At 33.4% G+C, this 69,252-nt stretch overlaps 5 protein-coding genes across 14 annotated transcripts; 2 read left to right on the top strand and 3 right to left on the bottom strand.

Annotated features, from left to right (window-relative positions):
• Nucleotides 1–2,928: 2,928 nt before the first annotated feature.
• Nucleotides 2,929–6,217, bottom strand: LOC105769577 (probable beta-D-xylosidase 7). Its single transcript, XM_012590293.2, has 6 exons — nt 5,673–6,217; nt 5,208–5,507; nt 4,889–5,058; nt 4,664–4,761; nt 3,765–4,529; nt 2,929–3,674 (listed from the first exon to the last, which is right to left on the bottom strand). The coding sequence occupies exons 1-6, from the start codon at nt 6,141–6,143 to the stop codon at nt 2,983–2,985; spliced, it is 2,496 nt and encodes an 831-aa protein (XP_012445747.2). The 5' UTR covers nt 6,144–6,217; the 3' UTR covers nt 2,929–2,982.
• Nucleotides 6,218–8,790: 2,573 nt separating this feature from the next.
• On the bottom strand, nt 8,791–14,820 carry LOC105766851 (uncharacterized). Its single transcript, XM_012586403.1, has 3 exons — nt 14,758–14,820; nt 14,422–14,676; nt 8,791–9,690 (listed from the first exon to the last, which is right to left on the bottom strand). Exons 1-3 carry the CDS (start codon nt 14,818–14,820, stop codon nt 8,791–8,793), a joined length of 1,218 nt encoding a protein of 405 aa, XP_012441857.1.
• Nucleotides 14,603–20,830, top strand: LOC105769578 (uncharacterized WD repeat-containing protein C2A9.03). 10 transcript variants are annotated; one of them, XM_012590295.2, is made up of 10 exons: nt 14,603–14,907; nt 15,244–15,406; nt 15,521–15,688; nt 15,861–15,947; nt 19,012–19,146; nt 19,241–19,351; nt 19,436–19,527; nt 19,614–19,719; nt 19,812–19,898; nt 19,977–20,830. In XM_012590295.2, the coding sequence occupies exons 2-10, from the start codon at nt 15,248–15,250 to the stop codon at nt 20,388–20,390; spliced, it is 1,359 nt and encodes a 452-aa protein (XP_012445749.1). In that variant the 5' UTR covers nt 14,603–14,907; nt 15,244–15,247; the 3' UTR covers nt 20,391–20,830. The 10 variants fall into 10 exon arrangements, with proteins under 10 accessions (XP_012445749.1, XP_012445751.1, XP_012445748.1 ...); XM_012590297.2 differs by having other exon boundaries at nt 15,238–15,406; nt 19,244–19,351; XM_012590294.2 differs by having other exon boundaries at nt 15,238–15,406.
• A 25,628-nt stretch (nt 20,831–46,458) lies between these two features.
• Nucleotides 46,459–48,444, top strand: LOC105769573 (ethylene-responsive transcription factor RAP2-4). The gene has a single exon (XM_012590286.2). The coding sequence runs from the start codon at nt 47,073–47,075 to the stop codon at nt 48,114–48,116; it is 1,044 nt and encodes a 347-aa protein (XP_012445740.1). The 5' UTR covers nt 46,459–47,072; the 3' UTR covers nt 48,117–48,444.
• Nucleotides 48,445–49,321: 877 nt separating this feature from the next.
• On the bottom strand, nt 49,322–53,771 carry LOC105769572 (uncharacterized). Its single transcript, XM_012590285.2, has 13 exons — nt 53,488–53,771; nt 53,271–53,344; nt 52,954–53,037; nt 52,713–52,793; nt 52,498–52,578; nt 52,009–52,101; nt 51,346–51,525; nt 51,170–51,237; nt 51,006–51,057; nt 50,296–50,349; nt 50,117–50,209; nt 49,832–49,898; nt 49,322–49,740 (listed from the first exon to the last, which is right to left on the bottom strand). Exons 1-13 carry the CDS (start codon nt 53,627–53,629, stop codon nt 49,649–49,651), a joined length of 1,161 nt encoding a protein of 386 aa, XP_012445739.1. The 5' UTR covers nt 53,630–53,771; the 3' UTR covers nt 49,322–49,648.
• Between the last annotated feature and the right edge of the window lie 15,481 nt (nt 53,772–69,252).

Raw genomic sequence — 69,252 nt, 5'->3', positions numbered from 1 at the left:
TCAAGTTGAGTATTTAAAATTAATCACCAAAGTCACTACAATCTTTTATCTTTACTCTTTTTTCTCTTTGATTTTATTTGATCGGAGAAACCCTAAACATTTCCTTTTGTCTCTTCAATCAACTATGGCTTTGGTGGGTTGTGCAAGAAGCTTGGAGGTGGAGCTTGAGAGTGTAATAACCCGCCCGACGAAGTCTCCATATATGGCTACTATTTAATGTGTTATTGGTAAAATAAAGATAATATAAATAAGTAAAGTGCTTTTTTTGACTAAGTATATGATTCTGTGTGACGCGTCATTTGATAAACTTTTTGTTTTTGTGTTATAGAGAGTGTGAACGAGCGGTTGAAGGCGAGAGGAGTAGTGTTGGACGTCTGAGTTGGGGGTGGAAGGGAGAAGATGGGAGATGTGTGGACTAGTAAAGAAGCATGAAGAAGATATTGGGAAAAACATATCAAATCCAGATTTCATAAAAATCAAACCTGGAAAATAAAAAGCCAGTATAATGAAGCTAATAGTATTTTGAAGTTAGAATTTTTTTTTTGTTAAGATTAAATGTTAGAATAAAAAAAATTGTTATATGATTTTCAAGGTTAAATGAGTATTTAAGTCTAATAAAAATATATTTTTAATATATATGTTATGTTAGATATATATATTTGAAAATATTAGTTAATTTTTGTTAACTCGATTAATCAACTCGAAATTGTCAAGAGGGGGTGAACTGGTCTTTTAAAAAGTTGTGGATGCTAAGAAAATAGATAAAGACAATAAATACGGCGATATGTAGTGGTTCGGCCCTAATTGCCTACTCGACTACCTTAGCTTTCCTTAACTAAAGATTTCTCCAATTTTACTAATTTGACAACTTTTGAGGATAAGGTTTAACCTTACAAACTCCCTTAAGATTTCTACCCAAACATTAAGACAAAACATTCTCAAAGAGAATAACAAATAAGCAAACTAAGAACAAACCCTTAAAAGAGCATAATATTTATAAATTGAGCACAAATGCAAGAAAAACACCAACTTACAAGTGTGTATAAAGGAAATTGTTGAGAATTGAAAGCAAAAGTTTGTTTTGATTGATCTTTAAGCTTTAATAATCTCTTTTGTTGTTGTAGGATTTTTGAAAAATGATATTTATTCCCCTTAATTGATTTCCAACCGTTGTGGTTGTTGGAGAATTAAATAGAGCTGTCGGAGATGAAATAATTAGTGCATTTAATTCACTTGCAAACACGAGTACCGATACTTGCTAACAAGTTATCGATATTTTTAGAATTTAATGCAAAATTCTGTGATTGTTGGAGCCAGAAATATCGATATACTGGATCGATATTTAGCTGAAATATTTGAGAAACAAAATGTCAAATTGGTATCAATTTTCGGAGGGGTACCGATATTTTAGAAACTATCAATACTTGGTTAACAAGTATCGATACTTTTTGGCTTGGAGCTATACTGACTTGTTTTAAAAAATTTTAACTTTGATTGAAAAAGTATAACTCGATCGATTGAAACTATTTTAACTTGATTAAAAGTTGATTCAAATTTTTTTTCTAAGATTTTAAAGTAGTAGGTTCAGAATTATATCTCTTAGGCTCATTTGAAATATAATTTTGTCAATTTTGTTCAACTTCAACTTTTATTCAAAGGCATTTTAATTTGTTACATCAAAACATATGAAATGCATTTGACATGGCACATTGAGTTTGTGTCACCCAACCATTAACTGGATCCCAACTCAGTTAGAGAATTACCAAAAAATTCATTTTATTTACAAAGTAAGTTATATAATTATGTGAATATTTTCATCTTTATATATTTTAAAAGTCAATAAAAATTTCTACAATGAGATTTAAACAAAAATACCGTGCATATAAAACTTTTCCATTTACCATTTAAACTAAAATAAAATTTAATTTTTATATGAAACTTGAATAAGTATATCTGTGTTCTCTTTTTTTTTTTGTGAATGTTAATAATGTTGTTGATTGAGTTAGTGTCACAAATGAGCTCAACACCAACTCAAAGATTAATGATGAAACAATGATAATCAATTGTATTCATTTAATATTCTTAATATGTCGTGCTTTTTAGTTTAAATTTTGTTTTACTCACAATTTAATCTTATATTTTTGTATTTTAATATCATACATATTTCATGTGTTACTATTAATTAGTTCCAAATCATACTTTTCATTATTTATTGTATATTATTTTTAAACACACCTTTGTGTTCTTAATACGTGATTTTCACATGCGCATTTAATGTGTTAAGATTTGTGGTATTTATTTATATATTAGATTAAAATGTGTTCTAAGTCCTTAAATTCTTCGTAAATTTAGAATTTAGCCCACCTGCTTTTATTTTAGGGAATTTAGTACTTTTACTTTTCAAATCTACAAATCAAGTTGAATTGTTAAATCCAAATTGCAGTGTCTCGAATAAAAAGCAGTGTGGTATACGTTATTGTTTGTTAGGAGAGTTTGATGTAAGTACGTAGGTTCATAGAAATATAACAAGTACCGAATCCGAATTCACATTGACACTACTATTAAAGTAGTTTTCAAGTTGAGAAACAAACCCACATCAACTATAAGTAAAAACAAATAAACATGATATTAGAAAAGAAAAAAGGAAGATGCCAGCTTCAATTTGCAAGATAGAGCCTATTATGATTTTACGACAAACTTGTATTTGTAGCTATTCGCAGCTGATCAACTTCACCCGTAATTTCCTAGATTGGCACCCAAGTGTGTAAGGCCATAACACTCAATGAAAAGAGTTATCAAATGGAAACATCCAAGTTTGTGTTATTTTTTAAACTCCACGAATGTTTTGAGAGCTTCGTTTTTGTGAACTTTGTTTTGTTTATGACCAACAAAAAAAATTGGCTTAATAATTTTGTAAAAACAGGCAACTGAGCAATCAGTAGAATTTTACATGTAAAAAGTTGAGAGGGTCCGTCCATTAATTCATTTCAGAACAATATGCATAGGAATGAATGAATGAATGAATGAATAGATGTAAAAGAATATCAGGATTCTTGGAAGGATCATGAGCTTTGATGTGGCAGCATCGCTAGTGTCTTCCGAGAAAACCACTGTAATCTCTGATTCTTTGTCTCCAATGCTCAAGAAATAAGATCCTTCATCTACCACCATTTGACCATCTCCCTCCGCACTGCTAAGATGCTCACAAGGGCTCAACTCCAATTTGATTTCAGCTTTTTCCCCTGCCTTTAGATCAACATTGTTGAATCCCACCAATTGTTTTATTGGCCTTTCATTACCAGTCTTTGCTTGCCTCACAAAGAGCAGCACTGCATGCTTACCATCCATCTCACCGTTGTTTTGAACCCTTACTGTGACTGGGAGCTTGCTCTTTTCACAAAGTTCAGTTCCCATCTCTGAAACCGACTTGTATCCCAGAGCTATTTTATCACTTGATTGATTGTTTAAGTAGACCTTATCTTTTGTAAGAGGGAGAAATTCATAGGAATAATTGGTGTAGCTGAGACCGTAGCCGAATTCGAATACCTTCAGCCCTTGGTAGAATCTGTAAGTACGTCCAGGATAACCTGAAGATGGTTCAGGCCGCATTCTCATGTCTGTCATCGGTATTTTAGTCAAATTTTGTGGATACCATGTAATTGGTAATCTCCCTCCTGTATACAAATTATGATTGCATTTCCAGTTATCCTGCAAAACCAAGGAATATAATTTTATTCATACAAATTTGGTAACGGAAACTTCACCTGGATTATGATCACCAAATATAATTTCGGCTAATGCACGTCCTCCAGCTTCACCGGGATAGCCAGCCCATATAATGCTTCCAATGTTCTGATCATTCTTGGCAAATGTTATGTCTACTGGACCTCCACAAAGAAGCACAAGAATGACAGGCTTATTTGCAGCGCTTGCGATGCGGGTAACGAGTTTCTGTTGATGTCCAGGAAGAACCAAGTCGACACGATCATGAGCTTCCCTCTCCTGAGTTTGATCCAATCCCATTACTAACACCACCTGGTCTGTCCCTTTAACTATCTTCATTGCTTCATCAGCCAAATCAGACGAACAGTTAACCGTACTACAACCTGGATGGTAGTTGATGTTCTTGACATAGCTTTGCAATCCTTGCAATGGTGTAACAGGATTACAAGGAGGACCTGCATAATTTCCAACAAGTGTTTCGCTAGAATTGGCATTAGGACCTATCACAGCAAGGGAAGTAATTTCAGTTTTTGCAAGTGGAAGGAGGCTGTTATCGTTTTTCAGAAGGACAATGCCATTGCGAGCAGCCTCGAGAGCAAGGTTCAGGTGTTCTTGGGAGCAGACCTGGTCAGAACCGATGTTTCCAAAAGGCTGTTTAGCCGGGTTGCCATTGAAAAGTCCCAACCTCATCCTGATTGAGAAAAGGTTGTGGAGTGCTCTATCTATATCAGACACAGCTACTTTTTTCTTTTCGATAGCTGATCCGGTGTAGTTCTTCAAATATTCACCACAGTCCAAGTCCATTCCTGATCAAATGTATCGATAAAAACCTTAACTGATCTTATCAGCATTCTTAAACTAGAATCATAGCTGGAGTAACCTAGAACAAGTTTAGAATACAGAGTTGATCAACCAGAAACAAAATGCCAACTATAATTACCGGCTGTAAGAACATCGGCAACAGCGTCCTCTGGTTCTTTAACATATCCTTGTTCATCATATATGATTGAGACAGCATCACAGTCTGAGGTGATGTACCTGAATAGTTTTTGAACCAAACAAAGAATCATCTTCTGAATGACCTTTGAATAGTTTTCTGTATTATGGTTGTTGTAGTTTCTAAAAGGAAAAAGACCTTGTTATCAATCTTATTCCATTTTCTTACCCATTGAAACCCCACTGTCCTCGGGCTGTTTTTGACAAGAGATTGTAATCTGCACAGTTTGGAACTCCATTAATACGATTGTAAGCACACATTACCCCACTGGCTTTCCCTTTCTCTATGCAACTCTGGAAAGGAGGCTGATATGTATCTGCTAAATCCTGTAGCGTGACCTACACAAAATCCAGAAACAAAAACAAGAAAAGGTGGAACATCAACATCAATATTGGTCAATTGATAAAGCACATAACACCTGAATGAAATCCATCAAGTTAGTTTAAACACAAACAAACAATACTAATGATAATGATAATGCACTTACATTTGCATCAAAGACGAACCGGTTAATTCCTTTCCAGTTATCCAAATCATAAGCTGTGAAATGCTTACAACAAGCTGAAACTTGGAGACTCTCACCAAGCTTACCGCCTTCGAAAGAGTCCCCTTGTATTCCTCTCACAAATGAGACTGCGTACTTCCCTGTAACCAATGGATCCTCGCCAGGTGTTTCTTGGCCTCTTCCCCACCTTGGGTCCCTGAATATATTAATATTTGGTGTCCAAAAGGTCATGCCTCTTGCTTGTCCAGCGTTATACACTCCTCTAGCTTCTATTCCAATTGCCTGTTCGTAAGCACACAATGAAAATGATAGAATATCTAAATCGAGTTTGACTTCTAATTAAACTAGTTTTCTTATTAAAAACATATATTATCTAACTCTTTCTCTTTGAATACTTTTGGAGTTGACATTAAAGCAGACAGATGAATACAAAGTTATAGGACTTGCCTGGCCAATGCGGTACCATAGATAGGGATCAAATGAAGCAGCAGTGAGGATGACTTGAGGGAAACTGGTGGCAGATCGAATTGTCCCATTGAAGCGGATACCTTGGCTTATGTTGGCCACGAAGGCCACCCCATGCAAGGCTTCAGACCACCACTCATAGCCAGGGATACCGAGTCGTGGAATGGCGGCAGCTGTGTTAACGAGTTGAGATATTTTCTCATCTAACGTCAGCCTGGAGACGAGGTCTTCAACTCTTCGGTTGATGGGGAGTGTAGTTTTGCAAAATTTGTAGGATTTGGTTAGTGGGTCAGTTGAGTCGCAGGAGAATGGAGGCTGATTGGTGGGCTGAGTTGAGACGAGCAGCAGTGAACACAAGTGAATAAGTAGAGAGAGGTTCAGCAGCTTCATTTTCCGAGTCGATAAATGACGCATGGGATTCTGGTTTATGCGCAACATGTACCTGACAATCATTTATTCTTCCAAAGTTTATTGACTCGTGAGAAATGGTTCCTGATTATTTTTGTAGCTGAAGAACCAAGAATTGCAGAGAAAACGAAATTTCACTTGAATGGGTTGCACATAAAGCAACAATCAGTTTTCTTAGGAGTAAAGTATAAATTTGCAAGCTAATCAAGAGGAAAGAACTGTAGGACCAGTAGTAAGGTCGCTGCTGGGCTGAATAGGTTTTCTCTCTTGCTGTTGCAGTTAGTTCAAAAGTCAATTTTAAGAAATGGGTTGACTGTATTTTCTTGATTTTATGGACTATCATGCAGTAAAATTAACAAGGTACATTTTGGAATTGTCCGCATCAAGGAGACCAGCCTTTGTAGTTTGGTCACCAGAAAACATCAAAAGCTATTAATTTCGTAGTTTGGTTAGCCAGAAAGAAGAAAGCAATTATATATATATATCAAAAATTAGTAATTGATGATAATGGCCCTTGAAAACTAAGAGAAGAACATGCAGAATCACAAGCACTCAATCAATCATGTAACATGTAACCCCACTTTAATATCTTTCCATTTGTCACAACTAACGAGCCAACCCTACTAACTCCATGGCTCATGCATGCTTTCTGATGATAAAGTGGTGTAATAATTAAATAAGGCCATTACCAAAAGGTTTTTGGAAACGAGAACCCAATCAAATACTTTGAAATTATTACTATTTGATATTTCTGTAACACTAATATTTTTAATACAACCTGTCCTAACTATGATTATCTGTTTTGTCTATGCAGGAAGCAACCGCTGCGTGTGTAGAGCATGGTGAAATATGTGGCCATAGCTCGATGGGAAGCCGAAATATTTATGAAGTTTGCAAGAACCGGGAAACAATGAGAAGATGCAGCTTTTTATTATCATCCAGGAAGCAGGTGGTGTTGTAACAGATGCAGGGTCATCTCCACTGGATTTCTCGAAAGGTATGTTCTTAGAAGGTGTAGATGATCGAGGTATAATCGCTTGTTTGGTAGTAGGTTTTAATATTAATAATTCCGCTTTGGAATATCTTATGTCATCAAAATTAATAACAGTATATTTTTTTTTATCTATTTTGGGTTACTAAAAACTAAAAAAAGTGTAAAATTATGAATAACTAAAATGATTTTTTTTTATAAAATTAGAGAATCAAATAATTCATTATACTTAAAAAAAACAAATTGCAGGCATATTTTACCACACTCTTAAGAATCCTCTTGCTAGAAGGGCAACAACTTAGTGACAAACTAGACAAATATATGTTGGCACTGGAAATAAGAGATTTAAGGCACTGAAAGCGGGATTGAAATTTAACATGAGATATTTACAATTTTTGGTCCCTAATTGTATAGTGACCTTGCAAGTTGATCCCTGAATCTCAACTATAATAATTTAACCGCACAATAGTTTCCTCCTAAACTAAGTTGGCCAGGTGATCAACATACCGATTCCCTTCCCAGAAAATGTGACGGATGTGTAACACCTAACCCTCCCGTATCAAGACTAAATAATCTTTCACTAAAATACTTAAAATGTAACTACCCTCAAAAGATCGAGACAATATATTCACCACCCAAAACATGTTCAACTCTACAATTAGTTGAATGATCTCCAAACTCTTGGTTCATTGCAAACCTTCTGTGACACCGCATAATTCCACCGGCAACTATATGTAACACCAATCAGCACCGTAAACCTATGAATCTACTCGCCCACAACATTCCGTAGCAACCCATCAGCAGAAGCTAATCTCATGCTCTGCACATTTTTAAGAACGTTTTTTACGTGGAGATTTTGAAAATATTAAATTTAACTCTAATTTGGTTTAATCTTGTGTTTGACCCTTACACATTTTTCATTTCATTCAATTTAATCTCTAATTTGAAATGTTAATTTATTTGATTTAATATCTAAGTTCAATTTTGATTTTTATAATTAGGTGCTTATTATTTAATGTTTTAATTTCTACAAGTTCTGCACTTTAATTTATTTTTATTGTTTTACAAACTAGTTTATTTATGATATAATTATTATTTATAATTATTTTACATAATTACAATGCATATAAAAAAGTTTAGAATAATGCTCAAATAAATGATTACGACGATGTTGATTCAAGTTTTAAAATAATATTTTCCTCAAGCATTACAATTTTTAAATACATTTTAATAAATAAATCCTATAAACTTATATATGCAACCTAATATACCTTAATTTCATAACTCAACATTGCTTTATGGTATTATACAACTGGCCTAAATTAGATTTACATATCGTTAATTTTTAGGACGTTTTTTTTTTAAATATATAAAGAAATACGTTGTTTTTTTAGAGAGAATATCAAAGCGCGTTTAATTAGGTGTGTTTCCCTCCAACTGTCATTTTTTCCCATAACTTTTTTTTTTGTAATAAAAACTGGCATTCATTATTCCAAGGAAAACAAACCATCAACAGTAAAGAAGACAGATCATCAAAATAAAACCAACAGCAAAACCAGACTCAAAACAAAACCAACAGAATACCAGCAAACTTCCGATAGCAACAACAACAAAAATACCCGAGATCGGAAAACCAATAGCTTTGAAAACAACCTAGGAGATTCCAAGAACCTTCTCCTAACATCAAAGCCCAGTCCAAAATCAGTCCCGACGAAACCACTCATGTCGATCCAACTCCGCTAATTCAATAACTTTTGCAGGTGCTTCTTCAACCCAAAAACAAGGTAAATTCTGGTTCCGGCCAACCATCGCCAACTCATGCACCGCTCTATTTGCTGCTCTAGGAATGAAATTGTAAGTGACCTCTTCAAAAGCTTCTGCCAAACCTCGAATATTCTGAGAAATCGGACTAAGAACAGATCTATCAATGCTATGTGAGATTAACTTCTTAATAACAGTTAGTGAATCGCCCTCCAATATCACTTTCCGAAAACCCATATCCAGAGCAAAAAGAAGAGCCCGTTCACCAGCTCTCGCCTCAGCCACAAACGCATCTGCAATGTCCACCACCGAGTACGTACATGCACCCATAATTAAACCTTCAGAATCCCTGGCTAACACAGCTGAAATAGAACAATTTGAAATACTCAGGAAAGAAGCATCAAAATTCAACTTTATAATTCCAGATTGCGGAGGTCTCCAAGCAACATCCCTTTTTATACCGGCGGTCAATTCTCTAGCTTTGGCCCGATTAAATTCTTGAAAGTAGCCCTGGATAAAACCCACTACTTCAAAGAGCTCAAATTTTAAATCCTCATAAACAAGCTTATTTCTTTTATACCAAAGTGCCCACAAAGAAATAGCACTGAGTTGTCTAGAATTCATATTCATTGCTAGAAAAGCCTTTACAAAATTTGTTGTTCCATCGGATGAGAAATCACCAAAACCCATAGGGAGTTTCAAATAGAACCAGAGCTGCCATAACGTGCTACAATACCATAATAGATGATGGGAATCCTCCGGCTCCGCCTTGCACAAAGGACACACCGAGTCAGACCGTAATCCCCGCTTCTCCAAATTCTTGAAATGAGGTACATAACTCTGAAGAAGACGCTAAAGATGAATCTTAACTTTTGTGGGGATCTGAATATCCCAAAGTAAATTAAACATTTTCCCATAACTTTTTAAATGTTGGCAACGATAAAGTTATTTAAAAAGGCCAATGGTAATATTTTTTAACCTATAAATATCAAGCCATTTTTCATTCTTTCCACTGGAATCCAACTCTCTCAATTCTCTCTAAACTCTCAATTTTCTCAAATTTTGTTCGAAATACACTCTATTTAAAAACACTATAGTTTTATTTAATTATTTTGCATATTCATTTCGATTAAATTTTCACGCAGACAAGCTCTCTGATTCGTTTCGACGACAAACACAATTTCGCCGCTCAAGCGATAATGGTAAGACGAAATTTTAAATTTCGTTATTTTAAATTAAGTATAATTTAAAGCTTTTTAACTTTTAAATTAATTTATTTTGTCTATATAAATAGGCATATTATTGTGTTTCGGAGGGGTCATACATAATTTGTCAAAGAGCCCAAACACCGAAATTCATGGTTATTTGCAAGACGCAGGATTCTGATATACGTCTCGTATGCTTAGGGGCTGCAAATTGAATCCTACACTCATCAGCACGTTGGTGGAAAGATGGAGACCCGAGACACACACGTTCCATCTTCCATGCGAATAGTGTACAATCACACTCGATGGCGTAGCTTCTGTAATACCCCCTACCCGTATTCGTCGCCAAAATGGGGTATGAGGCATTACCAGATTTTACCAAATAAATTTTTCGCAAAATCTGAATTTTTTTTTTTGAACTCAATATAACCCCTTTATAAGTATCTAATCTTCCCTACAATTTTAAACCGAGACCAATCCGACACAACCAATCCATTTCAACATATTTTCAAGATAGATTTAACGTATTCATAAGATAATCTCATCACATACCAAAACCAAAATTTGTTAGCCATACCAATGGCTAACCATACATTCATTTCACATTAACATTTACTTTACTAGCTTATACATGCCATTGATTTTTAAAATAAAGTTTCTTTATATACCGAGATCTTGAGGTTGATAGTGTGATGCGTCTCTGACTAAACTCGACCTCCGAGCTCTTAACACTACAAAGCAGGGGAAAAGGAAACAGGGTAAGCACTTTGTGCTTAGTAAGCTCATGTAACAAGAATTATACTTACCTAATATTTTCAATACAATGCAATAAACATTCATACATCCATTCAATGCATTATTCCCTTAACATGTACAAACTCAACATTCAAGTTAGTTCAATAATTTCCATGTATCAATAATATATATACCATGATTGATGAGCTCATCAATACCATGATTTCCATTCCCTCGTTATTTTTCCATATTATCCCGTTGAACTACTTGGAATTTCGATGGATTTTTAGGGGTACACTTTAGTGTACAGATCTGGGTCCGTCAATTCATATTCATGTGCGCACATTTCCATTTCAGAGAGCACACTCTCGCGAACCTCATCCTTACAGCGGGATTACCAGTCCAGGCTAAATCCCTTGAAATATAAACTCATAGAGTATTGTCGGGATTACCAGTCCAGGCTAAATCCCCTGCAATGACAATTACTCTAATGAGCTTGGATCTGAATTATTAGTCCAGGCTAAATTCAGACCCTAATTCGGATTACCCATCCGGGCTAAATCTATTTTCCACATATTCTTCGGGAGGGCTATATCAAGATAGGATCACCCGTCCGGGCTAGATCCTTTTTACCGTCAATTTCTTTTCAGAGATCCATCGAATTTTCCTTCCATTCAACCGGGATTTCTTCCCCTTTTTATCAAATATATCAATTTTTCATCAATTTTCATACGATGAACATTCAAATCATATTCACATCAATAACAAACATTTCTGGCATTTAAGAATATAATTCAAGTTACACGAACTTACCTCGATACTTGTTCGTAAATAAAAATCTACTAATCCCGAACTTTTTCTTTTCCTCGATCTAGCTTCATATTTGAATTTTTTGGATCTAAATAAATAAATTTAATCATTAATCTAATACATTTCAGGTTCATATGTAACATTCTCTATAATTCCATTATTATTTATAGTGCATTCAAAGTTGTCTCATTGAGTCATAGTCACTAAATTATTTATATCTTGAGCTACGGAACTCCAAATTAAGATCCACTAATTTTCCTCCGAAACTAGACTCACATATCTTCTTACCATAAAATTTTTAGAATTTTTGGTTTAGCCAATAAGTACAGTTTATTCTTTAAAGCTCCCCTATTTCACTGTTCGACAGTTCCGACCCCTTTTCACTAAAAATTAATTATCTTATTGTACAGAATTCGGATGATGTTCTCGCTTGTTTCTTTTGAAAATAGGCTCATTAAGGATTTTAAACATATAAATTTAAGCTCTTAATTATTTTTCTCCAATTTTTGATGATTTTCCAAAGTTAGAATAGGGGAACTCGAATTCATTCTGACCTTGTCTCACAAAATCTATTATATCTCATGATTTACAATTCCATTGCTTACATCGTTTCTTTTATAAGAAACTATACTCAATAAGCTTTAATTTCATATTTTATTCATCCTCTAATTCAATCTCTACAATTTTTGGTGATTTTTCAAAATTAGACTACTGCTACTGTCCAAAACTGCTTTAGTGCATGATGTTAATTACCATTTTTCCTTAAGCTTTCAATAAATGATAATTTCATCCCTGCTCAATTAACCTCTCAATTGAGCTGATTTTCCTCAATTAACACTTTATCCCATCACTTTAAACTACTTTATAACCTTTGGAAATCAGAATTTTAGCACTAGACTTTAATTCCAAACCTTTTCACAATTAGGTCCTACAAATCAATTTCTATTGAAATTACCTAATAAAATCATCTCATAAACAAATTAAAGCTTCAATTTCATGCTATTTCATCATAAAAGTCCAGCATATATTCATAGCAACTTTCAATTTCATTCATAAAATCAAAAACTAATGAATTTAGTAACAGGACCTAGTTGTAAAAGTCTTAGAAACACAAAAATTACAAGAAAAAGGCAAGGATTAACTCACTTGGTGCAAAAAATATGAAAAACCAGCTTGAATAAACCCTTAGGACGTTTTTGGTTGATGAGAATGCAGAAAAATAAAGAGAATTCTAGATATTTCAATTTGGTCCCATTTTTATGTTAGTAAAATTTGTTGTTTCCCCATTTTACCCTTATTTCACCAACTCTCCTGATTTTTCTCAGCTTATGCAGCCCAAAATATCTCTTTTTGGGCTTATTTTCAATTTATGTCCCTCCTCATTTAACAATTGAGCTATTTACTCCTTCTAGTAACTTTTACACCTTTTTCAATTTCCTTTTCACTTAATTGACTACCCAAACATTAAAATTTTCTAACGAAATTTTAATACCATATTACTAACACTTCATAAATATTTATAAAAATATTTCCGACTCGGTTTTACGAGATCGAGGTCTCGATACCTTATTTTTACCCAATTTCTTCAATAATTTCTTTTTCTAACTAACCACTAAATCGGTAAAATTCTTCTATCTATATTTTTATACGATTTTCCTATCATATCAATATTCATGCAAAAATATTAAAATAAATTTATCTTTAAATCGTATTTGTGGCTACGAAACCATTGTTCAAATAACCTTGAATTTAGGTCATTACAGCTTCACAACTCGATTTACCGGTGGATGGGCCAGTCGTTACGGGGTCAACTGTCGTACCAGTAAAGAGGACCTTTGCAAGGCATTTTTGGGGGATGTGCTGAACAAGTTTCAAGGTGACCGAATAGATATGAAATGGTTGGAAACTATTTAATTTCAAAGAACTTCCTCTAAACACGCCCAATGTCGTCAAAGAATAATACACCCGAACATTCATCCTTAGGTTAATCGGGGGCATTCTAATGCCCGACAAATCTCGAAATTTGGTACACATAAAGTGACTACTACACCTAGTTGACTTCAAATAATTTGGATGACTGAGTTAGGGACCAGCCTTGTTGGCCACATTGTATCAAGAGTTGTGTCAGACAACAAAATCAGATGAGATGTCAATCAATGGTTGCCTGATCCTACTACAGTCATGGGTGTTACTGTAGTTTGAATGGATGCCATACGTCAATTCAGATATCATAAAATGAGTCCCGTCGGAATTTTTGGTCATTCGAAGTATGTGGGACACAAATGTGTTATTGATAGTGTACGCAATGGTGGAGATACACGAATCTGATCGAGTGATGCGGCAATTCGGGTGGAGGCAAAAAATTTCATCGTTATTACGAAATATGGAAGCACTGCACAAGCTGGATCTACAAGGGAAGACCAACGAAAATTGGCGAGATTACCATAAGAAGTATATCAAAACTAGTTTAAACTAATTTTAAATTAAATATTTAAAAATTATAATTTAACCATATATTTTATATTCTAAATTTATAATTTCCACGAAGATAGGCAGCTGATAAGAATTCTAGTCTAATTTAAACTAATTTTAAATTAAATATTTAAAATTTGAAGAAAATAAACTAAAAAAAATCAACCACCACGTGTCAAGAAACCAAATTCTAATCCAAAACTGAACATTGGGCTGAGCGAGCCTAAAAAAATGTACACAAAGCGGCTAAGAAAACCAACCCCCTAAATTCAAGTTAATTACAGCTTAATCCAATTGTCTCATACTCATAGTTACCGCTAAAATAGAAATTATCCCCAAGATCTCTAACCGCCAAGCCTGGCAAATATCGCCGGTTATAATTGGGCGGTCGAGACTGGACCCCACAAAGTAACATTGGATTCCATTCTTTAATTGCTTGCCTTTCTGGTATTTCACCGTTTGGGCCCCCCCAGTCCGCACTCATCCCTATCCTCCGCCTTCTTCCACTATAAGTACCCCTTCCGGGACAAACTCCACTGCTCTTATCGCCATTGCCTCTGAATATCTTATATCCTTCATCTTCCGTTTTCCTCTCCCTCTCTCTCTATTGTTCTTTGTTTAATCTTCAGTTTGACGAACCTGTTTTAGACTCTCTAACTCTACTCTCTGTCGTTGGACTGTTTACGGTTTCTCTTTCTGTTTCAGTTTCACTGTTTGTTTCCCGGGAAACCCTTTTTTTCTGCTCCATTTATTTGTGTTTCTTTGTTCTTCCCCTTCATTTTCCTTTTACAGCTCTTTGAATTCGTGACTTCTTCCTGTCTATATCTATTTCAAGGTATAATTATTCGTTCTTCACTCTAATTTTTTTTAGTTTCAAATTTTCTTATATTTTTGAACAATAGACTATCACCGTCTTCGAGGAGTGTTTATTTGCATTGATTCTTTGTGTTCCTTTCTCTCCTGTTGTTTTCATATTATTTTCTCTCCAATTTCAACTTAATTAATTCTCCCTCTCTCCCTTCTTTCTTTTCAAAGGTTCAAAGAACAAAGTTCTGTGAAATTCTCCTCAAATTCGTCATTTGAGATTTTTTTCTATGACGGAGGGTGATAGGGGGTTTAAGGCTATGTTTTTCTTGATCAAAATTTTGTTTAACCTGTTTCTTAGCTGCAGTATAATGGAACGATTTGAAGACGACGATCTTCAGTACGTTGTCGATGACTACTACGACGTCAATGATTTCAATAACGACGGTGCCGTAGTCGAACCCGAGCCTCAGAGAGACGCCGCTGGACTTGAATCCTTTGACTCCGACTTTGAAGACGATATTGAATCAGTAATGGTTTTTAAAAAGAATCTTTCAAATTATGCCTGATTATCACGATTTAGATTCTAGAATCTGTAAATAACTTTTCTGAAAATACATTTTCTGTGGTTATTTTGGAAACAGAGTAAGCCAAAAACTGACACATCAGCTGAGGAAGCAAGAAATGGAAAAGATATACAAGGAATTCCTTGGGAGAGGCTTAATTTCACTAGAGAAAGGTACCGCCAGACGAGAGTAAGAGAGTACAAGAACTACGAGAACCTCTATGGTTCTCGTGAAGAGATGGAAAAGGTTGGTTTCTGTATTTCTTGCCAAATCTAAACAGTTTTTGTAACTATCTCTAAGTTCGACATGAAATATGATCGAAAAAGCTGTTAATTTATCTCCGGCCGTGTCTCAAGGGATTGGGCTCGTTTCCAAAAATTTTGGGCGGAATTATTAAATATACATATTTTGTTGACAGGAATGCTTGCAAGTAGAGAAGGGAAAGGCCTTTTATGACTTTCAGTTTAACACAAGGCTTGTCAAATCGACAATTGTTCACTTTCAGGTAGAGAATTTGCTCAATTATCTTCGGGTTTTACTACTAACTAGCCAACTATTTGTTTGCAATTCCGTTCCCGTTTTGAGGCACACGCATTGCGTTTCCTTGTGTTGTCGCTTCCATTCTTTAATCTTTTGAGTAGTATTCAAGCAGACCTTTGGTCTTCTAAAATGTTGCAAGTAGTAGAGTTGTTATGTCTTGAAAGTTTTTGACTTTTAAATTGCGTGTTGATTTAGAGCTGTTTGCCACCATGAATGCTCCATATATTTCTTCATCTTCGTATCTTTGGTCTCGGTAATTCATGTAGTTATCCTTTGCAAATGGTTTGAACTTCAACTATCCGCATATCACTACTCATAGTTCTCGAGTTTTAGTTAGGGTAAGTGATGTATTTTAATTCCAATTTGACCTAAAAAAGAATTTGGAAACGTTTTCTTCTTCTTTTATTAGTTTTAGTTTTGAATATTTTATATATCCCATCTGAGCGATCAAGATGGGGTGGTTATTCACGTTAATCCTTTTTGTGCAGATTTGTGAAGGACGCTTTACTTTATACTTGCACATTTTTAACTGTTATACAAACTGTAAAAATGTTAAAAAGAAATATTTGCGGAGGTACCATCCTGATCATGGATATTGATGCTTCCTGGCTGTGGTATGACGTGGGGTTTTTGAAAATTTTATTTACAATTTGTAGTTGTAACTTTTGCATTTGTAGTTGTTCACAAACATGCACTGATTCATACACTACGAATAGTTCAACCTCATGTTGCCACAGCTCACTCCTGCATATGCTTGCACACATCACTGCTTCAGTATACACCAACTGTGAAGCTCGTGATACTACCACTGAGAAGTAGTCTTTTGTGACACTAGATGAGCCATGGGTATAGAGTTGCCCTAGGTTTACATTTGGCTACACCATCTGAACAAGGTGATAAGACAAATACATCATACTTTCTAAGAATCTAGGTTTTGATTTTGCCTTTCGCTTTTCTTTAAATTAAAGTATCTAGCATTTCTTGAGATTATGATCTTAACTTCGCATTAAATCTGGTTTATTTTTCATTGTTTGTAATTTGAGAATTAGATATACATTATGTTGCATGTTAATTATATGAATTTAACCTGTGGCATTTAGGAATGCTATTTCTCTCTTATTTCAGCCTTTAAAGCAGGTTGGGAGTAATTTCTAAGAAGCTGGCGCGATAAAGATGCGTTGTTTATATGGTACGATAGGAAGCATTTAAGAGGCCTCTGTAGTGATTCCTGCAATTTGAGTAGAGCGATATTTCCCTCATCTGAATGGCAATTAATACTTAATTGCATTTCATCTTGCTGGATTGTCATTAAATTATTAGATCTGTTAATGGTGTTATCAGAACTGTGTCACTTTCTTGCTGCTTTTGAGGGACCATTTGCATTTGTGATTCAATTTCATTACTTGATTCACTTACAATATATCATCTGCATGACTATCCAGTTTGTGTTACTTGATTTATTGTCCAATATTGTTCTTTTCGATGATCTCTTTGATGTCATGAGTTTTTTTCTCCTATTTATCTTTGCATATTCATCCAGTAATCAAGTATAGGAATGTTTTCCTTGTGCTTAATTCTGTTTCTTTGCTGTGAATGAGTTGTGTATTTATCCTTGCCCATTGCCTTTTGAGCCTCAGTTGCTGGGATGTGTTTATTGGAGCTGTGTAGATATATATGCATTGGTGGTGTAGTTTTTCATTGTTGGTTTTATGCTTTTCCTTTTTAGCAGAGGTATGGAGTGATGGGTGCATTTAAATGACCTCTTTTAGGTTCTTCAGGAGATGCTAGGTAGTACTTTGTTATATAAGCTAGAAAGGATGGGCCCTAGCTAGTCCATTCGTAATTTTATGGCAAGTAGTCAGTACATAAGTTGTCACAATTTCTTTCACCTTTTCCATGGCAAAGTTTTGATGCATTAGCCACTTAGGGTCTGTTTGATTGCCAGTAAAATATTTTCCGTAAAATGATTTCTGGAAAATGTTTTACTTTTCTGTAAAATGATTTACTGGAAAATATTTTCTGGTGTTTGATTGAATCTGTGTAAAATATTTTCTGCTGCTTGGCAGATTTTTTGAAAATATTTTTCGGAAAAGTTGTTTTTACATATATTAATATATATTAATAAATTTTTATATTTTAAATTATTTTTACATATATTGCAATGATTTATTTATAATAATACTCAATTATTAAGCTACAATATTAATCGTTATAAATTGAAAAAAACTAATATCAAATAAATTATTTGTAATTGTGTTAAAAAAATAAGTATTGAATAATTAAAAAACAAGTTCTTGGAAAATCGATAAATGTAAGCGCTTTTCTACCGGAAATGAAGGAAGGAATGAATGAGGCGATAGAGAGGAGAGCACGGAAAATGTCTTACGGAAATTGAAAGGGTAAGACATTTTCCCTAAAATGTAACCCATTTTCCCTTGTTTTAGAGTTCATTTTCCAAATGGAAAATGTTTTCCGCCAATCAAACATTGGAAAAGTTGGAAATGATTTTCCGGAAAATCAATTCCGTCAATCAAACAGACCCTTAATATGAATGCATTTTCCCTTCTATATGCATTTGTGTTGCTTTGTCATGTTATCCAAGTACAATGTTAATGGTGCTTTGTATCACCAGGGTTAACTTGTGATAATCATAACCATTAATCATAACACCGTGTCCTTTTACATTCACATAATTTCTATTTCTTTTGTCATTTTTGTTTTGTGTGGCATGTTTTTCATGCATTACCCATCATCTTGATTTTTTTTCTATCTTCGTTGTTTATTTCCATAATGCACATTTTGAGAGAAGAGGGTGGCCTGAATGTGTACTTGGATGTGTAAGGTCAACCAAGGATCATGTTAACAGTTTTAACACAGGCATTTATATTTTGGATATAAATCAATTGAACTTGTCTCCCAGAAAAAAATTATCGAGTGCATTTATAGGTTTATCTATTGAACTGTAAATATGACCTAACATATATTTTACTAGTAACTATTTTCAAATAAATATTTTTCCCCTTGTGTAGCTGAGAAATCTATTGTGGGCTACATCAAAGCACGATGTCTACCTCATGGAAAATTACTCAGTAATGCATTGGTCATCACTGCTTCACAAAGGCGAAGAAGTACTGAATGTGGCTAAACCAATTGTTCCCAACCTGGTTAGTGAGGATGAACATGATTAATTTGACTTCAGCTGTTAACTTTGTTCAAAGGGCCTGCAAGTTAAAATCCTTTTTGTTGATATGTTTGTAGAAGCATCCTGGACTGCTATCTCAGCAACTCTCTAGAGTGCAGATTAGCACTATGGTAGTTAAAGAAAATTTAATGGTAGCAGGTGGTTTTCAAGGAGAGCTTATTTGCAAGGTATGTGGTTAGATTGATGGATCTATTGATATTCTATTCTGCAATATGGCTCATGTGTTTCGTTTAATTCTTCTGTTGGGTCAGTACTTAAATCAATCAGGGGCAGCATTTTGCACAAAATTGACTACTGATGATAATGCAATCACCAATGCTGTGGATGTGTTTAATAATCCTAGGTGAGGAATACTGTTTCTCTTTGGCATTTTGGACGATTTGATGATATTTTGACTGGCAATGAACTGAAAGCTTATTATATCCTCAGCGGTGCATTGAGAGTTATGGCTGCAAATAATGATGCTAAAATCCGAATATTTGATGCTGAAACTTTTGCTAGTATTAACCGCTACTCGTTCAACTGGTCTGTAAATGTAAGTGGCAGCCTTCAGAAGCCTGCTTTAGACTTTTTATTATTCATCCTTTTAATGTACTTATCCCCTAAATGGTTGTTTGCTCTTTCTAGAATACCTCTGTAAGTCCAGATGGGAAGTTGCTTGCGGTACTCGGAGATAGTGTGGAGTGCTTGATTGTTGATGCCCAATCTGGCAAAGTATGTCAGTCTTCGCCACATAATTGGTGCGGTTTGATTTTAATTCTCTTTGTCTAATTTATTTGTGTAATTTTGCAGGTTACCAACAGCCTAAAAGGGCATTTGGACTATTCTTTTGCTTCAGCTTGGCACCCTGATGGGCACATTCTGGCAACTGGGAATCAGGACACTAGCTGTAGGTTGTGGGACATAAGAAACCTGTCGAAGTCCCTAGCTATATTGAAGGGAAGAATGGGAGCAATAAGAGGAGTGAAGTTCACATCGGATGGTCGGTTCCTGGCCATAGCTGAGCCTGCAGATTTCGTTCACATCTTTGATACGAAGTTGGGGTATGTTAATTGCCAAGAAATTGATATTTTCGGTGAAATAGCTGGAGTATCGTTTAGCCCGGATACAGAAACGCTCTTTGTTGGGGTTGCTGATCGCACTTACGGCAGCTTGTTAGCGTATAACCGCAGACGATATAACCAATATCTGGACTCCATGTTGTAGAATGCAGTGCCTCTGATAATTTATATGAGAGGTAAGGTAAGCTAGTGTGAATATTTTAAGGGGTTGTATCAGAATTGCCTTGGATAATTGTGTTTCAGTGTATAACTTCCTGGGGAGGAGCAGCAGCAGCCAGCAGGTTTAGTTTAGCCCTTAGTAAGTACAGATGTTTCTGTGAAGGTCAACTTTTAAGGGAAATTTTTGGTTGTAAAGCTGTTGGCAATCGTATATATAGCACATTTAATACGTTTTTATGATATTATTTTATGTATATCGAAAATGGTACATTAATTGTGTAAATGTCTTTATTTATTTTTTTAATTATAGTAACGGGGTAAAACTTGAACAACTAACGCGATTAGTGCGACTTGAACTCAGGGTTGTAAATGTCTTTATTTTATACATTTTGTAAATTTATATATTATAAAATATATGTTTCATTATTTGTTGGATATATATATATATATATGGAAATGAAATTTTCTATAGGAAGGGCCTCTCAAGAGAAGTGCATGAATATGTCTCGTTTTATTGAAATTTTGAATTAAATTTATGTATGATAATTTATATTTTCATACTTAAAAAAAAGTATTTAGTATTTTGTACTTGATTTGTAAGTTTTCATATTTTCTCATCATTAAACAACATTAAAACCTAACAAATCTAAGTTTAAAGAAGGAAGATGATGAGATTTTAGCAAAAGTCACATTTCATGGACTTTTTTTTATAATTAAACCAATTAAACAACCTTCTTTTTGTTTGCATTTAGTGTTTTAATTCTATTTTCATAATTTTTAGTTTTGTTGAAGTTTTTAGTATTTTTGGTCTTATAATTTATGTCATATATTTGTCAAGAATAAAGATCGAAATTTTTACTTTTAATTAAATTATATATTTTACAGGATAAATTTTAAAATTAAATGTGAACTATGATTTAATGGGTAACTTTATACATGAACTTTGATTTTGTGCAATTTTATACATGAAATTTTAATTTGATCAAATTCTTATATATTATTAACACAATTATTGATATAACATCATATTATGTTTATATAGTGTATTCATGAATAATTCTATTTATCCAATATAAAAATAAAGGGTAAGCTACACCCATGGTCATTTTTGTTTACCTCAGGTTACATTTTAGTAACTTATGTTTGAAATGTTACGTTTTAGTCACTTACGTATTGTGTTGTAACATTTTAGCCACTAAGTCGTTAATTGCCGTTAACAGTGCAACGGTAAGCTGATGTGGCACGTTAAATCATCATTTCAAATAAAAAATTTAAGTTAAACTATACAATTAGTCCCCATATTTTTTAGTTTTGAGTAATTTAATTTTTATCTTTTATGTTCTTTTATCTTTCCTTTTTTTTCTTTATTTTCCATTCTCTTTTTTTCTCTCTCTCTTTTCCTACTTTCTCCATTTCTTTTAACATAACAAAAAGTCAAAAAAGAAGCTTGATATTGATTTATGGGTTTTGTTTATAGGCAATGATGGCTTTCGACTTCTTGCTTCTTTCTTTACAGTCAATTCGACTTCCTGATATGTTAAAATAAATGGAGAAAGTAGGAAAACAAAGGGAGAAACAGAAGAACATGGAAAGAAAAAAAAAGAGAGGAAAGTTTAAAGAACATAAAAGAAATAAATTAAATTTCTCAAAACGAAAAAATTTGGGGACCGATTATATAATTTAATCTAAAATTTGTTAACGTGCCACGTCAGCTTACTGTTACACTGTTAACGACAATTAACGACTCAGTGACTAAAATGTTACAACATGATAACGCAAGTGACTAAAACATAACATTTCAAACATAAGTGACTAAAATTTGTTTGAAATGATGATTTAACGTGCCACGTCAACTTACTGTTACACTGTTAACGGCAATTAACGACTCAGTGACTAAAATGTTACAACACGATAACGCAAGTGACTAAAACTTAATATTTTAAACATAAGTGACTAAAATGTAACCTGAAGTAAATAAAAGTGACCGTCGGTGTAGTTTACCCAAAAATAATTTGATGTATTTATTTATTTGAATGTGTATAATTAGATCAAAATTATTTGAACCACAATTAGAGTTTTACGTGTATAATTGTACCAAATTAAAGTTCACGATACAATTATATATTAAATCAAAGTTCATGTATAACTTTGAGATTTATCCCTTTAACTTTGAAAGTTATATTTTACTTTATACGGATTATTGATTTGTTTTAACTTTTTTCTATACATTAGTCCATGGTATTGAGAAAAGGCATCTCATATAAAAAAATTTAAAAATATCAACCAAAAAAATATAAATATGGTTATTTAAAAAAAAGTAAAGTTGAAGCATTGATAAAATTACAAAGGAGTTCTTGATAAATTTGTAACAAGTTAGCAATCCTTCAATTAATATATTATTTTATTGAGAAAAATAAACAATGTCTTAACAAAACTTATTTAATCAATTTTATAAAACCAAATGCAAGAAAATTAAAATTTATAATTTTTAATAGTTACTTAGCTGTTATTTTATAATTTTGTTTTAGACGGATGGGTGTTGGATAGATAATATTCAATTTTATTTTAAAGAAATTATCTTCTAATCATAAAGATATATTAACAATTTCATTTAATATTTGGACCCGAAAATATAAATTTAAATGTGGATTTTAGTAGTTAAACTTGATAATAGACTCATCCGAAAAATGGAATGATTTGGGTAAATAACAAGTGGGGCTTTGGGAAGGATTTTTGGCCCGAATTAGCCTCTTTTTTTTTTTTTTGCATTGTCTTAATATTATTTATGTATAAAGAACTTTTTTAATATATTTTTAATGTGTTGAAAAATATTTATTTTAATATTTTTAGTGTATTTGATGTATTATTTTTATATAAAAATATAAAAAATTTCAATACGAACGGACCGAGTTGGGCTCGAGTTTAGTATTTCTTATCTAAATCGGAGTTGAGTAAAATTTTAAGTCCATTTTTTGAACCAAAACCTAGGCCTAAAAAACAAGGCTAAAATTTTACATCGACCTGACCTAAACCCAACCATGATCAGATCTAGTGCGGGTTAGTAAATTTTATATACTAAACCCAGAAATTGTAACAAGAAAATCGGGTTGCCCGTTTCCGAATTAAAGAAGAAAAAGAAGTTAGTAAATTTTATATACTAAACCCAGAAATTGTAACAGGAAAATCGGGTTGCCCCTTTCCAAATTAAAGAGGAAAAAGAAGTTAGCAAACGAACGAGATGGGGTTGAATGATCAAGGCCACCTGAATTTGTATTGGAATAGGTTAGGACCAAGGCAGGCTAGAAGTGAAGTTACGTATGTGTCAAAGAGTTGTGCTAAAAATGGAATTCTCTTCTTTTGACCCCAACTTAATGGTTTTCTTCAAGCTCATTTCCCCCTCTTCTCTTTCACTCGTAAGCTGACGTGTCATGTTAATTAATGGTTTAGTGGTTAAAATATTACAATACGATAACATAAATGACTAAAATGTAACCTAAAGTAAACAAAAATGATTGTTTTAATAGTTTACCAAATATAATTTAGGTAAATGAAGAAATTATTTTCAATGTAAGAGTGTGGTTCCTAGTAGGAGTGAATGAAAATCCAATCTTTATTGCAACCTTGGTGTATGTTGCTATTCTCCACCACTACTGACTATGGCAAATCCGGTATGAGTAGGAAGTATATTTAAATTAATCTTTTCTCCTCATTTCTTTATGGCAAACACATCAACCATCAACGACAAATAGCTTATTGGAGTTGTACTGAAATCAAATGCCATCCTAAAAGCCTGAATGAAGCACATCACATGGATGAGAAACGAAAATAAAATTAATGCACGGCGGCTAATGTGACTGACACCTACTAAATTATTTATCCTAAAATAAACTCACGGCTATGTGCGTGCTATTGTCTAATGTAACTCACCCTTTACAACTATCCTATAACTAAGTATAAGGTTTTTTTTATTTTGTTCCAACTTTTTTTCCGAACTCGGGTGAATTTTATAGGTGAAAAGTCATGAATTGAATTATTTGAACTCATATCACATTAAATTTAGTTATGCGATCACAAACCTTAATATTGATGGTTCAATTAAATTCATTATCGAATTTTACATATTTTATCTTTCGATTTGTAATTATCTCCATCATAGTTAAGGCATGAGTCTTAACAATAAATCAATATTGAATTTTGAATACATTTTATATAATTATTTGAGTAATGAGCCAAGAGAATCAACCTGAGTTTTGGAAAAGTCAAAATCCAAATGCACGCTGGTAGGTCTGGAGAATTTGTATGCAATTGTGATTTTGAACAAGTTAGAGAAAGTCTTTCTTTATCTATTTTTTTATCCCTTCCTTAAGCCTAATAAATTGGACCTTCATCATGATCCATCATATGTTTCCATGTTTCTTTCATATTCAATGAAACAAGTTTGAACTTTTAATATATAGTAGTAGTAGAAAATTTCCAATGGGTATACCAGGCATGGGCCCATATATGATTAGATGGGCTCAGTTCAAGGCCCGCAACTAGTATGGGCCAGGTGGTATATATTGAAAAAAGTCTGAAGAAGATCATATCAAATATGTGAGAGAGAACCTTAAAAAGTGGATGCATAGATGTTTATTACATTTGATGTTGAGGTAGTTTCAGGTACAGTTGATTTGGCAGCAACAACAGTCGAGTATCAACATCAACAACAGGTTTGCGAAGGGGAAAATCAATCATGTTAGGCGAGGCAGCAAAGTATGTAGGAATTGAGCATTGGAAAATTCTCCTCACCAAATGAGAGGAAAAATCCAGCCTATATGCTGACATCAATTTCTAATAAAATTAACAATGACAAGCATTTCGCTGTCTTCCAGAAACTCAGAGGACGCAACCTCGATTTTCATGATCAAACTTCTCACCATAATAATTCACATTTCACCTCAAGCACTCGTCTTTTTGTAATACAATTAAATCGTATAGTATTTAACAAATATTGGGTTAAACTTTAAACACGAATCATATAGGGTTGATTAGAAAACGCCGTGATTTTGGGTAATTTATTTGGCTGCCAATCTATTTAAAATTCCAGGCTATTTCCTTTGTAATTTTTCAGTCCACTTCCATTTGTATTTTTGAGTGCGCATTGACTTCAATGTGTTTCTTCTTTGATTTGTGGTATGCTAAAGAAACAGTACCCAATGACACTTTGGAGCCTAATGCTTCTCTACTCTTTTAATACAAAACAATTCGTTATTAGCTTTCAAATTTAGTTGATGTCAAAATTTTACCTCGTCTCACTCTTGAGTTGTGTATTTAATCATCATTTTTTAATTTAACTATTATATTTTTGAAATTTTATTTTTCACCCAAATAATAATTGTTAAATTCATTAACTAAAATGATGTGAAAGAATCAAAATTCAATATGGCATTATAAATGTGATAATATATTTACGGCATAAAATTTAATAATTATATTTAGTATTAAGGTTAAATTTTCAAATTTTGAACATCATCAAATTAGAACAAAAGTAATATATGCATGCGTATGAAATTGATTTCTACACTCAAAAGAACGAAAGAACAAAGCATACCTTTACTCTCTAGTTTAAGACTGTTGATTATTTACATCCTGAGAACAGAAATGTTGGAATTTGCATTGAATCATGATTTGTTTCTTATGCCACAAAGAAATACATGAACCATGTGATATTTCTTGTAGTTGACAATCATGCATTTGAATTTTGTAGCATAAATTTAAGAAAAGAAATGTTCAATTTTGCATGTGATTTTAGATTTTTATTAAATTAAGAGAAGGGGATTTGGAATCTACAGCCTTAGGCAGTACTTACAGAAGAACAGCATTTATAAACAAACGAAAAAATCCTCAATTTTTCTAAATAATTTTTTTGAGCTAGAGTGGGCAATTGTTCAAAACAACTTAAGTCAGTTGATTTTTAGATCTATTGGAGATGATCTTTTTTATTTTTCTCCAAATACAATATTCATTGTAGGTGGTTAAGGACAAGTTTCTTCAACAATAGAGGAACATTATAGCACACAGACAATTGATGTCACAACTTAAGCATGTCATATCTACAGTAATTGCAATTTGCAAGCACTTAATACAATAAGGAAATCAACCCCGGATAGTCCAAAATGACAAGCAAAAATTAGTAAAAGAACCGAACATCCACCAAACTTGAGAAGATGATGACACAACCAGCCCTAAAATCGCTTACAAAAGCAATACTATATGCATAAGTAAGATTAAAAAACGTGCTACAAGAGCAAACAAAAACTTTTAAAAGTGGAGACTTATTAAATAATGGAAATCAAACAAAAAAAATATAAAATTTAAAGACAACACGAGTCTAAACCGACTCGTGAAATCATTTATTATTCTAAAATACTTTTAAAATATAAACATATTAAGAAGTCGACGTAGAGCCACCCACTTTTCAAAAAAACTGTTGGTGGTCAGTAGAGTTTCAGCGACAACAAATACTGTCATCTATCCATCACAATTTGTAAAGACAACAAAGATACACACAAAATAGGTTTGCGGACTAAAAAAGAGAGAAGACACATGGAATGAATGAGTAGATGAAATAAAGAGCGGTTGTTGGGAAGGAGAAAAGGGCAAGTAGTAACCAAGTCGAAAGTTGGTATCGTCGCTAAGTAAAACAAAAGAGAAACAAGAGAAAAAAATAAATTTGGAAGGCCTTTTCCCAAATTTTGTTAATCTTAATAAATGTTGGTTTATTATTAACAAAAAAACGTAATTAAATCTATTTATTTTTAAATATGTAGGTAATGATTAATTAGATTTTTATTGACATTCAAATTATGTTGATGTATAAAAAGAATAATATTATCAAACAATGTTTGGAGGAAAGTAATTTCCAGAAAGCAGGGTAATACTTTTCACCCTACCAACTAGGTAGGAGAATAAGGTCACCAGTCCACCTCAACACGAATCATATTCGCCATTAATGTTCCTCAAAAGAAGTCCTATTAAAGGAAAGAAAAAACCTAAAAGGAAAAGGTTTGGTCAACCAAAATCGAAATGTTTTAGAAGGGAAAAAAAACCCAAAATATAAAACATTCCTTAATTAAAACATGCATTGCACGTAGTTACATTAAAGCCCCATTTCGGAAAAAACTATATGCTACTCATACAAGCACGTAGCAACCATGAAAAACGTTTTAGCCCTTTCCTTTTTTCCAAATGAAAGTTTTGAACATCATTTTCAGTTGGCATGTGATATTATATAATGCACTTAAACACCACATGATTCTTCCATTATTTGAAAGAAACGCGTCGTGCTTCTCAAATCATTAACTTGGGGAGTCCACTGTCAATTTCGCCCCACTTCTTCTATTATTATTGTTATATGAAATGTATCTTAAACAAATTAATGTTAATAGGGTTTACGAAAACCATTATCACGGGCCGCGATTTAAATTTTACGACTATTGCACAAAAAAACGTTTTATTAAAGTTAATCTACTAAATGGGATTCATTTAACCCACTTGAACTGGTTCGATTCGAAGAATAAGTGATGAAACTCATCTACTTGAAGCCTTGGTGGCCTAGCGAAGCATTTACGGAAAATTAGGGCTATATTGGTAAATAGGAAAAGTAAACTTAGAAGATTTGTAATATGATAAATTTGATTTTGTAATATTGGGAATTATATAAATCCCTCAATTGTAGATAGATTTCGATCTCGTTCGTTGATATAAAGTTAGTTGTATCGTTAGATTGAGAGAACTCAACTATAAATAGAGAGCCTCCTTCTCGTTGGTATCTATTGTATTCCATTCTTAAATAGTGAATACTATTTTCTATCTAAGCATTTTTACTTTTCGAAAGTTAAGCTAATTTAGGTGTATTTGAAACGAAAAAATCGACTAAGACAACATAAATTACACGACGAAAAGTCTAATACTGTGACACTATCATATAACTATTATTGAATCATACATTTAGTCAACCTTAATCTATTTCTCTTATTCTTGTGATTCCAACTTTCCAATATATATTATTGCAAAACAGAATCAATATTTCTTTTTTTTTCTTTTTTTAATTTCATCGGTTAGTTAAAGGTAAAGGTGATCATGGGCCGGGTCGGGTTCGGGTCGGGCCCAGATAAAATTTTAGGCCCGTTTTCTAGGCCTTGGCCCGGCTCGAAATATGGGCCTAAAAATTTGTCCAATCCCGGTCCGGCCCATTTTAAATATATATTTGATTAAAAATAAAATATATATTTTATTAAAAATAAAAAATATATATTTAATATATAATCCGGGCTGGGCCCGAGCTAAAAAAGTTTTAGCTGAGGCCCGAAAACAGGCCTCGTTTTTTACCCAAACTCATATTTCGGGCCTTTATTTTTACCCGAACCCTCTCATTTTTCAGGCGGGCCGTCGGGCCGGGCCGGATAACCTATTAGAGTATGTCAGCAGCTATGGTAATTAGCAGTTAGTAGTTAGAAGTCTTGACAGTTAGTAGTTAGGGTTGGTTAACAATTGTATTATAAATAGTATGATTCTATATGGTGTAAAGGGAGAATTATTCAGTAATAAGACTTCAAGTATGATTCTCAACATGGTATCACAGCCATAATTTTTTTTCTTTTCTATTCGGTTATGGCAACAGATGCAGTATCTGATGGTGATCATCAGTCTGTTCACACAGCCACACCTGTAGCTGCTTCTTCTCCTGATCTTGGATATGCTTTCTCGCATAAACTTCATCAGTTTCCTAAACATGACACGGTGAAACTTACTGCTAATAACTTTCTTTTATGGAAACAACAAATCTTGCTGATTCTTGAAGGATATGGTTTGCATGAATTTGTTCTCGAAACAGTTCAGGTTCCTCCACAGTCTATTCTTGACAATAATGGTTCTTCTGTTTCTAATCCTGATTTTGTTTTTCATAAGCAACAAGACAAGCTATTGGCTTCTTGGCTGTTGTCCACCATTTCTGACAGTATTCTTGTTCATCTTACTAGGGCTGGATCGAGTTTTGATGTGTGGAGTACTATTCTCAGAAGGTTTGCTGCTAAGTCGTCTTTAACAGTGTTGACTTTTAGACATTCGTTATATTCACAGAAAAAAGGTCAATTGTCTATTCAAGAATATCTAGCCAAGATTCAAGGTCAGTGTGATACTTTACTTGTTGTTGGTACTAACACTTCTAAGCAAGAACAGATCAATATCATTCTTGCTGGTTTACCTGTGGAGTATGAGTCAATACGCATTGTCGCATCAGCAATGAATGTTTCTCTTGACTACCTTACGAAAATGCTGACTGATTCTAAGGCTCGACAACAAGATCTTGTTTCAAGTATATCTTTGAAGGCAAATGTTGTTCAACATACTGAGTCCGACGCTAGGCAAGCTAAACAATTTGGTCATGGGTCTTGATCATCTTTTAGAGGTGGTGGTTCTAAGGATTTCATCCACTTCATTGTTTTGTGAAGGACATCAAGACAGTGACCATATTACTGGTGGGGTGCATGCATAATGGAATGTATCAGTTTAATCTCTCTCAACATCCCAGTACTTTGGAAAATCTCAGCACTTCTGCTGGTTCAACTGCAGTTCATACAGCACAGTCAGGAGTGTATTCTTCTGGTGATTCGGTCTTCGAACTGTGGCACATGCGTCTTGGACATCCTTATCATAGGACTGTTGCTACAATTCTTCAGAAATGTAATGTTGTATCAAAGAATTATAAATTGAGCTCTATTTGCTCAGATTGTCAGCTTGGAAAATGCCAAAAACTTCTTTTTTTACCTTCAAATACTGTTTATTCAGCTCCTTTTAAGCTGATTGTTTCGGATCTTTGGGGACCTGCTCCTATGATATCTGATGAATGTCTTTATTACATGTTGTTTGTGGATGCTTACTCACGATACACTTGGTCGTATTTGATTAAAAGTAAATCTGAGGCTGTGACTAAGTTTCTTCAATTTTAAAAACTTGTTGAAGTACAGTTTGGTTGTAAGATACGAGCTCTCCAAACAGACTGGGGAGGAGAGTATCGTCCATTTCAAAGGCTATTAGCGTCGCTTGGGATACAGCATCGCATTTCTTGTCCTCACACTTCAGAACAAAATGGGTTGGTAGAGAGAAAGCATCGTCATGTTGTCGATACTGGGTTGACTTTACTAGCTCAGGCTAGTATGCCTATATGCTTCTAGACTCATGCTTTTACTAGTGCAGTGTATCTCATTAATAAACTTTTAACACTAGTGTTCAATGGTAAATCACCCCATGAGGTTCTCCATAAGACTGTTCCTAATTACCAGCATCTAAAAATCTTTGGTTGTCGATGCGATCTGTATCTTAAACCATTTTGGGCTCACAAGTTACAGTTCCGATCTCAGCCTTGTGTTTTTCTTGGCCACAATATGGCTCACAAAGGGTACAAGTGTCTTGCTGAGAATAATAAAGTTTTGTGTCCAGACATGTCATATTCGATGAGGTTGCTTTCCTTTTGAGGTTAGTTCTACGTTCGCAAGTGCTTCCCAGTTTGCTCGTGACCTTACTAAATTTCAACATCAGCATTTTGTTGTTCCTATTATGGTACCTCGCTCAGGGTTAGACAGCTCTTCAGATTCAACTATGTCCGTGTCAACTCAAGAACCTCTTATGCCACGATCTAATACTTCACATGTGTGTCCACAAGTAAGTTGCTCTCCTGTGCATATGGTTTCTAATAGTCCCTCTTCTATTTTTTCAGGACAGAATTCAGTATCCTCCAGCTCTTCGATGAATGTTAATAGTTGTTTACCGAGTCAACCTACTCGAGCTTCTTTAGTCAATTTTCATCCCATGCAAACGAGGTCCAAAAGTGGGATTTTCAAGCCAAAGGTTTTGTCTGCAGAACTAACAATAGTTGAACCTGTTACAATTGAGCAGGCCTTCACAAGCAAAGAGTGGACTCTTGCAGCACAACAGGAGATGATGCTTTGATGAAAAATCACACATGGGACTTGGTTCCTTTACCTGCCGATAGGAAAGCTGTGGGTTACAAGTGGCTTTTCAAACTTAAAAGGAACTCCGACGGTACTATTGCTCACTACAAAGGTCGTCTGGTTGTCAATGGCTATCTTCAAGAGGCGGGCATCGATTTTTAAGACACATTCAGCCTTGTTGTCAAGCCAACAACTATTCGAGTTGTCTTGGCCTTAGCTGTTAAGTTTGGATGGCAGCTTCGATAGGTGGATATTAACAACGCATTTCTTAATGGCGAGTTGTCTGAAGAAATCTATATGACCCAACCACCTGGCTTTGAACAATACAGTAATGATGGATTTCTAGTGTGCAGGCTAAAGAAAACATTATACGGCCTCAAATAGGCTCCTCGGGCATGGTTTTCCAAGTTATGTGACTTCTTGCTTGGCTCGCAATTTGTTTGTGCTAAGTCTGATGCATCACTCTTTGTTAAAAAGGATGAATGAGTGGTCTTATATGTTCTAGTCTACGTAGACGATATAATAATTACTGGAAATCATCAACAAAGCATTGACAATTTTGTTTCTTCACTAGATACTCAGTTTGCTTTAAAGTATTTAGGGCCTCTTGGTTATTTCCTTGGTATTGAGGTAACCCCCACTGCTAATGGTTTGTTTTTAAATCAGTCAAAGTATATTCTTGATCTACTAAAGAAAGCCAATATGGATCAAGCGAATAGCTCTCCTACTCATATGGTTGCCACTTCCAAATTATCTCAAAATGATGGTTGTGTGATTGAAAATGAAGCTGAGTATCGTAGCATTGTTGGTGCTCTTCAATATGTGGTCATCACCAGGCTAGATATTACATTTGCTGTGAACAAGGTGTGTCAATTTATGCATCGCCCCCTTGATCAACATTTTAAAGCAGTCAAACACATTCTCCTTTATCTTCAATGCACTATTGGTTATGTTATTCATTTCACAAAATCGGCTAAGTTGGATGTGGTTGGATACTCCGATGCGAATTGGGTACGGATATAGATGATCGCAGGTCTACTATGGGCTTTTTGTGTATTCCTTGGTGGTAACCCTGTTGCATGGGGGTTAAAGAAACAGCCGATTGTCTCTAGGTCAACAACAGAGGCGGAGTATAAGGGGTTGGCTCAGACAATTGTTGAAGTAGTCTGGCTCGAGTCACTTTTGTCAGAACTGCATGTTTCCTCTCTGCGAAAACCTACAGTGTGGTGTGATAGCTCCGGAGCGATTGTTGTATTTGTAAACCCAGTCCTGCATTCTAACTTTAAACACGTCGAATTGGATCTTTTCTTTGTCCGTGAGAAAGTTGCAGCTGGACAGCTTGCTGTGGGTCACATTCCAGCACATGAGCAAATTACAGATGTGTTCACCAAGCCACTGTCAGTACCTTTATTTACTAAGTTTAGGTCATGTCTTAAGCTAGGTCCAAAAGAATATGTTTAACAGGTGTTGTTAGCAGGGGTCGAAGAGGATAGTGGCATATTAGAGTATGTTAGCAGCTATGGTAGTTAGTAGTTAGAAGTCTTGACAGTTAGTAGTTAGGGTTGGTTAACAATTGTATTATAAATAGTATGATTCTATGGTGTAAAGGGCGAATTATTTAGTAATAAGACTTCAAGTATGATTCTCAACATAACTCAACCCATGATCACCTCTAGTTAAAGGTAAATAATAGAATTACATGATATTGTAGTATTTATAATTATTTTCTTAGACCGGAAATATATTAATTATGATTAAATAGTGTGGTTTGAATTCAACCTTTATTAGTAATAAAATGGCATAATTATAAATAAAATTTTTAGGATGTTTGGTTGGTCGAATATAATATTGTAGCTTCTAATGTTACATTATGGAATGAAATCACCGTATTTGAATTTTTAATATTTTAGTCATATCATAATTTCACATTATGGTCATCCCGTAATACAAGATGACGGCCTATTCCTTAGTAATTTAAGATTACGGACGTAATCTTAAATTTTGGACCAATTTACATTTTATTTTATTATTCTAATTAATTTAGGTTTTTTTCTTAAATAAAGCTTAGAACTAATTACAAAATAATTGTTTCCTTAATAGTGGACTAGTAGATATCACACATTACAATTATAATAATCATATTTTATTTAACAATTTATTTATTAATATGTTAACTATAATTATAATTATAATTATGGTTCAGATTGCAATCACTTTTCATGACTTATTATAATTATGATTAATATATTTAAAATTTTAATGTCTTAGTTAATATTTTCATTAAAGAAAATAACGATTTAACTCTTTTAAAATATTGATGATGAAATTCAATTTAAAAAAATAGAGGTGAAATTGATAAAAGGCTAAATTCGTCATTCTACCTAACAAAATAAACCTTTACACTTTATAAATCCGGAATAATGGAATGACTTTTCTGGACTTTAACGTTAAGAACTCCAAATGAAACCAAATTTAGAGGTGGTACTTGGGTTGAAGATTTCCCCAGCCGACAAGGCCCGGGTTATCCTAAACCCGATACTCGGGTCAACTAACTTAACCAACACTCGTGCCCATGGTTTCCCTAATCCCCTCCCTTAGCTTGTAATTTCAAATTCTAATCCAAGAAGATTTGTCCTTCCCGCTCCCTAATTTTTCAATTAATAATTATTAGCCCCCAAATTACACTTTTACTTTATCTAATAATAAGATGCTGTTTTTATCATTAAAAAGAAGAAGCTGCTGTTTTCAAAAGCGTGAACGTCACATCCTGTTGGAAGTACTTCACGAATTTGAACGTTGTAAAATACGCTCCGCCTGTGAGCGTGGGTCAAATAACTCCGACAGTGCATTGGAGCTCTTCCAGTGACTGCCGCCGCAAATGTAGAGTTTGTGATGAAGCTCAGTGCCTCCGCACGTGACTTGTTCAACCGTAAACTCAACCAAGATGAACCTGGGTCAAGTTGTGCCACGATTTGCTAGGTTTTAAAAGGGGTACTCTTTTTGACTTTGTGGGTGAAATTTAATTAAAACACATATATATTATTATAAGATGAAGAACGTGGGAGGGAAGTTGGCGTTGAATTTGGTGACATAAAAAATTAATGATGTAGGGTCCACTCTTTCCCTTCATTTTCTATTTTTAAAAATTGAAGAAGGAGAAAAAATGATATAAATAAATTAACAAACGCCATCATTCCCATATCAAAATGTGAGCTTAGCTTTTCCTAAATAACCATCCAATTTTATAAGATTAGAATGTCTCTACCTCATATCTCCATATTTTTTGTTTTTTTTTTTTTTAGGAATTTTATTAAATTTTTGTAACTTTTAACTTCGTTTATTTATTTTTTCTTTTTACAGCTTTTCAGTTTCATTGGTATTCACGTACCATAATAGTTAGGATCCTATCCTTAAAAGCCGCACCGCAAAGTGATTACAGCTCATCAATTTTGTCTCACTCCACACTGACTTGTCAACTTGTTTGACAAAATAGAAAAATATTAATTATACGGTAATGTTTCGAAAGGGACTTATTAATAACTAAATTTAGATGTAATTATTTATAATTATACAAAAATGATATATTTGAGTGGGTAATTTACACAAAAAGCTCCTTTTTTTTAAATTATCGAAATGGGCCCGGTATTTAATTATTAATCGGAATTGGTCATTTTTCGGGAAATCACGTCCACGTTAGCACAATGTCAGGGAGCGCGCCAAGTCAAAGTCGCACATCGCCAAGAAAGCTGCCGATGTGGCCACAACTTGCCTCGCGCGTGAACAGTGCAACGGTCAAAAATTTGACCGTTGTCCCCCCCCAACGGTAAAAAAAAAATTAGAAATACCCCCACCCCTTTTTTTTCATAAACTAATCCTCTCTCAAATTTCTTCTCAATTCCCTCTAAATTTCCTCTCAATTTGCTCTCAAATTCCTTCCAAATTTCTCTCAAATCCATATTTAATCTCAATTTGCTCTCAAGTTCCTCTTAAATTTCTCTTAACTCCCTTTTTTAAAATAATTTTCAAAATTTTTGTTTTAAATTTTTTTGAACTGTAAAAATTTCTAAATTTCTCTTAATTTTTTTTAAATAATTTTAAAAATTTTGTTTTAAATGGCCGGAGAATTGACTCGTCTTGATAAGCATCACATATCAGTGGAATAAATGAAAATGGTAAGTGTTCAATTTAATTTCTAAATATTATTTAAGAATTTTTTATTTATGCATTTTTTAGATAATTATTAATTTATTATTTGTTATAAAAGTCTGTAGATCGGGTATTGGAATGCAATATCCGGAATATGCATGGTCCTCCATCACCGTTGGTAGAGAACTACATGCGAGAAGCGGGTTTTTAGCACGTGGCGACGGTAGGCCGGGGATGCAAGGTGGACTCGAAACTAATCAGTGCGTTGATCGAGAGGTGAAGACCCGATACGCACACATTCCATCTTTCATGTGGAGAGTGCATTATCACTTTAGAAGATGTCAGTCTGCAATTGGGATTGCCGGTGGACGGGTACCCGGTCACCGGGTCTGCCCAATCTAGCGATTGGGGGGCGGTGTGCTAGGAGCTTTTGAGCGCTATTCCGGAGAAAATGGAGGGTGCAGGGTGTCACAAGTTCTATTTCGCAAGTGTACACGATATTGCCTGCCAACAACATCTTGGTGCAGTCTGTCAAACTCTGTCACACGAAACCATAAATTGTCTCGATCGTGACACACTGTGTGCATGGTGTTTGCCCTCGCCTTGGCCTTGTTAATTTCTTGAACTACCTTACTGCACCATACATGGCCTCCCTGCATCTGGTCTGCATAACTTGCTGCTCCCTTTGGAAATAGTGCTGCCAAGCGAAAATATGTCTCTCGCATAACCGATATTATCAGTAGATGACGCGTTCCTTTACGAACAGAATTTATGCATTCAGCCAGGTTCGACGTCATATGGCCATATTGTAGTCCGCTGTTCGAAACGTATGTTACAAAGGTAGTCCGCCCCTTCTCCGTTAATTGAACGTAAAATTGCCAACATCTCGTGAAAACGATCTTTATTTGTTTCATACCCTGCCAATATAAGATCATAGCGAATAATTTATACCACTTCTACCAATAAAACTAATTCAAATTGACAAACGAAATAACACATATATAGACTAAATACCCATGTTGGTCACTTGTTGTCATTCACTCTTAGATGAATATTGTTTGTAGTAGTACGAAGCTACGTGTCTTAGGCAATATCTATGGTGTGTGCGCTGCCATAAGCTTCACTGTCGATCAAATGCAGCTAGTATACCGGCGCCCCGATCTGAAATAACATAGATATTAGGTTGGGGGCACATATGCCTCCTTAACCTAGAAAGAAAGAAATCTCAGCCATCAGACGACTCCCCCAGTGTTATTACAAATGCAATTGGAAGAATTCTCCCACCGCCATCCTGTGCCACTGCAAGCAATAGCCGATGAGTATACCTACCGAACATAAAGGTACTATCAATTTGTACCAACGGCTTGCAGTATGAAAATGCGTCTCGGCATTGCTTAAAGGTCCAAAATAGGCGTTTGAACACTTGGCATCCACGTAGCAATCGGTTGTTGTAGTACGCATGTTCCGTTTCAAGGTCTGTGATGGCATCTGGGACGTATCTCTCTAGCACCTGACACCACTGCCATATTTCATTATATGAGGCGTCCCACCCACTAAGCATCTTCTCCAACGCCTTTTGCTTAGCTATCCAAGCCTTGCGGTAAGAGGGCGTGTACCCCATTTGGCTACGAATATTGGTAATTAACACCGGCACTGAAGTCCTAGGATCTGCTTTAACCGCGGGCAGTATCAAGCTAGCTAACATAGCTAAATCCATCTTGGGATGATCTTGTGAAACACCTATAAACCGAGTACATTAAATAATGCAACATTGCATAATAAAAGTATTATTCAGAAACCGTCAATATTGTACCTGCAGCACATGTATGTGGACCTTTGTACTTTTTAATCTCCCACAACCTTGTCATTTTCCTCAACGAGGCATAGATTTTCCATGAACATGTACCGTCTTGGACCACACACTTCACCTCAAACTTATCAGATTTGGATTTAACGACGTGGTAGTTAACGCCGTTTTTGATGTTATATTGTTTCAAAACACCAATAAAACTATTCTTGTTGGTAAACTGATTACCAACTTCAAATTTACCAAAATTTACCCCCGAACTTGTACGATCACGCAACCGGTGTGGTAGATCTGGAAACTCTAACGCATCATCTGCAGACAGATCGACATTATGCATGTGGGCTGGAGGTGAGTATGCTCTGAATCGTGGATTTTCTTCTTCATCTGAACTCCTTTCAACATCTTCAGGTTCTGTTGGAATAGGCTCTGGTTCAGAAAATAAGCCAACTTCTGCACCATCCGGCCCGGGCTCTCGAGGTGGATCCACATCGGAGTCATCTTCTAACCCACAATCATCTGCAGCGTACGAGGTCCCCTCACCGGTTGACGTCGTACGGAGTACATCATCCCTTCTTCTTGGCATTTGATAACGTCCCCAATTGGATGTAGATTGCCACTTACTAGAACTTGATACCGTTCCCAGTACGTATTTCCAGCATCAAACATCGAGCCACCGACGTACATGTCCCATCCACCAACAGAGTGTCTTGCAGGGGATGTACATTCGACACCGCTACCAAACATGGGCTGTTCTATATTTTGTAACCCGCTAACCGAGTGTCAGCCAGGGGTCGTGTATACATCTCGAACACCGGTCGCAAGTACATCATTTGGTGACGTAAATTGTACATATAACTCAATATAAGGTGTTCCACTAGCAAGATGAGTCTGCACCAATTCCTCCAAGCTACGCGCACCTTTTACGTCGAAGGATTCATATGTCACCGGATCAACAGAAGAACAAAATCAATACGTGATAGACAGAACTTTCATTGGCGTCGTTCCGAAAATTTTACGCCTAATTCTCTTACGAAGTCCTGTCAAATCTATGTTCTGGTTAAAAACCAGTCGCACCGTATTCTCCGACAAAAAAACAACACCATTCTCGGTGTGGCAAACCTCACCATCGTAGTAAATAACAGCACTAATACGTTCACTCATATTTGAAACTCTAACCTTCTTAGCCTCTCTAAATTGTTTCTGCTGTGACTTATGCATTCTGAGAACATTTTTTACCTCATTTATAACCTCAGCCCAAACATGTTACTATAGCAAAAGTGCGTCCACGTGGGCGAGATTTCACAAATTCTTCTCATAAAGCATCCTGGTAGAAGCGATTTTATACTATTTGCTCAGAAACGTCAACTCGAAATTATTTCTTCCAAGACTAATCAGTAGTAAAAGCGCCCACGAGGCGATTTGAAAATTCTTCTTAGATAGCATACAGCTTGAAGCATTTTTTATACTATTTGCTCAGAAACGTCAACTCAAAATAATTTTTTCAGGACCTACTGTAGCAAAAGCGCGTCCACGTGGGCGCGATTTAACAAATTCTTCTCATAAAGCATCCTGGTAAAAGCGATGTTATACTATTTACACAGAAACGTCAACTCTAAATTATTTCTTCCAGGACCTAGAAACCCTAAAAAGCCTGAACCCTAAACCCTAAAAGCCAAAAAAACCTAACGTGGGAAAAACGGCAAAATCGCGTCCCCCGAAACGCGCTACGTGGCATGAAGTTGCGGCCACGTCAACGTGCTTTGCTGACGTGGCAGCAAATCATTTGTTGCCACGTCAGCAAAGTGTGCTGACGTGGCCGCGACTTACTGGCGCGTCCCCTGACGTCGCGCTGATGTGGACACGATTTGCCGGAAAATGTCCCATTTCGGTAGATAATTAAATATCGGGCCCATTTCGGTAATTTTTTAAAAAAATAGTTTTTTTTTGTAAATTGCCCTATTTGAGTAATCATTGTAATTAATTTGTTTTATCGAATTTAATTTAATTAGAGTACTTTCATTATACTTTTCAATTCTTAGATAAAATGAAAATTTGAGTAATTACACTTAAATCCTATTTTAAAAATTAAACTCAATTTTAAAAGTTATTTTATACAAGTTATAAAATTTATATTATAAGCATGAACACGTATAAGTGTTTGATATTATTATGGCCAAGATTTTCTTATATTATAAATCCTAAATATAATATAATTTTTGCATTTTATAAAGTTATAACAAAATTATATTATTTAAATCTTAAAAAATTCTAAATTTCTAGCCAAAATTTTATTATAAAATTTATTTTAATGTCATAAAAGTGTTATAATATATATATTTATAAAAAAGTTTTGGTCAAGTATGAACTTAACTTATTTATGTACTCATGTTACGTATTATAAAAATAATATACTTATTTAAAAATTGTTATAAATTTTTTATTATGACTTATTTATAAAAATTAAAAGTTATGATAAAATTATATTATTTATGAGAAACATTATGAAAGTTTTGGATAATTTAAATTTTTATTAAATTTATATATTATAAAATTTATATTATTTTATACTTATTTTGCATATTATAAAAATGATATAATTTAGTATAAGTCTTTCTCTAATTTAAATTTATATAAGTTTTTATAATAAAACTACAATCTATTTGGACTTTGAACTGAAATATTATAATATCAATACTAATTATGCAGATAAAATTTTTTTCTTACACCATATCATGAAATATGATACAATTTGAGAAGCATCATAAATTGCTCGTGTAACAGCCCGTTTTCAATGAAATCGGAACAGTAGTTTTGGGACCACAAATCTGAGTAAAAAAAGTTATTTTAATATTATTGCATGGTTTGCATTATGATAGAAATAACGTATAAAAATTTTGTTGTGAAAATTTTACCGATTACATGTTTAATTATAGAAAGGACCAAATTGCATAAAATGCAAAAATTGAGTTCTAGTAGCTAAAAGGATTAAATATCTATAGAATTCAAAATTTGAGGTCCGTATATGGCAATTAGACCATTAAATGGAGATAGTAGATATTTATGATGATTCATCCATAGAAAATTAGAAAAAGAAAATGACTAAATTGGAAATTGAATTAATTAAAGATGGAAATAAGCTAATATCATATTATTTTATCATCTTCCCCAAATTAAAATACATGGAAACCCTAGCTAAGAGAAAATGAGTTCAAGCAAGTTGTTTTGGCTCAATTAGATCTGAATAGACCTAGCTCGAAATTGGATCAAGGAAAACAAAAAATATCGGATTAGTAGCCTACGAACACGAACAATTATCGAGGTAAGTTCGTGTAACTAAATTATGTACATTAATATGTTTGAATTGAATGTTGCATATGTGTGAATTGTATAAATGTCTTATGTATGAAAATTAGTCACATATCTGATAATACTCATTAAACGTTAAGTCCCGTTTGAATAAATGAAATTCGATGGATACAAGATTTTCCGTATTGGTTGTGATCCTGCATATGTTGCGGACACACCATAGCTCTTATAAGCATCCTATTATAAGCCCTATTGAGCTTCGCATTACATGGTTCCTGCGAGTATCCCGATCGGTATTGACCCTACATGTGTTGCAGTGATATTGCAGCTCTTTGTGAGCGTCCTATTATATGATAGGTATGGATCCTGCATATAATGCGGACATACCACAACTCTTTATGAGCATCCCGATATAGGCTCTTTTATGAGTTTCCTGATATGGCTCACTTGAACTTCCTGATATATGGCTATCCGGAGCTTCTTAATAATAACTATTCGGAGTTACCTGTTAAGCTCACATGAGCTTTCTGTTTCAAACTATTATGAGTTTCTTGTTATACAACCTGGATAAGCTTCTTGTTACATGGCTCATATGAGCTTCCTGTTATATGGCTCGAGAGAGTGCTTTCTGATTATGTGCCCTAATGGGTACCCCTAAATATGAGTTGACGGATTACAGATTTGTACACTTTGAGTGTACTACATGTGTATCTATCGATATTTCAAATAAAGTTAATGAGCAAAGTTCTGACATGGTTGAACTGAGCTTTAGATGATTTGTCATGGAAATACACATGTTAAATGGAAATATGGTATGAAAAGCATATGTATATGGAAGGTATTACAAGATGAGCTCATCCTTGATTCTTGATGTGTAAATGTAATACATGACTAATAAGTTTTTTGAGATTATATGTGTTTAGGCAAATTGCCAAATTTATTTGGATGAAATTTGTATGCTTATTTTAAATGTAAATGAGTGGTAAGTTAATTTTCTATTATACGAACTTACTAAGCATAATATGCTTACTCTGTTTTATCTCCTATGTTTTGTAGTACTCAGAAGCTCGTAAAGGTTGGAACTTGGTCGGAGACACATCACACTATCCCTTGGACTTCTCGATATATAAATCAAACTAACTTTTGGTATAATGGCATGTATAAGCTAAGTTAAGCATGTATAAGCTAAGTTAAGCATAAAGAAGAAATATTTTGGTTAGAACTAGCCATTGGAATGGCTTGTAATAGTTATATTTTGAAGTAAAAGTATATATATTTGTGTGTAGCTTTATTATGCTTGGTATGTGTATGAAATGGTTAAGTGATGCAAAGCATATCGTTATATTGATGGCTAAATTGAGTTAGCACATTAAGTCTAATATGCATATAGGCGATATTATGTCATACTTATTACATGAGTTTGGCTTGATTTGAACAGTTTGAATTGGTTGGTGAACATGTTTAAGTGTTTTTTTGTAGGTGGAAGGCAAATTGGGTGAGAAATAAGGCTTGAAAATGACCTTATTTTGTCCACATGGGCAGAGACACGGGCGTGTGTGACACACGGCCATACACAAGGGCTTGTGGTTTGACCGTATGTCCCTTGCATCTTAAAATTTGAGAAACAGAATGCTTTGAATTGCTCACACGGGCAGAGACACGGGCATGTGTCTCAACTGTGTATGTCACACGGCCTAGCACATGGGCGTGTGACTTGGCCGTGTGACCCTTGCACCTAATTTTTGAAAATGAAATTGTCCACACAGCCTGACACACGGGCGTGTGGCTAGCCGTGTGACCCAAGTCAGAGAGTTACATAGGCATGGACACGGGCTAGGACACGGCCGTATGCCGCACATCGAATTCCCACATGGCTTGGGACACGGGCGTGTCACTTGGCTCACACGGCCTAGCCATACGGGCGTGTGTCCCTGTACTTAAGAAAAATGTTGAGATTTTGTGAAAAATTCTTTAAGTTCCCGATTTAGTCCCTACTTGTTTCTAAAGCATAAATTAGGTCTCGAGGGCCCATTCAAGGGACATTATGATTGAATATGTTTAATTTTGGTTATGAATAGTAAATGACATGTGTAAACTATTTTTAAATCTTTAAACTCCGATAATGCTTCGTAACCCTGCTCCGGTGACGGATATGAGTTAGAGGTGTTATAGCTCGCGAACTCTTTAATTTGAGATATTCAAGGCTTTGAAATATGGTTAAGAAGACATTTGTTGTTTTAAAAAAATATATATTTCTCATATTAACAATATCACCTTAATATAGTATAAAGAAAACAAATGTTGGATTGTACTAGCATGTAGCATACTTCGTATATTTAGTCACAGGTGGAATTGAGATGATTTATATTGCAAATAGTACATGAAAGAGGAAGATCTTGATAATTTTAATGATGCATATTCAAATTTAGATGATGATGAATATAAATTATGTAATTGTATAATTACAAATTGTGCTACCAAACATGACATAGGGAATTACGATGTAACTAAACGTTATCAACCAAATACATTTAAGAAATTACAATTATCGTAATTACAAGAGAGTATAATAATTACACTTTCATTCAATTATTCCGTGTTGTCTAAACAAACCTTAATTGATGATTGGAATAAAATTTCAAATCCAAATAATAAAAGTACTCAAGATATAAATTACACGGGATGAAATTTTAAAAGGTGTTAAAATTGAAGCAGCACTAGCATAATTACACCTAAATGTAATTATAAAGAATTAATTAAAAGCTGAACAATTGTTTTGATTTGGTGTGTGATCATTTATTCTCTTACCAAATTTAATCAAATAAAATACCCATTTCCTTTTGTATATATAGATATTTTTGTAAAGCTAACCATACTCTTCTCAATAACTTCTAAACTTGACAATGGTCAACAATTGATGCATAATATTTGCTTAAATTTTGAATTTGAATCTCATGTTTCTTAACTCTAATTTATGGTCATAGTTGTTCTTTTTAACATAATGCCTAAAACCATCCAAAGTCTCTCTCCAACTCCTCTAACCCACATCCTTCTATATTAACAACAATACTCATACTAATTAAACTACTAGTCAATCGAAAGAAAAGAAATTAAAAGATAAGATTTTGAAAGTAATATTTTTTTATAAGTGGGAACATATAAATTTACTAATTACGCTAATGCTTTGCATTATTTGGCCATCATTAGATTCATATATCATATTATTGACAGTGGAAAAGATAATATAAATTTTGTAAATAATGAGTTAAACCCCAAGTGGAAAGAAGTTGTTGAGGCATTAGTTTCGGCTCCACCTTTTATTAATTGCCTTTTTTCATTCAATGTATGAAAGATTTTGTTTATTATTTTTTGAGCCATGAGCAATATTATGTATACATCATTTTCAAAAACAAAATAAACACTTTTATAATCGTATTTAGCCCATTCAGTTTCAGTGTAATTTTTAATATTTATGCTAAGATTTTTTTTTACTTTTATACTCACATCTATTTATATTTTAATATCTAAAACATTATTTATGTCTTCAATTTAAATTTAATAATTAATTTATATTAATGGCTTAAAATTTGTATTTTGTACATTTAAGTATTATTAACGAGTTGTAATTTTTTATATTTTTATTGAAATATAATAATATTAACAATTTGAATATCATTTAAATGTATCACAACATCGTATTTAAAATAGACATTTTAACTCTTCAAAAGTATTGTTGCCGATTCATACTAACAATGACAAGCTAATTGAGAGAACAATTGCTCGTAATAACTTTAGGGTACTGAAAAATCGATCATTTATTCATATGTGGTTAAAGTATTTATAGGAGAGTTCTTATTTTCCATTAGTGTGACATGGCAGATTGCCATGAATAAGATTATTCTCATCCAATACATAAAAGACATGCACAATGGGACCCATTTGTTATTCATTCAATTAGTACGAGGTTACTATGCTTAATTAGGCCCCTTATAGCCTTGAAGGTATGTTCATACTTAAAAAGCATATGGTTGGCTCCTTTAAAAGGATGCGAATGGTGTTACAAAATGATGTTGAGAGTAAGTGGTCAGACAAGATATAATTCTAGATAGAGTCAACTGGGAGGTCAACAGTATCTCTAATACTAACACGTATTCGATTGACGTAGGAGTATAACAAATACTTTTTTTTTATAGTAACACTTAACATTTAAAAACTAAATTGAACCTTTCAAAAGCATTTTTCAAACAATCTAAACCCACCTTAAATTAAAACATAACAATTTAGAAAAATAATTAACATAATTTTTTTCACATAAATTATATACATATATATATATTTACAAAATCTAATATTCTTGAAAAACAATTCCTTTACACACGGGTGATGACTTTTGACTTTGTTTCAAAAATATCACCATGACAAAAAAAAAAGTTGACAATATAAGATTAATTATAATGTAAAATTAAATCAATATTAAGCATAGTAAATTTAAAATCTAAAAGAATAATACATGATATATGCATACGATTGGATTAGGATATCACACATCCCAATTGCGTATGGTGTGTTGACTTTTGGTACAATGGTGTCTTAAATATTACTATTTATTTAAAGAATAAATTTTATTATTAATCCTTGCACTAGGTGAAAGTTGTTAATTTAATCATTTTACTTTAATTCAATTATTTTTAATTTTGTACATTTCAAATTTTACTCTTGATTACGTGGTAGTTATTAAATTCGCAAGTTAAGTTATGCCAATTTCAAAAATTGATGTGGTAAACTTATTAACACATATGTGGTATCATGTTAATTAGCTATTTTCACATATCACTGTGAAAATATCAGCTAATGAATTTAATGAATGTCATTTGCATTATGATTGAAATTTCAAAACTAGAGAAGTATAGCAACTTAAAGTGATCCAATTGTAGAACATTAACTAAATCTAAAATTTTACGCATTGTATAAGACTAATAACCAAAAGATTCACGTGTTGCTGGTTGTTAAGACTAAAATTCAAAATTGGAAAGTATATTGACTATATTTGATCAAATGAAAGTATATGAAATAAATCTACACATGGACTAATGATAGAATTTGATATTATTTAAATAACATAAATTGTAATATTATTATTTACGAAAAGGTTAAAATATGCTCTAAGTTTCAATACTTTTCTATTGAAATTTATTTCTTCAATTTTATTTCAAGAATTTAGTTACCTACTTTTCTAATTTAAAATTCAAGTCAAATTATTTTTCAAATTTAGAATTATTACAAGTCATTGTTGAGTTACACGTTATCAAATAAGTAATTTTTGTTTCAAAAAATCGCTTCAATAAATTTAATGGAAAATTTTAATAGCATTATTAATTAGATCTGAATTTTGAAATATGAAAAAATTCTGACTAAATTTTAAAATTACAAATATTGCAGGGCCTTATCGCAGATATTATCCTTTACCTACTCAAGGTGTGAAGTGTGAACGCAAGCACGAATGGTCAACATACTCCGCAGGCCATTAAATCCATGACAAAAAGCGTCGTATCTGACGGTAAGTAAAAGCACAGGTGTCGGCAGTGAATAAGATCTTTCCACGTGTAGACATAAGTGGGTACAGACAACGGATTGAATGAGTCTGACGTTAGGAAACCAGAGCTCGGTGGAGAGAAGGCCAAAAAAATAAAAAAATAGAAACAATTGTAGCTAAAACTTAAGAACAGTGGGTTAATGATGATTAATAAAGGTGATTAAGCGAGTTAATTAAGGAGCTGAAGTAGTATATAAAGTGAAGGGAGCTGGTGAGGATAAACCAAGTGAGGCTGAGTTTTTCACACCATAAATTTGTGAGAAAGAAAAAGAAGAGAGCCTTTTTTTGTTCTTTGGTGAGATCTAGACAATTTGAGTGGTTCTGGTTTTTGTTGTTTGAAAATCTTTCCCCCTTTTCTCTATTAATCCCCGCTTCTCTGAATCCCTTTCTGTTAATCATCTGTCTTTTGAATCAAAATCTGATTTTTGGGTTTGTTTTTCATCAGTACTTAGCAAATGGGTCAAAAGCAAACTTAGACAAGGATTTCTTTAAAAGTCAGGTGTTTTCAGAAACGAGATCCAGTTTTTTTTTTTTTTCCTTCAGCTTTGTTGATACAAAGTTTCAATATTTGTTTCTATTACAAGGTAAATCTTAGAAAATTTCTCATTTTTTTTCGTCTGTAGATAAATTCGCTTTGTGGGTAATTTTTGATCCCTCAAAGTTTTAAATTTTTTTTTGGTTGGATTTCAAAGGGTTGTCTATTTTTAAAAAGAAAAACCTCTTTTAATCCGTTCTGGATTTAGGACCTGTTCTTCAAGTTTTGGTAAGAAACAGGTTAATTTTTATTTTTAATTTGGTCCTCATCTTATTTCTAGTTTTAGTGTAATGGCAGCTGCAATGGATTTCATTAGTAGTGGAGTAGATCAATCAGATCTATATGGGGGAGAATTGATGGAAGTTCTTGAACCTTTTATGAAAAGTGTTTCCTCCTCTTCCCCCTCCCCCTCCCCCTCCCCTTCCCCTTCTTCTCTTCCTTCTACTTCTTACCTTTCTTTCTCTTCTTCCGAAACACAGCCTAATTTTTACCCAGATAGCTGTTGTTACCCTTACCCTACACAAATGGACTCATTATCATGTCCCCAACAGCCTCAAACTGGTTCAACAATTGGGCTAAATAGCTTGACACAAGCTCAGATCCATCAGATCCAGCTTCAATTCCACCTCCACAACAACCAACCAAGCTACCTTTACCAAAGTTCCCAACCCAACACCATCAGCGCCAACAGTAACCCGATGGTTAGCTTTCTTAGCCCTAAACCTGTTCCAATGAAACACGTGGGTGCGCCATCCAAACCCACCAAGCTTTACAGAGGAGTTAGGCAACGCCACTGGGGAAAATGGGTCGCTGAGATCCGGTTACCTAGAAACCGGACACGTCTTTGGTTAGGCACTTTTGACACTGCCGAGGAAGCAGCCTTGGCTTATGACAAAGCAGCTTATAAACTAAGAGGTGACTTTGCGAGACTCAACTTCCCTAACCTTCGCCACCACGGTTCCCACGTTGGTGACTACAAGCCTTTGCCTTCTTCTGTTGACGCTAAGCTACAAGCCATTTGTGAGAGCTTGGAACAAAACCCTAAGCAAGGGAGCAAGAAGAAATCATCCAAGGTTACGGCAGACACCAAAAGCAGGAGCAACAACAAATCCGACATGGCAGAGCCAAAGCCCGAGGAGAATACAGCGAAAGTGGAGAACTCCTCATCTTTGTCTACGGTTCAATCCGAGAGTGAGGGTTCGGCTGTATCTTCACCTTTATCAGATCTTACATTCTCGGATTTCGACGAACAGCCATGGCCGGAAGTCGTTTCTTCTTCGGAAACTTTTATGTTGTCCAAGTACCCTTCTGAGATCGATTGGGATTCCATCTAAAAGCCTGAAGGGAAAAACCCATGTTTCGTTTTCTGTGTAACAGTCTTTTGTTGTTTAGGAGTTTCCTTTCATGTATTTGGTTTTTTTTTGTAAAGCTAGCTGCAATGGGGTTTTTGGCAGTTGCAGTGGCATGTATTTTAGGTTATTAAGAGTCTGTTAATGAATGTAAGTGCTTGTGTTCGTAAGACTTTGTGATTTTCTCCATGCTGGTCAGCTCGTTTTTTTTCTTGCTGAACCAAACGGTGAAATTTGTTAGTGTCTATAAAAAAGGTTGATAGCTTTTGTATTTTGTACGAATTAAATGTTATTTATGTTGTATTCTCTGGTATCGTTGTTTTCTTCATTTTCTGATTTCTTGGAAGAGATGAGCTTTTATATCTGCTAAATAAAAAATTGCAGTAAATATTTGAATTAAATTGTGTTACATGCAGAAATGTTGAATGTGTTTGGAGTCCCGAGAATGAGTCAGAATTCAGGAGCTTGGCACAAACCAGGGAAGAGTTTTCTTGGTATCTTAAAACCACCTAACAATCAATAGACCCAAGACAAGAAGGTTTAAGTAGTTTACGCCGATGGTGGGGAACCTCTCTACCTTACCTTGGCGTAAAGTAAAATTTAGTCCTGTTTTCAACAGTCACAATTTCTTAAGATTTTGTCTTACACAAAACAGTGCCTTTACTTTAAAGTAACGCGTTTGCAACAGCTCTTTGTCTGTGTGCGTAATTGAATTTCAATCATGATTATGGACGCACGCGTGCTCCTTTTTTTTCGCTCATAATCATGCAGGCCTCTCTCCACTTTCAGATTATCCATATTCTTTCTAAATCATCATGTTATCATTACATGCTAACCAAAAGAAGCATTAATATCTCCGACATAATCATGATTTTGGGTCCAAAATAGCTTATAAGTTGGGATTGAATTTGATTTGAATTCATCCTTCTTTTCCACTTTTTTTTTCTTATCAAAGTAAGGCATCATAAATAGAGGACGACACTATTTTTTATTTACTATTTGTAGTTTAATTAAGATTTTTTAAAAAATAATTTCAATTTTAATAGTTGTGTCATCATCTTCAAATATTTATCAAAGTGTAAACGCAATCTGTCAAAATGGAAGAAAGTTGAAATTAATATAATATAGGAAAGCAAGTTGGCTTGGAAGTTACTAGTTAGGCAGGCAGCATAGAGTAGTACAGTAGATGGTGGTGGTGTCAAGACCAATCCATTCATTTGAAAATTGCTCAATCCCAACTCATTATTATCATTTGGGGGTCCGTTTATGATTGGTCAAAATTGAAGCAGTGGAATGAAATTGACCCAAATTTGTGTCGATACATCTTTTATATGAACCGATCAATCGATATAATTGGAGAGAATTGTGTGAACAAAATTTCAGTCGGTAATGAACGAACAGGCCATGGGGTAAGTACGTGGCAATGGTCTATCATCTTTGCTTGCTTCAATTCCCCCCAACTGGAATTAAGATGAAGCAGAAGCCCCCCAGTTTCAAGCCACCAGCTCTATCCATCATCAATTGAATTTACCTATCTCCATCTTCTTTTCCATTGCTTTTTGACCATGGTATATACACGAGTCTATTATTCCCGAAACTGCGAAAACGCCTGCCGTACAATGCACAACACCTATCCGATTGTAACATACATATATACTCAACACATTACACATCAACCATGAAGGGCAAAGGACAATTACCTCCAACTATAGCACAAACGTTCGTTAGGAAGTGCAAGAATGAGACATGTCCCTCTGCGAAAGTCACCTGCGAAATGAAGTTTAAAACAAGCTCAGTGAATTAGCAGGACTCATAATCGAAACAATTTGAAAAACAGTCCTAACTTAAGCTAACATTTATTACACCTCCCTTTAACAGATCTCTAAGGCTTTCCCTTGTACATATGAAAGTGGCGAGAAGAGAACATTGAAGGTGATGCAGACATTGAGATTGTATGAAAACAAAAAAACAGAGGAGAAACCAACCTTGATAGGAGAAAGGTCATAAATGAAGAAAACTCCTGCGAGGTTATCGAGAAGGCCTCTTTCTGCACCTTTAAAATGCTCTGTTACAGAAAACTGCAATACCAATCTCTCATGCATTAATCATTTTGACTAAATGAAAGAATAAGCCAAATCGAATCTTTTGCAAATTTTAGTTACACCTGATTTGACTGGATAGTGTGTCCGTTCTCATCTTTGTACATGGTAGGAACAACCTACAAGAGAGAGTTTATTAAAAATCCCTCAAACTAACAGACCCTTTTCTTATTCAAAGCTCATTTAGAAACAAGAACTGCTACATGTATCTGACACAAAATTGAAGAACCCATGCCCCCTTAAAATGACTGTGAGCCATCAATCCACTCAAGAGGTTACAACATTAGTAATAATTCTTGCTGCTCAGTCTAAGGGATTGCATTATTCTTTCATGCTCTCAAGGATTAGTCACACTAGCATTTCAAAATGGAAATGTTTAGGGATCTCTTTGCTAGTGTCACTAGCATTTCAAAAAGGAAATGTTTCAATAAATTTGACAGCATAAACTAAGTTTACAATGATTAAGTTAATCAGGCAGACTTTTTATGTATTGCACCATTAAGGTTTCCATGTAGTGTCTTTATCGAATATTTGGAAAGATTAAATTTTAAAACAGTGTTAGATCATGTAACATTTATATATGCAGAAGTTGGAATGGAGATGTCACATGTTACAGACACTAACAGGCTAATGGAATAAAATGAAGTACTAAAAATAAATTAGTGTACATCCAGGGTAATGTCCTGCCTTCAATTACTAGATAGAAGAGATACCTGATAAAAATTGGAGAATATGATCATAGTGGAGAAAAGGTGCATTCACCCAGAAAGCTAACCTTGATAAAGTACTGGTACATCCCAATTGGTTGTTTTTGCATCCATTGGACACTGAAATTTAGAAGAGAGAAATATGAACAGCATAAATTAAAAGAATCATTTGCTAACATCCAGCTTTTGTACATGGCCAACATTAAACGATTAAGTAGAAATTTGGCAGTACCCATCAAGAGGATTCACCACACCAGGGAAATGATCTCCAAAAGCTAACCGATTGATCGTGTGACTTAACTGCATTAAATGTACATGAAGCATGATTAGATTGGGTTAGATAACCATTTTTCCATATAAGACAAGCTAATGTGCATAAAGAATGCAAATAATAGGGTAAGGCCTTACATTAAACCTGTTCTTTCGAAATGCTTGCAAGTCATGTACATGAATATTTGATTGGTCAAAGCTTTTCCCAGGTGCAAAATGAAAATTCCCTGCCACCTTTTTAACTTCTAAGGAGCCATAAATATTACACCCCTCACCTTCTTCATCCTTAATCTTCTGAAAAAAGCCCTCTCTCTTGCACTGAACGCCAGAAAACAGAACAAACACATAAACCAAGACATAAACCAGGGTCAAGTCATGTAGGCCAACAGTAAAGGAGAAACAGAAAATCTTTAGATGAGCAAACCAGAAAGCAAATAAAGTACAACTACACTTGGACAAGCGTACACTGTTGATATTGGCTCACGCAAACCTCACTTGTATATTTAGACTCCAGAATGAGTGATGGAAATGGATATGTGTATGACATGGGTATGTTCATTATTTAAAATTTTCTATGTATTTGGAGTACTCTGTAGGCATTATAAGGAGGGGAAAGAGGTTTTAGTGTATGCTATGGCCACTACATAGCTTACCAAAATAAAAATGAACACAAGCATGATTATCAATATCAAAGACAATAAAGGCAAAATCAATATTATTTATCCCTGCACATATGACTATGCATGTCTCATTCCAATTGAAGTTACCTAAAAATTAGATAGAGCTCTAATGCACACAGACCTGTTCAATCAAATCCAGATTTGACATAGCCCAACCTTTCTTTCTGTATGCATCACGAACTTCCTCACAGGAGTTGCAACACTCACCATCAATCTTCAAGATGGAAGTGAAGAGAATGTTAGGGCAGGTTAAATAAAAATACCTGGAGCAAGAAAATAGTACTTCTTAACTGGACTTGTTTCAATGATTTTTCCCTATCTAAATACTGACGACATGAACTGCCTCTTCACCCTCTAATAAACCACATCCAAAACGAAAGACATTAAGGAAATAGCCAAAAGAAAAAGAATAAATGCTACTTATCAAAAGTTTTATATAATATCTAGGCAAAGCATCACAAAACGATACTTATTAGGATTAAGAGGATAAGGTACAGGGACCTATACAAATAAAGTCAAAGATCCTTCATATTCAGGACAAACATACACCCAGTGGATTGACTTGTATCACAATGAACTAGCTGATGGAAACCAGATAGATGAAGCATACAGATTCTGCACCATAACATGAACCACAATACGTCTCATTGTGCTCGAGCCTGCCACCTTGCCTCTGTAAAGGCTTTTCCATCTGTGAGAAGCAAAATAATTATGAGCAGAGAGAAATGCAAAGGTCAAAAAGTAAGCTGAATGTCTGGTTTCTATGATCCTTTAAGGGAAAAAAAGAAAGTGACTGTGAAATCAACTTCGAGCAATATAGCTAACCTTGCGAGAACCAACCCCATCCGGTCTCACTTCTATAACATTGCCATTTACACCTAACCTTTCCTTTACTATGTCATGTTTCTGCAAGTTAGATAAAAATAAATGACATTATGACTTTAGCAGCAAGTACATGCGCATGCGCATGCACATGCGCATGCATTTCCTTTACGACACTTGACGTAAGACAAAACCCATCAATATAAAATTGGAAAAAAAAAGCATGAGATCTTGCAATACATACAACATCAAGGTGTTGCTCTCCACTTATGTCAATTGCATCAAGGCTGAGAATTGAGCATGCGATAGCAGGGAATGTGACATCAAACTGCACTTTCAGATCCAAAAGGAACATTAAGAAATTAGGGGGGATAATCCCAAAGGGCCTACATCGCATTACGATGAATGAAACTTAAAAAAAGAAAGAAGAAACAATTATAACATTTACACTCAATTTTGATAATGTAGAATATCCGAATTAGCATATAATAAAGAAATTATAAGTCGAAATGGAACATGGACACAGAAGGAATCTTCAGAAAATTTGGAAGTTAAGATTACATTAATGCGTAGAGTTTCCCCTCTTGAACTGTCAACCACAAGCTTTGTTTCAACCACAGGGTGCAGATATAATCCTACAACCGAGACCACAAAAAAAAGAAAGACATTTGGATGGAACAGATCAACTAAGTCGTATATCATCAAGAAGACCAAATCAATTTAAATTGAGGGAAGAACATAACAGATCCAAATCATAGAGCAGAGGAAAGGAAGTTACGGATCTCGGAGAAGAAGAGCAAGAGCATAACGACGGAGGAGACGAGAGTGATGAAGCCACCGGAGAGTGTTCGGCTGTAGAAATCCTCATTTACCTTTGGATATGCATCTAAATGCCTTAGCTTATTCATTAATCCTTCCATCAATTCTATAATTTTCTTTACATTTCTTTTTCTATTTCATATAGAAAAACAAAATGATTCGTTTTCTTCTTAGCCTAAAATTCAAATATATATATATATATTAAAATTAAATCTATTTCGCTGGGATAAATATACCTAAATCACATCGTTAAAATATGCTGTGTTAGTTGGGCTGAATAAAACGTTTACAAAATTTAAGCGATTAAAAGTTTAATTTTTCTTCAATTTTTTTAAAAAATTTTCTTCTAGAAAATTATTTATCTAGAAAATACCTCATGTTACCTGAATATTATTGCATGGCATGTTAAATATTTTAAACCTTATATTGTTGAATTATTTAATCACGGAATGATAAAAATTTTCTGTTTAAATATTAGGGTTTTATTTAAATATAACTCTCAACTTCAACATAATTATGCTTATACAACAAAACTATCGTTGTTAATATGACATGGTCGACAAGAAAAAAAACTTTAAAATCAAAATTAAATAACAAAACACATGTCTAACTTTTTATTGAAAAATACAGTAAAATATTTCAATAGCTTTTCAATGATGAACCAATTTTTAGAGTTTCCTTCCTTTTTTTAACTATAAAATAATTATTTATGTATAATTTAAATTACGTTCAGTCACCGATATTATAATTTTTAACCTTTTAATCACCGTACTGTTATCTAATGTTAAAAGCATCACAAAAGTCTCATGTGATATAAATTATACTATTAAATATTAATATGTCATTCACGTCATTGCCATATAATTAAACACAGTATTTTAAAATTTTTATCCTTTTCTTTTCTTTTTTACTTTATTCTTCGCTTATCTCTCCGTACTCCTTATTCTTAGTCCTTGCCTAGCATTTAACTCCAACTCATGCACACCATCACCCAACTCTCAACCATTGACCATCTCAAACCACTATATATTCACTATTCCAGCTCCACCAATCGAACTACAACCCCAAGCTCACACACAATACACTTTCTCCCAACTCACCCTCTTCAATAGCTCTTTTTCCCCAGCCTTACAATATTCACACCCCACAATTCAACATCACCACCATTCATGATCATTATCTCCACCTCTCTTGACTCAATTGCCTTCACTATACTGATCACTCTTTCCTCACCATCCCTATTACACCTGTAACTGAAATCAAATCCCTCAAACCATTACTCAACAACAACAAAAAAAAAAAAAAAAAACAAAAAAAGGGGCTTTCCTAAAGCCTATTGGGGAGGGAGCTAACTATTAAGTAATGTAATGTCATCAATGTTATATTTAATCAAAGTGACTACAATAGATGAATCTAAGGAGTCTAGTAGTCATTTAATTAGTATATACTGGTGTCATAGGCCACGGACCAAAGCTTGTGACGAATACATACAGAATGTCCCATGGAAGTCAACTGATTAAATGATGCTCATTTGACCCACTTGAACTGGCCCGATTCACAGAACACATGTAGAAACCCATCTATTTGAAGCCATGGTGGCCTAGTGAAACACTCTAGTAGAATTAGAGTTACCATGGTAATTATTGTAAATCTTAAGAGATAAAGATGTATAGAGTTTAAATCACTTAGGATTTTCATCTTGTAGATTGGCACTAATCGTAGTGTTGATGTAATTTGATCTATATTGTTGAATCTGGGGGAGCTCAACTATAGATAGATGCATTCCTTCTCATTTTTAATGATCCCCTCTACTTCATTCTTAAGTTAAAGAACATTTTGAGAGCATTTACTCAAACACTTAGTGTGTGCTATTTTTATTTGACTTTTCTGTTCTTTCATAGCTTCTTTCTCTTTCGAGTTTACTTCCACTTTGCTTCAGTGCCTTACAGAATTTCTGCAAGAATTCTCCTTTTTGGAGTGTTATGTAGAATTAGGTAGATTTAAACCCAATAAATCGTTTAAGATAGTGCGATTTACTAGGCTAAAGTTTTAGCCCCGTGACACTAGAGTCTCATTAATTACTAGATGCATGAATAGAAACTAACAATCACTTGCAACAACTAACCAATGGGTTCCTAGTCAATTCGAATAGATAGGGTTAGTTTTTTGAAATCGGTTTTAAATTGGGTTGGGTTAGGTTAATTTTAGAAAATGGCCGGGTCAAATTTAATGTGAATCCTCGAAATATTTATAAAATTGCCCTCCTATATATTTAATTTATTTGATCCTCTTTTTAAATTAAGATCATCCTCTTGGACAGTCTGCTCAGTATTTGTATTAATGCTGAAAGAAGTAATGAATTTATCCTGAAAAAGAGATCTTTTCCTTTTTCGTTCAAACTGTCTGTGAGTCCCGGTTCTCCATCAGGCAGTTTCTCCTCCTTACGCTTGACTTCTTTCGTTAGACGACTACCAATATAGAACTCAAAAGTTAGAAATATAAATCTTAGACATTTCTTACAATATTTTAATAAGCCTAACAAATTTCATTGGTAACACCATCATAAAGATAAGAGGAGAAAAATGAATTTAAAATTCACTAAATTGATATAATTTAACAATAAGGTTGATAGTGATTTGAGTTGTAAAATATTATACTTTCTATGTTTGATTAATAAATAACTAGATTTAGGCAAAAGAAAACATTGTTGATACTTAAAAGTCCTTTTAGTTTTAAATGAAGTTGAACCATGGGCATCTTATGTCGTGAGAAAAGCAAATAAACAATCATATAGTTGGGAATAATAGAAGAAGGAATCAATGGAATTAATTAAGTCAAAATATATATAGAAAATAAGCTTTGCTAAAATTTGTGGTATGTGTATCTTTGATTTTATTTGATGAAGAGTTAATTTCAATAGCTTAACACTATGACGAGTAGTTGATTAACATTTTTCATAATAATTTTACTAGTAAGGCTTCCAAGAAAGTTGGGCCGAAACACTCCTCCCTATGTTATTCTAAGCCCAACTAACAGTAATAAAGTTTCAACTTTAATAAACATAAGAAGAGGAAGAACAATTGGTAATATTTTTTCTTGCAGAATAAAGCATCCCTTTTTATATGCAAAAGTAATTGCAGCTCCATATATTGAAAAAAAATAAAATAATTTGTATTAATATGTTAGCTCCACGCAATCTAAGGACCTTTCCAGACAACAATATAAATGTAATTTAGATCCTTGATGAAAAGCACGTGAAGGTCCAAATTGGGTTGAGTTGTGTCTCAATCATGCATCAAAATCATAGGGGTAACTTATGTTGAATTCAAATCACCATACACAAATGAATGCGAGTTCGGTTCATCTCACATTCGTCTCTCTCTAATCACAACTTTTCCATCACGGGCACCATTTTTGAATTAGACTTCTACCAAATAACAATCACACCTATGTTCTAACAAACCTCACCTTTCAAAAATAATGACACTAGTAAATTTATTATCAAATCAACCATGATACTTAAAACTTTTTAAGTTTTTAAAAAAAACTTTTTTTTTAAAAATTCTAAAAGATGTGTTATTATCTAATTCATCGACAATTTATAGATTCATTGAATTTGCCATTCAAATTTTCGTTCAGATACAATTGGATAAACTTACTAATAGTTATAAAACTAAGATGAACACCAAAATTTTAGTTACATAGTTCAAAAACTTTCTACATCTTTGTGGCTTTACCTAGAGTGTAATCTATTATAAATCAACATGCACAAAACATGATATAACTCCAACTCACTCACCAAATTGCAACCTAACGCTCATACTCAATATAGAGAACTTTCCCCAAAAAAGACTTCCCTCTTAAAAGCTTAGTTGTAAACTGAATAACAAGACTAATTACTTACAACGAATTTGCACTAGAATAAGTTTCTAACTTAAATAGAATGAGTGCTCTCTATCTCCACACAGACTAATACATGCTTTTTTTGAAATTTATGATGCCATCGAACTTATCAATATCAAACCTTGTTGCTTCCATCTCTGGATGGGTTGAATGTGGAAACCGATCAAGCTCTAATACTAGTTTGTTGGGGATAAACTCTGTTAAGTAACAAACAAGTAAAATATCAAACAAATTGAAAAGATCGAACCCAAATATTTACGTGAAAACCCCCTTCGAACAGGATAAAAAATCACGGGCAAAGATAATTTTACTATAACGGCAAAAACGAAAAGTACAAAAGATAGAGATAAAGCTAAACCTCGAAACCCAAAATAAGAACCCTCAAAACATGAATACAAAATTCTCTGAAAGCTTGTAAAAGCTAATATCTAAATGTGTAATGGGTTATTTTTCTAGGGTGGAAAAAGACCTATTTATAGGCTAAATTCATAGGTCAAATAATATTAAAATAACCTACACTAATAAGAGCCTAAGTGAGAAACTAATAATAGAGTTTGACTGGGAGAAGAAAAGCCAAAAAATGCAAGGTATAACGCCACATCACAAAATGTTGTAGGCCTTTGAAGTGAACATGGCCTAACTTATCATTCCATAGCTCCAGATCAAATGAGCTAACTTTCAAAGGTCCAATCAATCTATAGCAATCATCGAATATTCTGGAACCTTTCGTAACTTGCTCATTAGACTTGCTAGTTACTAGGCATTTATCTTTTGTGAAGTTCATGAACATTTCCTGGTCACAAAGTTGAGTAATGCTTATTAAATTTGCCTTCAAACCTTCTACAAGAAAAACATTCTATAACTGAGATATGCCTTCAACATTAAGAAAACCCTTTCCAAGAATATTGCCTTTTTTACCATCACCAAAGGTCACATTGCCTTCATGATTTTCTTGGAAAAGCTTGAGAAAACTACTTTTACCAATTATGTGCCCAGAGCATTCACTATCAAAGTAACACACATTATTATTTGTAACTTTCATTGATTGATGTGCAACAATAAAACAAGTATGGTATTTTCTTCTTCAGACTAGCTTTTGATTCTCTCATGTTTGATGTTCCTCGAGTTGTAATTGAAGTCACATCTAATTTATTTCTTCTCAGATCCTTTAGAAGCTTAAAACACATTGGCCTAATATGGCATGAGAAACCAGAGTAGTGACACATAATTCTATAAGTATGCTTGTTACGATCTTCAATTTTAATAACTTCAGTCTTTTTGGAACACTTTGATTGATCAACAACTCCTTTCACTATTTTGTCTCCTTTGTCCACATAACCAAGTCCTCCATTAACTAAGGTCTCTTCTATCAACTGCAAGTATTTCATCTAGCTTATCACTGCTAAATCCTAGCTTCTTCAACACAAATTGAACAACATGCAATTCTTTTAGTGTGAATTTTTTTCCTCAATCCACTTCACTAATTTTTTCTCCAACTTTAACAAGGAGTTTTTATCATTGAGTCTTCCATTGGCCTTGTATGCTTGATCCTACTTACCTAACATGGTTTTGTAGATCTCTATGAAATCACCAATTTGCTCAGTGTCAGTGTCACTTTAGCCACCTGAGTTAGTTGCACCTGAAGGAATAACTTGGGAAGTAAAGGCAACATAGTTCATGATATGCTCCTTATCCTTTTTTGAACTACTTGAATAACCTTCATCACTCTAGGTAACACAAGTTGCCTTTTTCTTTTTCTTCGATGTATTGATATATTCAACTTGAATATGGCGAAAACATTGGCACTCATAGCACTGCATCCTTTCTTTTTCTCTTTGGGTGCATTGTCATTGGTCACAACTCCATTGTCTTTTGTCTTTGTAGGTTTTTCTTTATCATTGGTCTGGGTTACTTTAGGTTTAGGAGTCATCACACCGACTACATTAGTTGTTGGTAATTCCCAATCGGTTAGAATTGAGCACTAAGATTTTTCATCTATAGACTTGATAAAAGCCCTCAATTTTACCACCCATTAGGCATAGTTTGTGTCATACAACATAGGGGGTTTGAAAATTGATGCTTCTTTCACATTGATAGCAAATTAAGAACTGGATTTTGGCTTAATGTGTCAAGTGTCTAGCTTTGATACCAAATGTAAATTTGTTGAATTTGCATTTTAGATTTTCAATCAATTGCAACTAGATGGACTTAGTAACATTTATAAAATAACGATGGACACCAAATTTTGGTTACACAATACAAAAACTTGCTACGTTTGTGAGGCCTTACCTAGAGAGTAACCCACTATAAATCAATAAGAATAATACACGATATAAGTCCAACTCACCCACCAAGTTGCAACATTACTTCTATACTCAATCTATATCACTCTCCCAACTAAGACATTCCTCTTGAAAGTTTAGTTGCAAACTAAGTCACACAACAACTTACAATGAATTTGCGCTAGAATAATATCCTAATTTGAACATAATAAGTGCTTTCATAATCTTATACAAAAACTGAAACAAGTCTACATTTAAATAAGCATAAAATGGCCCGTTTAATTATAAAATAGCCTTTGATATGATCTTCAATAGGGACTACCTGCCGAGATTACCTAGATGTAGTCTTCTATGGAAAACCAATCTCTTCAATAAGGAAAGTAGATCACATTAAAAGTCTTCAATATTTTCTCGCTTAACTTGTGTTGTTCCATGCTTTCAACTCAATAAGGTGCTACTAAAACTTCTTAAAGATATTCAATTAAAAGCTCCAACCATTTTGGTCAAAATATGTCAACCAATTATGGCAAGTAACATTGGCCTCCTAGACGCAATCTAAGTTGCAATTGGAGTTGTATCTTACCCTATAGCTAGCACCAACACAACGTATTCTTTATACCATCAATGCATCAAATATAAATATTATTTTATGTCGAAGAAAGAATAATGTTACTTTAGGTAACACTTCCACGTGTTATAATATGATTAATTTGACGACATATACATTGATATTATATCAAATTCAAATCCTAAAGCCTTTTGATAATCATATATATTATATTGCAAGGTTTTAGTTAAATAGTAGTGTTCACACTATATTTTTATGACATTTGGCATAACATAAGAATGCCATGTGTATTTTTAAATATATATAAATTGTTTTTAATAGCTTAAAATATATTTAAAATTAAATAAAATTTAGATAAATTTAAAGAACAAAATTTAAATTGGTTTAAGGACAAATTAGATTCAAGTTTAACATATCAATAAATTAAAATAACCACTAATTCAATATCAAAATTATTATTCATTCTAATTCAATCCCAAAATTAAGCAATTAGTGTTACTAATTAATATATAATTAAGAAAATAAAACCATGTCGATTGAGTTTTAACTAGATTGACATTAACATTATTGCTAGTAAAGAATGATGTAGGTTCGAAGCACTCAAATGCATTTTATTCTCCTATTTAAAGGGTGAATAAAATTATAAATAATTCTAGACACATTATATCAAAATGAAAATCAAAACTATAATACAACAATATACTTTAATAATCCATTTAAAGTGTAAATCATGTATCACATTCAACCTTAATATTTTCATGGAGAAAACATGAAAATAAATTAAAAATATCAATGAAAAATTCCGGCAACTTAAAAATAAATATTTTAGATACTTTTATCAAAACATTATATAGAAATAAAATAAAACAAATAAAACAAATCATATCATAAATATATTAGATGTTAATGCAATTCAAATTCACCAATTCTATATTTGCAGAGCCTCACTCAGAAAGTGATTATGATTTTATTCAACAATTCTACCCCCTAATGAATAATTGTTGCTCCAAAGTCGAACCCAAATTGTTACAAATTACTCTCTCCAAATAGCTTGCATTACATACAATATCTCTCCATAAAAATATCTAAATAGGGCGTGCCTAAATGAGGAAGTCTATCAATTACTTATTTATAGGCGAATAGAAGAGTCCAGTTTTAATAGAGTTTAAACGCTCATTTAAAGCAGAATATATCACTTGAGTTATCTTGAATATTTATCTCAAGTCCTTAAACAAGCTCTCCAACAACTACAGATTCTCTGAAAGGATAAGGATATTAATGCTTGAGATGAGATTGCCAATCCTTTTTTCTTCTACTCTTCCCAATATTGATTAGCAGCATTCAGATGCAATAAAACATGACTAAGGATCATTTGTTGATTGTGTAATACACCATGAAAATAAATGACGAAGTCAAAGGGGCTGGCAGGCTCCCCGTCCCCCCTAAAATGACTTTCTAAAAAGTTAAAGGACCAAATAAATTATCATGTTTTTTTAAAAAGAAGTTACTATGCATGGTTTAAAGAGTAAATATTTTGAACCCTGTGTGTTGGTAGGGTGTTCACCGCCCCAAGTGTGGTTTAAGTTTGAGTCCTGCTAGTCGCATTGCTGTTTGGATTTAGCCCTCATCTCGTAATTCACCAAAAAAAGAAGAAGAGAGTAAATGATTACATGTTTTGTTCTTTTATGCAATTTAGTCCATAAATTAGTTATTGGTCTGTATTGTTTACTGAAAATCTTGAATTACATTTTTATATTTCTTTTCGTGTTCTTAATATGGTTTTAATTTTTATTTACATTATTATATTTATGTAAATATTTATTTTTATATTTTTAGATTTTTGCACTTATCTCAAAATACCGATCATATATATATATATATATATATATATATATTCTTAACTTTGTATAATTTTAAATGTTGGTTAATCTTGATTTTCTTTAAAGATTTATTAGCACCTCTATTACAATTTTAAAGTAAGTAAATTTATTTTAGATAATTGCTTTGCACTTATGTTAGAATCTTACTTCAACTATTTTAACTTTCACAATATTTTAAATAATATTAAAATATTTAATATATACACAATAATGTTTTAAATAATTTTCTTTTAAGAATGTTTTACTTTACAACCAATTAAATATCTTTATGAATATTTATATTTGTATTTGAATATTTAATCTTCAATAATTAAAACTAATTAATTTAAAAATTATATTTTATGTAAATATATTAATTTTAAAATAAAAAATGAATTAATTAAATATCATTCATATTATACATGATAGTGTAACATACGACTGTGTGATTCACAGAGTTGGTAGGCTAATGAAGGGGAACCATGGAAAGGGCCGGGTGTTTTTCTACCCCTGGCCTAGGCAATAGAGAGGGGGGAGGGCTGAGAACCAGCTAGCAAGCATTCCTTGCCATGGCAAGTGGAGCATTATATTATTTATTTCCCATTTATTTATAGGAAACCAACTTGTTAAAGGAGTGGTCTTATGCATGCCCAACACCTCCTCTCAGCCACACAAATATCTTTTCCTAGATTTTACACTCCTACATATCCGCCTGGCTGAGAGTTATACATAATTCTAATGGTGAACTTGAAACAGGTTTTCTTCATAGTATCATCTTTGTCAGTCCAAGACTAATTAAGTTATATTCATAGATAACCAGGTTTTTGTATTATATATACCCTCACAATATCTGCTACCAATGAGTAGGCAAGATTACATGTTTTTAGTTGTTCCCTTAATGATGAGACCTATGATCATAGGGGAGAAAAGATGATCAGATATTGTAAAGGTGCTTGGATATTCGCTAATAAATTCTTCATTGGAACATCATTAAATCTTGGGTGCAATTAGCACTAAAATAAAAGGCTGCTTGAGAAAACATAAAAATTTGGGAACTTGTAAAGATCTACAACATAAAAAAGAAGTGGAATCAGTGGGTTGCTTTTGCCAAATACATTCTTAAAGATAACATTAATATATAGCAATAATTATGTTTTGAGAGTAGTCCCATTCAACCAAGTACATTAATCTTGATTTTTATTTTATAAACTATGGAAAAGTGATCTACCACCATCATAAAAAAGAAGAAGAATTAACTAAACTAATCATTAACCTTAAGTTGGCATAAAGAGCCCCCACAATTTATACTTCCTATATTTTTCCTTTAACTCGGATCTTTTGTGATTCTCACTTTAGAAACTAGGAGGAAAATAAAAATAAAAATCTTCTTTTCTACCTTAAAATGTTCTTAGGGACCTTAATTAACCTAGCCCTCTACTTATAAAAATACCATGGAATATTAACTTGGGACCATAAAATACTTATAATGACATATTTTGCTCTCTAACTTTATAAAAGAAAGTTATTTTAGCCTTTCATTTAATTTTTCGTCTCTTTTAACTATTGAACTTGTGTTTTTTGTCAAATCACCTCGAATGAATGAAAAAGAATTAATGTTTGTTAACTTTTTGACATGACATACACGTGGTTGACATGTCAATATTTAATTAAAATTTAAAGTTTTAAAAATAAATTTTAATTTTAAAACAAATTTTATATTTTTTTGAATTTTAGATTTTAAAAAATTGATTAAATGTTGATATGTAATCTACATGGCAATCCACGCCTACAAAATTAGAAAACTTTAATTTTCCTATTCATTTTGGAGTAATCTAACAAAAAACGTAACAAAAATTAATTGAAAAGTTAAAATAAATTTTTTATAAAATTAAAAGACCAAATAAATCATTATGTAAAAAAAAGAAGAAGAGAAAAATATTATTTTGAATTTGGGTCTCAAAATAAAACCTTAATCCATTTCAAGTGTAATTTACATAAAAAAGAAATTGGTGATATTACTGCGACATATACGGTGGTGGTAGATGTTCCGAAGCATACAATAACAACATTAATTAATTAGATCTCTGAATACCACCGGAGTAGTGTAGGAGTTGAAAAGGAGGAACATGGAGGAGGATAATCCAGCTTTTTGTGGTGGTGGGGGCTTGAAAATAGGGACCAAAGGCCTTAAGACAAAGGGAGGGGGGGGCGGGGGGGCTGGTGAGTAGTCAGCCAAACGTGGTAGGATTTAGTGGGTATAGCACTATGGGCATGATTTGTGATCCCCTGATGAATCATTGCCATGCCAAAATGACATGTCAAATCATGGAAAGGGAAACTGTGGACCCCTCATTCTTTTGTTTGTGAAATGCAGCGTCTGGTTTCTTATTATTTGTGTTGAGGGAGGGACCCCATGTTTTTAGTAACCGAAAGTTATGATATCTCTTACTTGTGGCAGTTTTTTCAGTTGGTTCCTTTACCTGTTTTTGAATGCCACCCTTTCAAAGATTGTCTTTCCATTTTGGGTCTATTTGCAGTATTTTTATAAGCCAAATCATTGTTTTTTTATTTTTTATTTTAATTTATTTTTTCTTGGAAACCAAACGTTAAGTTTTACAACGCTTTCTACTAGATTTCAGAAATGCTCTCAATGGCCACTGGCTGGCGTAAATATACATACGAAAATCAGTTTATTAATGACTATTCTAAGGGTGGGTTTGGATGGGTGGTGTATTTATCTGCGATTAGTGTAAAAATAGTGGTGGCGGTGAGATTAAATACTGTAGCAATACTGTAGCGTGAGACAAAAAGTAAGCTAAACGCACCGCACCGCACCCAATCGCCCATCCAAACCCACCCTAAGCTGAGGCTTTTTGTTTTTAAGCTTATATCATGATTTAATTTGGTTTGTTGATAAATACACAAACGAGGTAAAATTTATTGAATTAAGTTCTCAAAAGTTATTAAATTTAAAGCCTGGAAAATCACTCAACTTGCTATGGAACTTTTGGATGGGATCCATTTTGAACTTTAATTTGTGTTTAAATTCTAAGGTTTAATTTTAATTATATATGAGTTAATATTGTATTCTTTTTAATAATATCATTATAAGTTTTGACCAACGCACCCAAACCCATGTCCTTCTGCATTGGCAACAATACCTATGCCAATCGAACTAAAACTTATTCGGCAATATTGTATTTATTAAGTTTTAAATTTTTTGTATTTATTTATTTTGAATTTTACAATATTTTAAACTATTTTAAGTTGTTAAAGAAGTTTTAGATTTCTTAGTTGACAAGAAGGTTTAGTACAACTAGAATTACCTCTTGTTTAGCCAAATTGAAAGTTCAATTAACGGCTTAATGACAAATTTGACCACAAATGTTTGCATGTTTTGTCAAAATGACTCTAATTGTATTTTTGAACCTTTTTTGGCCATCAACTTTTGTTCTTTTTTTCAAACTATTTTTTCTAACGAGGATGATGTGGAATTTTACATGTAATTTACTACTTAAATAACCCTATAATATAATTACATGTGAGAAATAATAAAATAAATACTACATGAAATTAAAAAATGACTCTTAATTTAAAGAAAAGTAGTTTGAAAAAAAATCAAAGGTTGATGGCCAAAAAAGGCTAAAAATTACAATTAGAGCCATTTTGACAAAATATGAAAACGTTAGTGACCAAATTTATCATGAAGCCAAAAATTAGTTCTTTGTTTTTTATTCAATTTGTAGCCTATACAAAGACACTATCATTATTCATTGTCTAAGACGTTTCTAGTTACTTGATTCATAAAATCACTCTTTGGAGTATTTTATTTTCTAACATTCAATTCTTTCTTTTACTCAGAAGGTTTTTTTTTATTTAATCTTATTCAACATTTTGGGGGAAGATCTTCAAACTTCGGATTGCAAAGAATTCGTTTTTGGAGGCTCGGTAAGAGCTATTGATTGAGTTTGTCAAAATATTTTTTTGGAGAGTTTAATCAGACATTTATCATTCTATTCATCTCCATCGATTTATCTATTCCATCTTCCACATTTACTTTCATTTTAATCGTTATACTTACTATTTTCATGTTCTTAAGTATCAAGAAAGAATCTTCCAAAGTTAGTTTTCTTCCTTCAAGGCTTTTAAGCATTTGATCATTCTTCTCGCCTCAAAATTGACTCTATTATTTCTTTTTCTTCACTTTTCTTAGACTTTCTTTGCTTCGATTATTGGTCTTAATTCTCACTTTTTTATCATTATTTTCAAGCTTAAAAACTCACATTGTTTGCTGCCAAAATCATAGAAATCAGTCTAGAGCCTCTCGAGTTAATAACGAGTCTTCTAAAGCTCGAAACAACTTTTAATCATCTTAGGACTTGTGTGGACACTACCCTCATATCATTTGATATTAGAGCTCGGGCCTCTCGATTTTCCTAAACTCGTGCTTTATCAATATCATTGCTAAAAAAATTTTCAGGTGCCTAAAAATTGTTTTTTGCCTAGAAAATTCACATCCTTTAATTCAATAAAGGCGGTAAATGACTTTAGTTTGACTTAAAATTTTAACCTTTTACTTTTTTCACTAGATTACAATGAAAAAATTTCCATAAAAATATTAAATAAATAGAAAAATTTAAAAAATCTAAAGAAAGGAAAAAAAACAAAAAAAAACATTGTGGTTAGAATTTAGTGAAAAAAATTCGAGATTTTAAATTCATTAAATCTAGAGGCATCCTACAAAATTTCGTAATTTTAGCACATCGGAACATCAAGAACTAAAATTTGAGTTGTTTCGTAGTTTTTCAAGGTTTTGGGTAAATATGAACTTTTCTTTGATTCTTAGCTTTATGATTTTTTTTTTGCTTTTTATTGATTCTTTTACACTAACTAACATATTCTTTTCCTTGTCTTAATAGGAACGAAGGAATTGTACTTTCCTATCTCCGTGCATCTTAATCTAATTGGCGTCGAGCTTTCCTTAGCTTCTTAGAGCTTAGGATACCTTTTGCTAGCGAACGACCTCACTTAGTTTTAGATATATTTTGAGTAAAATAGAAACTTTGAGGATTAACAAGTTTTGGATTCTTATTATTTTCCTTTAATCCTTAGGGTGCTAACATTTTTTAGAGTTAATGGCGAGGTTTGCTTTGTTTGAGCGTTTGCGTTTTTAGGCCTATTCACAATGGTTTGAAGATTCTTGGCTTGGCAATCTTAGGCTTGAGATGCGTACTATGTAGTTCACTATGAATGAACAATTTCATGCTCTTTCTAATAAATTGCGTAATTCATCTCATTCGAATTAAAATATTGGAATTTCTCCTCTCAATGGTCGTAATACTAATACTAATACTTTTGATGATATGACTACTAACGTTCGTGGTGGACAAACTATTTTGGTCAAACCAAATTCTTTTGTCCTTTTTTCAAAGTGAACTCAGTAAACATGATGCAATTGATAGTGACAAAAGTTCATAAGAGCCTATGAATTTAGACATGTTCGAAACTTCATGTTCTCTTACATAGTTGTATTTTGATGAATTAAATGTTCAAAAACACTGTGCAGGAGATAAGGGAAGTGAGGAAAATTTATGTAAAAAGACTAAGAAAAAAGACACATTGAGCCATAAAAATCTAATTGACGGTCCAATTTTGGGGAGTGAAATTTATATGAGGTAAAATTTGAGAGTTGTTCTAAAGATAGAAAAAGAGATTGAAAAGAAACAAAATATCTCTTTAAAAGAGAAGAGTGATTATGTATTAACTAACCTTAACTTGAATTTTTGTAGTGCCTTTGTTTCTTTATTTCAGGATTTTGTTGGTCCATTGAAAGGAGCTTAATTAAATGAGTCCTCCTGTGACAAAGATTCTTTCTTTTTCAATCAAAGCTAAGATTTTATGACAATTCTTTTTGAGGAATGGAGGAATGATACATGTTGCTATGAGGTGAAATTTATTAAATTAAGTTTCCCGAATTTGCCAATTTTAAAGTTTAGAAAACTAGTCGACTTGCGATAAACTTTTGGATGGGATCCAAGTGTTTTTGGTTTGAGATGTCTTTTGACCGATGAAAGATTATTTATTCACTTCGAACCACACTTTGAATCACCTTCTTTAAAATTTGGGAGCTCAAGTTATGATCGTTTTAGTAAATTTGCGTGAGTCGAAGTTCTAGACAAAATTATTACAAGAACTGTAAGTTTTGGACTTCGATTCATGTCTAAATCATATTGGGTTCAATTTTAAGTATTGATTTTAATTATAAATAAAGTCAATATTGTATTTATTAATTTTTATATTTATTTATTTTGAATTTCGAGATATTTTTAAGTATGTTAAGTTGTTAAGAAATTTTGTGTTTCTTAGTTGGTAAGAAGGTTTAGTTAAACTAGAATCACTTCTTGTTTTGCCAAATTAGAAGTTTTTTTTTAGCCTATATAAAGTTACTATCATTATTAATTATGTAAGACATTTTTTATTATTATTTGATTAATAAAATCATTCTTTGGAGTATTTTATTTTGCAATATTCAAATCTTATTTTTATTTAGAAGATTTTTTTACTTGATCTTATTCAAGATTTTGGGGAAAGTTCTTCAAACTTCGAGTTGCAAAGAATTAGTTCTTGGAGGCTCGGTTAGAGCCATTGATTGTGTAACACCTACACCCGACCCGATCATTGGATCCAAAATGTGAGATGACACATTTGTTGTCGGAGCAACTACAACTTCATTTGCATATCAAATAAATCATTTGTACAAGCCAATATGTTAAATTCTTAATTATTATATGATATTTAATAAAATCTAGGCTATATACGAGCTTATGAAAGCTTTTGTGAAAAATCACCGTTAATTGAGGGATTAATTCCAAGTATTGGGTTGACGTTGTGACTATGAATGAATAATGTCGTGACATTGAAGGCAGAAGCTCGACGTCATGACTTCAGTAGGGGACGTCGCGACGTTGAAGGCAATGGATTCAATGTCGCGATCATGGAAATAAGAAATAGAAGCCCGATGTCGCGACATCAAAGGGGTAGTGTTGAGACTTCGGAGACAGTTTCCCTTGAATATAAACCCCATTCAATCCAAACCTATCGAATTCAATACC

This window comes from Gossypium raimondii, chromosome 5 (genome assembly GCF_025698545.1).
Source record: "Gossypium raimondii isolate GPD5lz chromosome 5, ASM2569854v1, whole genome shotgun sequence".
Taxonomy (NCBI): Eukaryota; Viridiplantae; Streptophyta; class Magnoliopsida; order Malvales; family Malvaceae; genus Gossypium; species Gossypium raimondii.
This window is presented reverse-complemented; position numbering and strand designations above follow the sequence as displayed.

Excerpts from the sequence above, each read along its gene's own strand:
- LOC105769577 (XM_012590293.2), bottom strand. The coding sequence starts at position 6,143 with ATGATTGTCAGGTACATGTTGCGCATAAACCAGAATCCCATGCGTCAT. Across the intron at positions 5,508-5,672 it reads TATGGTACCGCATTGGCCAG|GCAATTGGAATAGAAGCTAG; the intron begins GCAAGTCCTATA and ends GCTTACGAACAG. Across the intron at positions 4,530-4,663 it reads TGCCGATGTTCTTACAGCCG|GAATGGACTTGGACTGTGGT; the intron begins GTAATTATAGTT and ends ACATTTGATCAG.
- LOC105766851 (XM_012586403.1), bottom strand. The coding sequence starts at position 14,820 with ATGGAGCAGAAAAAAAGGGTTTCCCGGGAAACAAACAGTGAAACTGAA. Across the intron at positions 14,677-14,757 it reads CTGAAACAGAAAGAGAAACC|AGAGAGAGGGAGAGGAAAAC; the intron begins GTAAACAGTCCA and ends AAAGAACAATAG. Across the intron at positions 9,691-14,421 it reads GATATTTGCCAGGCTTGGCG|AGTTATGTACCTCATTTCAA; the intron begins GTTAGAGATCTT and ends CGTCTTCTTCAG.
- LOC105769578 (XM_012590295.2), top strand. The coding sequence starts at position 15,248 with ATGGAACGATTTGAAGACGACGATCTTCAGTACGTTGTCGATGACTAC. Across the intron at positions 19,528-19,613 it reads GATGTGTTTAATAATCCTAG|CGGTGCATTGAGAGTTATGG; the intron begins GTGAGGAATACT and ends TTATATCCTCAG. Across the intron at positions 19,720-19,811 it reads CGTTCAACTGGTCTGTAAAT|AATACCTCTGTAAGTCCAGA; the intron begins GTAAGTGGCAGC and ends TGCTCTTTCTAG.
- LOC105769573 (XM_012590286.2), top strand. The coding sequence starts at position 47,073 with ATGGCAGCTGCAATGGATTTCATTAGTAGTGGAGTAGATCAATCAGAT.
- LOC105769572 (XM_012590285.2), bottom strand. The coding sequence starts at position 53,629 with ATGGAAGGATTAATGAATAAGCTAAGGCATTTAGATGCATATCCAAAG. Across the intron at positions 52,102-52,497 it reads CATGTTATGGTGCAGAATCT|ATTGATGGTGAGTGTTGCAA; the intron begins GTATGCTTCATC and ends TCCATCTTGAAG. Across the intron at positions 50,350-51,005 it reads TGTACCAGTACTTTATCAAG|GTTGTTCCTACCATGTACAA; the intron begins GTTAGCTTTCTG and ends TCTCTCTTGTAG.